Raw genomic sequence first — 72089 nt, 5'->3', positions numbered from 1 at the left:
TTTTAAGGTGCATGATTGTTAATTGTTTCCTGAATAATCACATTGTATTGGAAACAAGTGTTAGTAATGCTCAATCCCACATAGTATTGGAAACACTATTGGGAATGATATTTAAGGCTTGGCTTTCTCACTTCCTTGTTGAGTGATAGAGAACAAGGGGGGACTCTCGCGCGTCGCCGCCGCCGCCGTCTGTCTCGGGTCGTGGTCGTAGTCGTGGTCGTGGTAATACGTGTCTTCGACACGTCCGCGCGAATACTATCTTTTTAGAGAAAATTCTTAAGAAACAAATGCAATACCACCAGTCGTTGCGAACTTCAACTATCGCATTGCGATTTGCGATACCGGAGATCGCGTTGCGAATTATCGATCGCATTGCGATTTAGTTGGTCATTTTGGCAAATCCAAAAAAAGTTGGTTAAAATCGTATATTATAAGACATTTTTGGTCAATGAGGTCTCAATTTAATACGAGGTGTTAACGTCTGAGTTATTTAAAACATCCTTAAGAGAATAAGGTTTTGATAATGTCTTTAACGAATTAAGTGGTGACCTAGAATTGACTTAAATACAAGGAACGAGTATATGAGCTTAGGGCCTTAATGAGTGATCTTAGTGGCGTAAAGGTATTATTATTGGCTTTAGTGTCGCAAACATAATTATTTGTGTAGTCTCATGAAGATGAACTTTGAGGTCCAGGTGGTTTTTAGTTTTTACAAATCAATCCACCATGTTTGCCACTTTTATTTCAAATAGAATCAAGCTAGGTTACTCATCGGCAGTTGATTCCAATGCAGCTATGGGCATCCATGTTATCTGGACTCGCGATTGAGCATCGGATATACAAGTGTTCACCATGGATATGCTCAATTACTTGGGCTCATATTCATTTCCTAATATCCATATTCAAATGCGTTGTGGCATTGATGATGGATACCGAGTATATTAAAAAAAGATGAAGCGACCGTGTAACATAGATTTTGAGGTTTGTAGTTTAACTGTTTAGGTTGATGTAATAATCCCAATCGCTGTCTGGCGCCCTGCTCAAAACTTGTGTTTATGTCGCCGTTCGAAATGAGATGAATAACACTGGGGAGGTCTGCTGTGAGGTCGGTAGTATTAAACTACCAATACTTATTTATACAGTTGTAATTTATTTTTTTTATTTTTTAAACTGTCAATACTTATTTACATCGGTGTAAATCAATTTTTTCATTTACTAAAATATTAACACTTAAGGACTAAGTTCTTTCATTTATTAAATTATAAATCCATAATGGCACAAATATGCATTCTCTTAATTCAAGAAAAATAAATAAGAACCATTGGAGTGGTCCCATTGATTAAGAAAAATTTGTTCTCCCTTGATGACTCGAGTTTGAAGACTATACGTACAAGAAAATATTGTTTGGGTTCAGGAACTCAACACCAGAAGTTGAGTATTTTAAATCAAGGTTTATAAGGTGATATAAGATGATGAGATGGGTTTGTCAATGTCTAAGTTTATCTTAAAAGATATAGAGAACGATAACTTTCGATGACAACCGAAAACGAGTGAATAAATCATAATTTTCATGTTGTAGATGATGAGGTGGAACAATATTTAGCTTTCATATTAGCGGCAAAATGTCACTTCATTCAGGTATTAAAGATTTAATGGCTTAGTTAAAGAAAAAAAATGTCTTAAGTTTAGTACTAAAGTTGAAATATTTTAAACTTCAGTGATTAAATCGATACACAAATTAAAGTTTAGTGACTGATGGAATAATTTACCCAAACGTTGTCTATTAATAAACATACCAAAAAAGCGTTTAGATTAATAAAATAGTAAATCCAGCATTATTCTTTTAATTTATCATTTGAAATTATTAAATGCGTTTATTTGATGTGCAAAACCAGATTTTAGGTAGATTTTTTGTTTAATAAATAAAATAATAATCTAAATAAATTTCCTTATAAAATGAAAAAGATATTATTTGTAGGGAGAAACTGAAAAAGAAGCAAAAACTATATTTAATTGAAGAAATATTCCAATTAATCTCTGTTTCCCTTCAAAAACCAGCATCCCTGGAAAAAGAGACGAAATTAGAGAGCAAATCAGGTACAATTTTTTATTTTAAAAAAATAACTTTGAGGCATAATTTGTTGGTATTTTGATATTGCATGTCCCCTTCTCTATCATGGAAGATGAGTTTTAAACAAGGCTTAATGGCTCACTTTTCTCTTCTACTTTTATACGTATTTGAATGTTAATGTAATTTTTTTTCTTGAACCATACTCCATGACATTGCATAACATGGAGTTGTTGGTTTATTTTGGAACATGTTTATTTTTGTTTCGGCAAAGTTATGAAATGTGTTGATACAAGAACGTTGCTGGAGGTGGAGATGGTTTATAGGATTGGAAGTAGGAATGGACCAAAGGAGCCGACGTTTGGGAGGCACCAAGGTTGGCTTGTCCTATAGGTGTCTCTTGACCTTATGGGGGCGTGTACCAAAGGACGTAACAAAATGCAATCCACATGTGAATTTCGGATTGCTGGATGAATGTGAAATCTCTCTTAGATCTTAGGGATAGACGGGAAGACTTTAAGAGAGCGAATTTATAAAATTTTAATAAAATGAAAATTAATCGTCAATAAAAAATTTAAGAAAATATCTAAATTATACATGTAACGCAGATTTTCAGAAAATATCCAGAGGGTCTTTTTGGTGATGAAAAAAACAAGGATGCGTCGATGGCTTTGCTGTTCAGCTCAGGTCGAGGAGAATTACCATTCATGCGAAACTGACCAACTCAAGTGTCCCAAGCATAAGCCAGATGGTCTGTTTCTTTCTATGACATTTTCTATGGAATCTTCTGTCGGAATAATTTATCATTTACCCTGATGAAACGATTCAGGACATCAGAAGAACTCAAAGGTGGCAGCTCCTATCAAACCCGAAGTTCGAGAACCACTGCCTATCGAAGTACCGGCATTATCATTGGAAGAATTGGAAGAAAAGACTGACAAATTCGGAGCAGCAGCTTTAATCGGGGAAGGTTCTTATGGAAGAGTTTATTATGCACGCTTGGATAATGGACAAGCTGTAGCTGTTAAAAAGCTTGATGTTTCCTCCGAGCCCGAGCCGGATTTCGAGTTTTTAACCCAGGTGTGACCAATTTGACAGATTCATGTTCATGTTCATGTTCATGTTCATGTTCATGTCATGTGTTTGATCTTGTTTCCTAATTATTGGGCCGAGCAAATTTTCTTTGTTTAGGTCTCCATGGTTTCGAGATTGAAGCACGGCAACTTCGTCGAGCTGCAAGGCTACTGTGTTGAAGGCAATGTCCGTGTGCTTGCATATTGTTGACGAAAACGGGTAAAGAAAACGAAAGAACACGAGAATTTTACGAGGTTCGGCAATGTACTTACGTCCTCGGTGCCTAGGCGGCGCTAGAAGTTTTATTCAATGATATTTTAGGTCTAGGTTACATCTCTATTTATAATAGAAAACCCTGGTACATAATTACAAAATCAACCCTGTACTGTACCGCGGGGGCTGCGCCCCCACACCCCCAACCCACATAATTCGTAACCCCACAACGAGACTTTTTATGAGCCATACATAACAAATCTCCACCTTGGCGAATATCCTGCCCCTTGGAAACTTCAATGTGGGTTGGGTTACCTTGCTTCTTTAACAACTCGAAACATTCAACAAGTCCAAGCAATGCTTGAACTTGTCTGTCGTAACTGGCTTGGTGAACATATCAGCGGCATTCTCATCAGTATGTACCTTCTGAAACAAACCTCTCCAGATGCAACCAACTCTCTGATCTTGTGGAACCTTACATCAATATGTTTAGTTCTAGCACGATACACCTGATTCTTAGCCAAGTGAATAGCACTTTGATTATCACAAAGCAACTGAACTCCACCTTGTTGAACACCCAACTCCTCCACTAAACCAGTAAGCCATAAAGCTTCTTTTGCAGCTTCAGCCGCTGCCATGTATTCAGCTTCAGTTGTAGATAGTGCCACGACAGATTGAACAGTAGACTTCCAGCAAATAGGCCCTCCACCAAGAGTAAACACATACCCTGTCGTAGATCTTCTATTATCCAAGTCACCTGCATAATCTGAATCCACATATCCTACAACCAAAGGATTATCCCGCTGACTCCCAAAAACAATTCCATGTCCACAGTACCCTTTAAGTACAGAAAGATCCACTTGACTGCATCCCAATGTTGCTTACCAGGTTTAGACATGTACTTACAAACTTGACTAACAGCATGAGCTAAATCAGGACGAGTACATACCATCGCATACATCAAGCAGCCAACAGCATTAGAATACGGAACCTTTGCCATATTTTCAGCTTCCTTATCTGTCTTAGGGCACTGTTCTGATGAGAGCTTAAAGTGATTCGCCAATGGAGTGCTAACTGGTTTCGCGCTGCTCATCGCAAACCTTTCTAGCATTTTCTCAACATAACCCCGTTGAGATAGCCGCAGTTTCCTTGAGTCTCTGTCCCTGCAAATTTCCATTCCAAGAATTTTCTTTGCAGCACCTAAATCTTTCATATCAAATTCCTGACTCAATAAAGTTTTCAAACCGATAACATCATCCATGTTCTTCGCAGCAATCAACATATCATCAACATACAGTAATAGAAAAATAAAAGAACCATCATCAAGGCTCTTAACATAGACACAACAATCATACTCACATCGGTTGTAGCCAATCTTGATCATATAGGAGTCAAACCGTTTATACCACTGTCTCGGAGACTGTTTTAACCCGTACAAAGATTTCTTCAATCTGCAAACTAAATGCTCGTTTCCAGGTTGAGTGAAACCTTCAGGTTGCCGCATGTAGATCTGCTCCTCTAAATCACCATGCAAAAAAGCAGTTTTAACATCCATCTGCTCTAAATGCAAATCCCAACTAGCCACCAATGCAAGTACTGCTCGGATTGAAGTGTGCCTGACCACAGGAGAAAATATTTCATCATAATCAACTCCTTTCTGCTGTGAAAAACCCTTCGCTACCAACGAGCCTTGAACTTCTCCCCCTCTTTTTCTGTTACTGCTGGTTTCTTCTTATACACCCATTTGCAACCAATCGGCTTCTTACCCTCAGGAAGGGGAACTAACTCCCATGTGCGATTGTGATTCAAAGACTCCATCTCCTCAACCATGGCTGTCATCCACTTGTCGTTTTCCTGACTAGTAACAGCATCATGAAAAGTAACTGGATCATCACTGCTAACAGTAAGTGCAAAAGATACCAAGTCTTCAAACCCCAATCTGTTCGGAGGCTTTATATTCGTCCGTCTCACCCTGTCTCTGGCGAGACTATAATCCTGCAAATCATCCGTAGTGGAACCACCAGAAGTCGGTTGAGAAGTTTCTGGTTTCTCAACTGGAAACTGCTCGAAATCTACCACTGTCGTGTCTTGCTTCTGCTGCAACATAGACTGTTCATCAAAAACGACATCTCTACTAATCACAACTTCTTCGCAACTGGATCCCAGAACTTGAATCCTTTGACACCTTTCTTGTAACCCAGAAAAATGCACTCCTTCGATTTTGCATCAAGTTTGGATCTCTCATCAGCAGGTACATGCACATAAGCAGGACAACCAAAAATCCGTAAGTTATCAAAACTAACATCATGACCAGTCCATACCTCTTCTGCAACTTTCCCAGCCAGCGATGCCCTTGGCGATCTGTTGATAAGGTAACACGCCATGTTAACAGCCTCAGCCCAGAAGTGTTTGGGAAGCCCCGCATTCAACCGCAAACATCTGGCTCTTTCATTCAACGACCTGTTCATTCGTTCCGCAACACCATTCTGTTGTGGTGTCTTGCGCACTGTAAAATGCCTCTGAATCCCATGCTCCTTACAGAATTGTAGGAACTGTGAATCTGTGTACTCCGTACCATTATCAGACCGCAAACACTTGATTTTTCGTCCTGTTTGGTTTTCTACCTCAGCTTTCCACAGCTTGAACTTCTCAAAAACTTCAGATTTCTGTTTCAAAAAATATACCCAAACTTTCCGTGAAAAATCATCAATAAAAGTAACATAGTACCTAGATCCACCCAAAGACGATGTCGTGGAAGGCCCCATACATCAGAATGCACATAATCAAGAATCCCTTGAGTTGTGTGCTTCGCAGTCTTGAAACGGACTTTAGTCTGTTTACCAAGAACACAATACTTGCAAAAATCGAGCTTACAGCTTTTGACACCATGCAACAAGTTTCTCTTGTGTAATTCTGCCATACCACGTTCACTAAGATGAGCAAGGCGCATATGCCACAATTTTGTCGTATCATCACAGGACTCAACAGAGTGAACTCCACCTGCAACGGTACTCCCTAACAATCTGTAGATATTCCCTGCAGTCATCTTGCCTTTCATCACAGTCAATGCTCCTTTAACAATCCGAATGGTTTCCCTATCCTCGTCAGCCTTAGGGATAAAACCATTCTTGTGCAAAGTGCCCAAGGAAATCAAATTCTTCTTCAAGTCTGGGATATGTCGAACACCACTCAACGTCCGAACGGAGCCATCGTGCATCTTAATTCTGACATCACCAATACCAACAATATTGCAACATCGATCATCACCCAAATAAACCGAACCAGAATTAACCGGCCTGTATGTCGAAAACCATTCCCTATTTGGCGTGATGTGATAAGAACATCCAGAATCAAGAATCCAAGCATCCGTCAATTGTGTCGTTGAAATAGAAAGCATATCACCCTCACTGCAATCAGAAGTATCATCCTCGACCACGTTCACAGACTTGGATGAGCCATCACGCTTCTCATCGGTCTGCTTTTTCAACTTCGGACAGTCTCGCTTCATATGTCCCGCCTCCTTGCACTTGTAACAGTGAATCGTCTTCTTATCCCTGGATTTGGATCTGGAATTCCGCTTCCCGGACCCTGCCTTCTCTGGCTTCCGTCCACGATCTCGATTACCCTTGACATATAAGCTATCGGCTTGAGAGCTTTCCCCTGCATTCTGCTTCCGCTGGTTATGAACCAACAAGGCTGCAGTAATCTCCTCAACGTTGATAGTCTCTTTCCCATATGTAAGAGTAGTCACCATGTGTTCGTAAGAGGAAGGCAACGAACACAACAGAATCATCGCTCTGTCTTCATCCTCGATTTTCACATCAAGCCGAGCCAGATCAGAAACGATTTGATTGAAGACATTCACGTGTTGCGCCAAATCGTGATCGTCCTGCATCTTCAGCCCATACAGCCGCTGCTTCAGATACAGTTTTGTCGTTAAGGATTTGGACATAAACTGACTTTCCAACTTCCTCCAAATTTCGTCTGGAGACGATAGATGCATGACGTGATACATGACCTCGTCCGCCAAGCATAATCGTATGGTTCCTGCCGCTCGCTGCTGCAATTCTTCCCAATCTTCCTCATCCATCGACGCCGGCTTTGTAGGTCGCAAAGCCTTCAAGATCCCTTGCTGCGCCAATAGATCCTTCACCCTCGTTTGCCATAATCCGAAGTTACCCTGACCATCGAATTTCGCGACTTCGAATTTTGCTCCTGACATCTGATACCAATTGTTGACGAAAACGGGTAAAGAAAACGAAAGAACACGAGAATTTTACGAGGTTCGGCAATGTGCTTACGTCCTCGGTGCCTAGGCGGCGCTAGAAGTTTTATTCAATGATATTTTAGGTCTAGGTTACATCTCTATTTATAATAGAAAACCCTGGTACATAATTACAAAATCAACCCTGTACTGTACCGCGGGGGCTGCGCCCCCACACCCCCAACCCACATAATTCGTAACCCCACAACGAGACTTTTTATGAGCCATACATAACACATATGAGTATGCAACAGTGGGATCATTACATGACGTATTGCATGGTTTGTGAGGCAATAATGTTACACATGAGTTCATGGTTTATACTATTAGTATGGCTTATTTTGTTCACCCCCCCCCCCGGAATTACAGGAAGGAAGGGAGTTCCAGGGGTGCAACCAGGTCCGGTGCTCGACTGGATGAAGCGGGTAAGGATTGCGGTCGATGCGGCAAGGGGCTTGGAATACTTGCACGAGAAGGCTCAACCCTCTGTTATACACAGAGATATAAGATCTAGCAATGTGCTCGTATTTGAAGATTTCAAAGCCAAGATTGCGGATTTTAACCTCTCGAATCAGTCTCCAGACATGGCTGCTCGTCTTCATTCAACTCGAGTTCTGGGGACATTCGGCTATCATGCTCCAGAGTATGCTTTCTATGTTCCTTTACATCGTGCTTATTTGTTTCATATGTTGTTGTAGATGTTACTCCTATATATAGTTATATCTGAATGTGTCGGACATGATTATAACCGATTTATCGACGTTTTTCAGGTACGCGATGACTGGAGAGTTGACACAGAAGAGTGATGTTTACAGCTTTGGGGTTGTCCTCTTAGAGCTTCTGACCGGAAGGAAACCTGTCGACCACACAATGCCTCGGGGACAGCAGAGCCTCGTTACCTGGGTGAGTTCATTGCTTCTTCTTTTTCAGTTCACTTTAAACTCGTGTTACACCGACTCTTCGACGTTTGTTTTCTCGATACAGGCCACTCCGAGACTAAGCGAAGATAAAGTTAAAGAATGTGTCGATCCGAACCTGATGGGAGAGTATCCTCCTAAAGGAGTTGCCAAGGTATTTTTGTTGCATGACTGCATATAGGCTAAATCTCACAACTCATTTGCTATTGATAATATATTTTTTCTCGATGCAGCTGGCGACTGTGGCAGCGTTGTGTGTGCAGTACGAAGCCGAGTTCCGTCCGAGCATGAGCATCGTCGTTAAGGCTCTCCAACCATTGCTGAAGGCTCCAACACCAACACCAGATACTTGAAAACAAAAAATCAAGATGACATGAATCCATTTTCTCACTTCTTTCTCGGAAAATTTATGTAATCTATGCACCGTTTGGTTTCATTTCATTTTGACCGCAGATTTACTCATGTCACAACATAAAAAAATATATTTATAATTGTTTTTAAAATAAATTTTCATGTAAAAGATTGATGTATGGTTGAGTATTTAATGTACTGATAGTGTATTACTCTGAACTCTCCACATCATCAATGAACTAGATGGTGTTTTATCTGATCAGCTGTATGTAAACTATAAATGTTAATATCATTCTGTTTTCTACATTTTTTGGTCAAATTATGAGCATTATCCTTGCACATCATTAAGTTTGGTATTTAAATTTTAATCCCTATACTAAAATTTGGCATATTTTTTAGTACTCAAACTTTACTACTAGTCTGACGAATTGTTTCAAATCATTAAAAATTCCGTTACTTGGTTTACTTTATTCAAATTATGAATTTAGTCCTTGAACTATCAGATTTAATTCATTCACTTTCATCTGTTAAAAAGTTGCTCCAGCCAAAATCGTAATGATGTTTTAATCCTAATTTTTAGATTTTTAAAAATCCTAATTATTACTATTTTTAGACTTTTAGATATATATCAAGAGCTCAAGACACATGTTTAACCTTGCAGAATTTTTTTCCACTAACAATGTAACATATAATAAAATATTTAGTAATTATAATTTAATAAGTTATTCTAATATTTAATATAAAAAAATATAATAATTATTTTAATCTTTTATCAATTTGGCCTAATTCTTTTTTTTAATTAATTTTGACAGTGAATCTTTCACTTTATTTTTAAACCAAATGATTATGATTAGGTAACTAAATTTTTTATGAAACTAATGTGACAGTTCGTGTAATAATTTTTGTGTATTTTATTATTAATGTATCACAATAAGACATCAACAATTATTTTAAAATGATTAAAATATATATTTTAAAAAATTATTTTTAGTTTGAAATAATATTAATTAAATATAATTCTTTATGAGTTTAAATATTAATTAAACTAAACAATTTTTTTTAGTTTAAATATACAGTAATTTTCTTGCGAAGGTTGAGAATTCAGGCATTTTCAATGTCTGGTCATAGTTTTGCTTCTAGAAATACATGTGAAGTTTTTTTTTCATTAATCATTGGTATCCGATCTATTGACCGATTAATCTAGATCAGATATTGCAGAGGCGAAGGCGATCCGTCCAACCCAGTTTGCTCAATTCGCAAACGCCATGATTTGAACACCTGATTTTACTTAAGGGATCTAGTGCCTCATTCTACTATACGAACTGGTTGGTGGTAGAAATACATGTGAAATTTTATGCGGGCTGTCACAATAATTTAATGGTTAATTAATGTTTTTTTTTTGGTTAAAATTATAATAATTTAACTTATAAAAGGTTAAAATCATGATCATAAGATGGTTAAATGTACAAAAGGATTAGTACAAGCCAAAAGAAATTGTGTAGTACGAAAGAAGAGGGGTTGTAGTAGGCTGCTGTTTAGTGTAGTACATTTTCAGGCAAAGACAAAAGGGAGAAGTATGTACTAATAAGAGTACTGGATTTTGAATATCATTGATTGTTTCATAATTATAAATCTGGGTTTGCAATTTGCTCAAAATCACAACATGAAAAAAAAAGCCATCGGTGGAGGAGCCCAGCAGGAGCGACATGAGATCACATGTGGCCGTTCTTAGGTTAAAGGTTTTAAAAACCTTATCCACTTTGTGCTTTTCTTCATGTGTTCTCAGGTCGCCCCTGTGGGGCTGTCCTTTACCCTTTGATATTTCTCCTGCTTCATTTTCCGCCGACCGATCTCCCTTCGTAAGTTCACTTTTCTTTTCTTTTCTTTTTTTAATTAATTTAAGATAAATATAAGATAATATCTTATATATTTTTTTATTTATAACAGAAGTGTCTATTATAATCTTGGTATTACTCGTAAAGAAATTTCATCACCAATATACCAAATAATTATTTCTTTAAACTAATATGTCGTTTGTAAAAGCCCGTGAATTATATTGTAATATTGCAAGGAATCGAATCCTGATTAAAGGATGGATTCCTCGAAACTTCAATACAGTTGCCGATTCTCTCGCCAAAGCTGGGATTGGATAGTAATTATCTATGCAGTTTGGTATTCGGAGAGGTTGTCTGCTCCATCTGCTTTTCCAGGCGGCTGGTCAGCTTAATTGGTATGTAAAAATATTTGTGAGATGGTTTGGGGTCGGTTTCCTGGTGTTAACGATTCCTTATAGGGATGGCAAACGGTACAGTTTCGTGGATTTCGCATCGCATCCGCTCCAATTGGAGCGGGGATGGGCATAATTTTAGCGGGTAGTGGGCGGTGTGGATTTATAAAGTGATACCCGTCGTGGGTCGTGGGCGGGTAATGGGTTTGAGACATTACCCGCCCCGCATCTGCCCTGCATCCGCTCGCCCCGCATCCACCCGCCCCGCATCCACCTGCCCCACATCCGCCCACCCAGCTAAATATCTATTAAATTTTGGATCATTATGAATTTAGGTGTAATTTTAGAGACTAATTTATAAATTTTAATATTGTATAATTTATAACATATAATTTATCCAAATATTAAGGATATTTAGTCTTTAATTAGGGAAATATTCGGCTCTTTGATTAAACCCATAATCCCACTAACCACGTCACTTTCCATGTTCTTTAGCTCATGCTACTCATCCAAACACAAATTAGTCGTACTATAAGCATTAACATGAAAAGTAGCATTTTCCATGTTCTTTAGCCCCTCAAAACCCATATTAGGTGCACTATGAGCATTAACATCGAAAGCAACACAACAATCCAGCTCTACGACTACAAGTTCCCTACAATCTGTCTCCATAACATTCGTAGAGCTACTCCTCTGACAAATTGAAGCATGCACTGCTACCCCATTACGAACTGTCTGGGAACTAACTCCAACATCCCATTAGTTTGCTGTCAGTCGGGTCTAGATGGGTAAGTCGCTAGTAGGTAGTGGGTGTGGGGATGGATTTGAAAATGTACCCGCGTGGGCGGGTGTGGATTTGAAAATTTGTACCCATCATGGGTGGTGGGCGGGTGGTGAATTGAAAAATATTAGGTGGGTATGAGGATGGGGGAGGGGATATCCGCACCCGACCCGCCCGTTTGCCATCCCTAGTTCCTTATGTTTCTCAAAGGTTTTGAGAGTGATTTCCTAAAAGGCGTAATCATGTATTCGAACAATATTTTTGGGTTAATGAAATAATTGGAGGCACTCTTTTTTCCTTTCACTGTCATGATCGAGTTTTGTCTTGATCGTATTAAGAAGGGGTTTTAACGAGGCTTTCTATTATTTAAAAAAAAGTTTTTGCCTTTTAAATTTATAATTTGCGACAAATCCGTGAGCTGTATTGTAATTTGCTACAAGCCATGAACAATTTTTCTTTAAAACTTAATATTTCCTTAAAATCATTAAATTCTTAAAAAGATGTATGTATATAGATGAATAAAAGTCAATGGGAGTGATATTATCTCTTTGTTTTGTAATCTCTTCAAGGTTTAATTGTAATAATGCGAGGAACCGGTTGCCGGTAGAATTTGTTAGAATGGCCAAAAAATTCATGTTTAAAAATAATTAAATTTTTATCATATTAACACCGTGAATAAAAAATTAAAACTTATATTTAATAATGATCATAGATTGAGCAATAAAAAATTATATTTTAAATCGAATTAACATTTTATCAACAATAAATTAGTGATTACGTAAAAATATCTATTCAAAATTTACTTTAACTCGAGATTTTTATGAAGAACAACATTATATTAGGTTAAAAACTTAATAATTATATAATTGTGGATAAAATAGCTACAGATAAATAATTATAGCAAGTTAAGAATTCATTCTATAATAACATGTAAGTTAACACCAACACCTACGTACCCAAAGTGATGTAAACATTTTAGGTTAGAAAAACAAATTTATAGTATGAATTACTCCGAAATTTCTCACCATTTCCCTATTGTAAATATACAATATTCCCCTTTCTAACACAGATTTTATATATTAAAGAAAAAAATAGAAACTCAAATGCATTTCTCACATATTTCCCCATAAATGTACAATAATCCGCTCTCATGTTGTGGGAAAATTTAAAAAAATAAAATAAAATATTTGAAGTGAAACCCCAGACTTTGAGTTTCCATATTACATGGATACAATATATATCATTTTAATTGAACAGATTGTCTTAATATTTTCATGCTGACAGCATTTAGCAAAGCTCTGGAATATTGTCGAGAAGCCATCTTCCAATCCATCCCTGTTAGCATCATTGCCTTGAACTCTTCGTAACTGATTCGTCCATCCTACACATTCAAATTACGGCAGATCCAATATTTATAAATAAAAAAGGCATGAAAAAGGAGTGCAATCTAAAAGGGGAAGATGGGATCATGGGAATGTACCTTATCTTTATCGACATCGGCCATGATGTCTTTGATAAGCTGGTGATGAACGTTGTCGTGGCATAAAGCTTCTTGCAGCTCTTCCAGTTCGATGTAGCCACTTTGGTTCTTGTCGAACACATTAAAGGCTTGGGACAATAGCTCGTTGTTGCCGCCCATCCGTTTTAGGTGAACCACCATTATTACAAACTCATCCCGGCTCAGAATCCCGTTTCCATCCATGTCCGCCTGCGTATATTTTCAATTTGTTTCCACAATATTCAGATAATATTCTAATTGTTTTTTGAAAAAGAAGAAGAAGAAATAAACATACTGCTTCCATTAACATCTGAACGTCAGGATCATCGAGAGAATGTCCGATTTTCTTAAGCCCATCTCTAAGTTCCTCGAACGTCAAGTTGCCGCTTTCATCAGTGTCCATCATGTTAAACATCTCTGTGATTGAATCCACTTGTTCATCCGGCAAGTTGTCTGCTACCACCTGCAATAATATATACGTGTGTGTCAACATTTGTCGGGTCCATAAATGAAGCTTCTTGATGTAAGATCAATGGCGGAGCCATGTCAGTGTGAAGGACAAGATGATCTATTGATTTCAGTTGAACCGGCACAACCAATCGATTTAGTCTGATTATTTTTCAACACTAATTTCAGAAGTGAAAGACCCTCATATTATTTTGTTTTTAAAGCAGATATATTAAACATAGAAAAGTAAAGAGGAAAGGTGTTGAATGGGATTCATACCCTAAGAACTTCCTTCTTGAACTTGTTCATCAATGAGAATTGCTTAATCCTTGCTCTCACGGGTTCTCCAAGATTCACATTCCGAGCATGTTCCAAGTTTTGTATCCATGGATGTTCTTCATCATTAAGTAGCACGCAAAACCAACATCATATAAACTTCTCTCAAATACTAACCATCTAAACTAGACATTAACATAAAAATTACAAACGATGTAGGATGTAATAACAAATGAAACTAACGTACCGTAAACCTGTTGAACAGTTATCCGAGTTCTAGGATTGGGTTCCAGCATTCTCTTAACGAGATCCTTTGCTTCCTCAGAAACCTTAGGCCATGGATCCCTTTCAAAATCTATCTTTCCTCTTATTATTGCTTGTGCAATGCCTTCTTCATTGTCTGCAATTCCATTTTATATGTTAATCGAACCCGGGTGTGACTTTCATATATACGCATTTTGATCATATGGGTATATTGATTTCTCTCTCTCGAGTCTTTATGCATATTTAGAAAATCATTTTCCTGTATCTATGAATAAATCGATATTAGATATTAATTTTAGATATAAATATTTCAAGAAAATAAAAGGTATCAAAATGAACATGGATAAGAAATGTTTGGAAATTTTAATGATTCGGTTCGGGTGTACATACCAAATGGTTATGGTGTTCGATTGTTATTTTTCAAATTTTCCTACATGGAAGCTCATTTCTCTATTCTTATGCTTAAATAGCTTAGATTATAACTTCGGGTATATAATTATTTCAAGAAAAATGAAAGTATCAAAATAATAAAAGTAAACAAAACTCGACAAAATTAAAAATTTAAATGTGAGTATAATATATATACACATATAAATTACCAGCCCAAAAGGGAGGAACCCCACAAAGCAAGATATAGAGGATAACACCAGCACTCCAAATATCAACTTCTTTGCCATAGTTTCTTTTTAAAACGTCTGGAGCCATGTAATAAGGACTTCCAACAATGTCATTGAACTGCTGACCTGCCATTTAATACTCATCAATTTCAGTTTACTCGATTCGATTTAGTTTCATTTCGATTTTATTTTATTAGATAATCCAGGTTAACATATCTATTATATCTGTATAAGAATAAATCAATAATAAAATTTAAATTTAAATATGTCAAAAAAAAATTAATCGAATTAAGTTTGAGATAGGGTTCATATAAGCTTACCAGGTTTATAAAATATGGAAAGGCCAAAATCAATTGCTTTTATAGAGGCAGTTTCACTGTCATCTGCCAACAAGAAATTCTCTGGTTTTAAATCCCTATGTACCACTCCATGTTCATGGCATACCTGCAACAAGTATTAATAAATTATTTGCATATTTCTATGGAATTCAATATGAAAATATTTAATAAATTGAAGAAATGGGTGTTTGATTTGCCTTTATGATCTCCAAAATGGTTTTCACAATTCTAGCGGCGGCTCGTTCCGTGTAATGACCTTTAGCGACGATTCTATCAAAGAGTTCACCGCCATGGCAAAGCTCCATTACAAGATACACATATTCTTTATCTTCAAAGGCTTCCCTAAAGGCCACAATGTTCGGATGCTTAGGCAAATGTCTCATGATCTCAACTTCTCTCCTTACATCTTCGATGTCGACCTCCGTCCTTAGTCTCACCTTCGATATTTTCTTGCATGCGTAAGGCTCCCCAGTTTTTAAATCAAAACACTTGCTCGTGAGCCCGAACTCACCTCTCCCTAACTCTTCTCCGATCTTGTACCTTCCTGAGATGTTGCTCCCCGACGAATCCTTCAAAATCCTATTACGTAAGTTTAACGATCTCCGTATACGGTCGGGGCCGAAACGTGCATGTTTCGATTTGGATTTCGGTTTAGGTTTGTCCCTACAATGATCTTTCTTTAATTTTATACGTACTAATTTTTTGGGTGCGGATATGCAACTTCCCATCGAACGATGACGGTAGCAGCGACGGCAACAAGGACCACGAGAACGAAGAAAATCGAGTTAATTAAATTTGATTTGATTCCATGTGTTGAATAAACAATATCGCATGAAAAAGAAATTTTTTTAATTTATTTTTTAGTTTTTAGTTTTTGAGAAGGAAAAATGTAAACCCTAGCAAATTGCAAAAGATAAAAAAGTAATACTAAACTTGGGGCTATTTTATTATTATTAGAGAAGTTGAAAGAATTTGAGAAGAAAGTTATTGGTTTATGTTAGATTTGTCCCGCCATTTTCTTAGGACAGTTTAAACTATAGTTGTCTTTTAACGTTAATATGCCGTTATTATGGTTTTAATTACAGCTAGCTATATCATTTACGTCCTAACTGCCGTGCTGTTTTGGTTGCGTAATGTTGTTTTATATATTTCGAAGTTTGTTTATATTGTTTTTCATATTAATATAGGGTAATTATACGTAGTAATTGTAATACTCCAAAATTTTGATTAGTGATTAAAACGTAATTTTTGAAAGATTAGTGGCCAGAATAGAAACTTAGAAAAATTCAAGGACTAAAGTGGTAATTTTCCCGAAAAGAGATTTTATTCTATAAATAAATAGCTCATCTTTAAGAATAGATTCCTAATGCAATTGACATTTCGATATGAAATTTGTGTAAGGAGCTAGTAAGCGATAAAGTTCGATAAAGTATTTGGATAATCGGATCGAATCAAAAGTTTACAAAAAATTGAAGAATGGTATTATGGGGTTTGAAACATTATATTTAAAATTTTAATCAATATAATTTAACATGGAATAGTGGGATTAAGTGGATTTTCTATGTTAAAGCTGAATAGTAGAAAATAAGTGACTAAATTGAAATTTTGGAAAAGTGCAAGGGCTAAGATAAAAATTAATCAAATAAATGTTGATATTTATATTATTATGTAAGAATGGCGATGAAAACATGGAAAAAGTGCTAAATATCAAGATTCATTAAGGGTATAAATGACTTTTGGACTAAAATGAATTTTAAATTTATTTTAATTAGAATTTAACAAGTGTACATAAATATTTTTGTAGAAAAATCAAGAAAACTCCTTCTCCCTATAAATTTCGTGCATCATAGATAAAAAAAAGGAAGATATGTTTTCTTCCTTTTTTTTTCTTCATTCTAGTCCTTTATACTTTGATTTTTGAAATAAATTGTGAAATAGAAAAATGATATATATAAAATTCTATACCATTTTATATGAATATTACATGATTTACATGCTTGAATCAATTTCTTTTTTTTTTGCTAGAGTGGATGATGAATAAGTTGGATTTTGATTATTTATGGATATATGTTTGCGTTATTAATGTTATAAAGTTGTTTTCAAGTTTATATAATGATCAAAATCACTTAAAAAATTATATAAACTATTCGGTCATGGTTAAGATTCATGAAAAAATGAAAATTTTGATTAGTTTTTGTTATGGATATTATTGAAATTACATGGAAATGTTGTTAGGAAGATGAAATCATGCTTGAATCAAGTTGAAAATCAAACTTAATACACTTTAATCAATTAGGCCTAAGGGAAGAAGACAAAGAAAAATTGTGGAAAAATTATACAAGGTCTAGAAATGATGTGTGAATGATTCTACATGATTAAAATATGATTAGGACCAATTTGGAAACTTTTGAAAGTATAGGGACTTAATTGCATAAATTGAAAAATATGGGGATTCATGTGAAATTGTTTAATAGTTGATGTGTTATGTTGAAATTGAATGTTGGAATGATGAATTTGACATTAGGATGTTTATTGGGATTAAATATTAAAATTATGAAAATAATAGGACTAACTCGCATACTTTATAAAATATGAGGATTAAAGTGTAATTATTTAATATTTAAAGTTCTATTCTGGAAATTAGATTTTTAGAATATTGAATTAATTTTAAAATATGAAATTAGATTACTTTGGAAAATTAGTAAAGTTTGGGGATTAAATCATAAACACGAAAAAGATAAGGAGTTCAGTGAAAATTTTGTAATTTTTGAGGTGATATGTTTAATTAAATACTGGAAACTTTGGTTATGTTAATTAAAGCTTGAATTGAAGTTAAATATGTAAGATTGTTAAGATCGACGACTAAATTATAAATTTGTATAAGTTATGGGTATGAAATGGAGATTGATATAAGTTAATAAGTAGAAATGAAACATGTTATTGGAATGTTCGAATTTATTTTATGATGTTGAAATTTAGGATTAGATAGCAAAAAGGATTATATTGAATAAAATAAAAAGTTGAGATGAAATTTTAAAAAGAATTTATCTTATGATTAAAATTATGGTATAATGGGTTTAGAATTGAATTTGGAAAGTTGTAATAGTATAAGAGTTAAATCGCAAAATGGAAAGAGAATGAAGACTTAAATGACAATTGTATAGTTATTAAAAAAGGATTTTAAATAATATATTGGAATCGAATATTAAAATATTGATTTAATATTGAAATGTTGATTTTGAACTAGTTTGTAAGTTTGTTAAAGTCTGGGGACAAAAATATAAAATGCTTAAATGGTAAGATTAAAGGTTATAAAATAAATATGAATAATTAAAGTACTTGAGCAGTAAATAACAGAATGGTGACTATGATATTAAAGTATTATTTGAGTCTGGTTAAATTGAAAAGGTGGACAAGTTATGGGATTAAACAGAAATTTAGTGTAAGATGATATAAAGGTTTAAGTGAATAGTAATAATAAATGTTTATAAGAGGGATTTGAAAGGTAAATTGAATTATGGTTAAGTTGTAAATGACCTTTTTATATTACTTGAGAAATTGAAGAATTAATATGTAAAGGTTAGAAAATCTGTATGTTGAAAATTATAATTAAGAAGATAGATTGAATTTATATCAATATGGAAAGTTGTATAAGATAAAGGTACAGTCCGTAAGTTTTAGAAAAGTTGGTGGTAAAATGATAATTATATATAAGTTAATGGATTAGATTGAAAATAATATGAAAATAATTTATATGAATTCAAATTGAATATTGAGGAACTGATTTGGATACTATGAAATATTGAAATTATAATTGAAATATAATTTTATTGGTGGCTAAATGTGAAATGTTGAAAAGTTAGGTGAATTGTTGTGAGAAATAAATCAAAGGACTAAGAAGGTTAATTCGATAAAGTTAAAATTAGTTTTCGATTTGATAAAAGAAATTAGTATTTAATATACATTAATGGTATTTTAAGAATATTTATACGATTATGAATTTATTATATTAATTAAAGTGTAAACACATGATTAAAATAGTAAAAGAATTTGATAATCTTTCTATAAATATTTTTATAGGAAGCAGGATATAAGATTTCAAATAAAAGCTCAGTGTATAAGATTTAAGAGACAGTGGTATGATAGGTGGAATATTATTGATTGAACATATGGAGGTACATTTGTGTACAACATAGTTACCGAATACATTTATGTATTCAGGATCATAGGTATAATGTTGAAATGTTCTATCGTACCTGTACATTCATAGTACACTTACGACGCAATCATAGGACACTAAATGTGTCATACAACTATAGAACACATAAATCTATGTTGCATATAGTACAGTACAGTGCTAGGGATGGCAAACGGGTACAGTTTTGTAGATTCTGCACCGCACCCGCTCCAATTGGGGCGGGGATGAGTATAATTTTAGCGGGTAGTGGGCGGGTGTGGATTTAGAAAGTGATACCCGTCACGGGTATTGGGCGGGTAATGGGTTTGAGACATTACCCACCCCGTATCCGCCCCGCATCCGTCCGCCCACTTTCTATTATATATATAGGTAGTAGTGAATTTAAATTGGAGCGCTCTCAATTGGAGAAAATAGAGAATGATGATTGTAATACTGGAGTATCAGATGTCACAAGTATTGCTTGAAATTTTAGAATGTTGTGCCAAACAAAAACATTATGTGTTTGTCATTTATGTTTATAAACTTTAATTATGTCTTTTATTATGGTGTTTTATGTACTTTAAGATCTATATTAAAATTTAACTCAGATAATCCTTGGATTATTTTATTATGTTTCTTAATGGATATGTTTCTTAATGGAAATGTTTTTTTTATGTTTGTTGCTTATATATAACTTAAGTTTGCTTTCATGCTGGTCTAGACGGGTACGTCGCTAGTGGGTAGTGGGTGTGGGGATGGATTTGAGAATGTACCCGCGTGGGCGGGTGTGGATTTGAAAATTTGTACCCATCATGGGTGATGGGCGGGTGGTGGATTGAAAAATATTAGGTGGGTATGGGGATGGGAGAGAGGGTATCCGCACCCGACCCGCCCGTTTGCCATCCCTATACAGTGCACATGCGGTGTAATTATAGGGCACTAAATGTGTCATACAATCACAAATTACAAGCAGCTCAGTTGCACATAGGGCACAAATGTGCCACACAGTTACAGGCAGTTTATATTGCACATAGCATAGAATACTTAAGCATAGACTCACGTGTCATGTATTCTCATGATTATATATTGAGTCATAAAAAAAGGTAAAAGATATAGAATATTAAAAGATACAATATAGTAAGAGAATTAGTATAATAAAAGAAATTATACAATATCATCACATAAAAAGGAACAATAAGATGAAAGGAACGATACAAAAAAAGAATAGTACAGTGAAAGGATTAGTACAGGAAAATAAAAGTAAGTATAAAAAAAACAATACAAGTTTATTATAATATTTTAATATATTTTACAGTAAAATTTTATAAAAATATTGTAAATTACATTAAATGGTTTATAGACAATAAATTATATTAGTTTGAATCGACATATGAATATGCGTATATATATGTAATAATGATAATATAATAAAAGTTATTGTCAGCAGGTGGTCGTGTGGTGGTAGACAACAATCAAAAGAAATCTATTTTAAAATAAGTGTGATTATAGATATTTCATATATAGTGTTAGGAAAAAGAAAATACATAAACCGTGCTCAAATGAGAAGTAATACAATATAAGAAATGTAATAAGGAAAAGAGAAAATATGATAAGATATTAAGTGGTTATGTACGAGTGTAGTGAAATTTTATGTTATAAAGATAAATCGGTTAAATTTTAAATTAAGTAGTTTTAAATTATGATATGAAATATTATTAAATTGCCTAGATATTGAGCGAGATCAGGTGTAAATTAGAAATTAAAATATTACATTATGATTTTAACCGATTTAATAGTATGATAATAAATATTAAATTAGGAGACTTTAAAAGAAACAAAAATTTCCTCTCTTTTGAACAATAACGGTTAAACAGAAAAATGTGGCATCCTTAACTTGTATTTGGAAATGAATGCGGGTTAAGGGTGTTACAGTAATATATGTTTTAAATATTTGTTTTAAAGACTTTCAACCATTTGATAATGAACGTTTAAATACCTTATAGTTATTGGTGCTCGAACCCGGAGCCTTTAAGGATAATAACCTTTCTTTAACCATTGAGGTTGTTTGATTCGTACAATTTATTTATATAGGTTTTATCAGTTACGGATCTAGAAATATTTTTAAAGGTAAACACATAGGCTAATAACACAAAATTTTTGAATGGGTGAGTACAATTTAAAATTTTTGGCCTAAATCCGAATAAGACTGAGATTTTTTCTTTTGAAATTAGTAACGGAGTTTTGAATTTGATAGTTGAGGCTATTGGTGTTCGCAAAGGCTCTTTTCTTGTGAGGTACCTCGGGGTTCTTCTTATGACCAAAAAGTTTATTGTTCGAGATTGTGGCCCGCTTATTGATAGGATAACTCAGAGGTTGCAATGTTGGAAGGCTCGACAGCTTTCGTATGCAGGGAGATATCAACTTATTCAATCAGTTCTCCTCGGGATCCAAGCCAACTGGTCGAGGCAATTGGTCCTGTTGAGCGCTGTTATTGGTCGGATAAATCAAATATCCATGTGTTTCTTTTGGAAAGGTGAGGATACACCTATGAAGGGTGTCCAGGTGAGTTGGTCCTGTCATTTGTCGGCCTAAGAATGAGGGGGGTTTAGAGCTTAAGGATTTACCGTTTAAGTAGTTGGAATAGGGCGTGTTTGGTGATTTTGATTATAAGAATTTCGTTGAATGATGGCTCTATTTGGATTGCGTGTATTCATTCTTATATTTTGCGAGGTTGCTCCTTTTGGCAGATTGCGAGATCCACTCGTGGTGGATGGGTGTGGGCTAAGCTTCTAAGCCTGGGGTCGGAAGCTGCTGGGACTTGGAGCACGATCACTTGTCCCACTGCTATGCTAGCTGAGATTTGGTCTACGTTGAGAGTGCAGGGGGCATGTCCCTTTAGAGTGACTGGTTTGGCACTCGGGCCACATTTCAAAAAATTCAATGATTGCTTGGATGGTGGCGTTAGATAGACTTCCGACTAGGTGTCGTTTACTCTCTTTTGGTTGGAATATTGATGGCACTTGCTTGTTATGTTCTAGAGAGTTGGAGACTCAGGATCACCTCTTTTTTTTAGTGTCCTCACTCGAATTGTGTTTGGAAGTGGGTGCTACGGGCCTGTAATTTTTTGAGGTCGGCTATGGGGTGGGATAGTGAGCTGAGTTGGGTGTGTGCTAAGGTGGGGGGAAATCTTTTGTCTCATTTGTTTCGCCTAGCTTGGAATGGGTGTGTTGCTCTACTGTGGAAAGAGAGGAATAGAAGGTTTTTTACGGGTGCCTACAGATCTGAAGCTGAATTGGTGAAATGTTTGAAGAAGATGATGCGTTTTAAAATTGCCTGTTTCCAAAGAACTAGAGGTTGCAGCTTAATTCAACTGTTAGCCATGAGTGGGGGTATTTTGGGGTAAAACTTTGTTTTTGCTTTTGCTTGTTTATTTAGCCTAGATTGATTGTATTGACTTTGTTCTGTTGGATATATATAAAGTGAAGCATTTATCAAAAAAATAAAATTCGGGTATACACAAATAAAATTTCAGAGTGATCATCACCTAAAAAATAAAGAATTAACTAAAGAAAATTCAAAATTTAAAGTAAACATATATCGACTTGAATTATATGTAGCTCAGTCACTGGTTGTTTTATGTATTATGTATGCCTTTATTTTGTTTATTTTCTAACTTTTAAATGATATAATCAGCAAGTACATTTGGTCGGTTAATCAAGTTGTTCATATTTATTTCCTTGTATTTTTTAAGTCAATGTCTAGATTTACTATAAGCACTTCCCTTCCTCTTCTATGGTCCTCCTTCCCTCCTCTCTAGATTACAATTAAGACTAGATTTAAAATTTATATAAAATTAGCTTATGATACAGTCTTGATAAAAAATTATTCGAATTACCATTTATATTTAAATATTTAAGGGTAAATTCTACATTGAGATCAGAAATTTGACTCATCCTCTGCGAATTGCATTAAAAACTTCAAAATTGAAGGCTTGGGATCATCTCCAACTCCTTTGTCCCTACTTTAAAAAATGCCTTTCATAATACGACTGTACAGTCTTTCAAGCTCTGGAATCCTGTACTTTAAGTTGCTTTATGATTTCTACTTGCTTAGAAATATCACCATCTGGCATTCTAAAGTCCTCCGATCCTCTCCCATCAACCCGGTCACAAGATTCCATACAAGTATCTTTTTGGTTCCATCTCCAAAACTGGACTCGGGTCCCTCACAGTTAATCTCGTTTGCCTCCAGGGTTTGAGATGACGACTTCGTCAGTGTTGAATCAGCTACCCGTGATTTGTCTTCTGCAGCACAGACTAACAGATAATTCCAGTCGTGGCAGTCAAAACACTTCTAATGAAGATAGAAGAGTCTCAACAGTCGTATGTCACAGAAGCTGCAGAAATTCTATTATCAAAGAAACTACAAGAAATGATTTTCTTCACCAGTTTTGTTTCTCGAAATAGTTAGATGCTCGAACCCATAAAGTGGATTCAATGGTTAAAAGAGAGTATTGTTCTCCCTATGAATCATGGGTTCAAACAGCTACATTTATGGGTGAATGTGCTTTGTCAAATGCCAACGACAAAAAAAGATTATGAACGAAGCAAAATTACCACCAGAAGAACGAAAACACCACCGACATTATATCCTGACACAGCTACTAACCACCAAACCTAACAAATTGCTCAAAAACAAACAAAGCCATGAGACACGCACAGGCAGCTGCATGATAATATATATGGCTCTTTGAACAACGTTTTCTGTAGTTAACCATTACGATGTTGATTTGATAGTTCATGGTACTGATATGACGATCCACGATTCTGACGTGATACTCCATCTGTCATGTTATTCGTCACGCTATTAACCATTATAGATTGTCACATCAGTACTATGGATCGTCACATCAGTACTATAGATCGTCACTTTAGCACCGTAACGGTCAATGACGAAAAACATTTGTCAAATTGTCAAAAAAATTTCATTTCATTTCATTTTTTCAAAACTTAACGTTAAATTTTGAACGAGTATATTGAAATGAAATAAAATGAAAATTTTAAAATGAAAATGTACTAAAATGAAACTAAAACTAAACTTTATATATGATTTAAAAAAAATAAAGTTTATATACCAAAATGAGTCAAAATTGATAATATAAATACTAAACACGTGATTTACCCAAGTTTTAATAATGAAAAGTCTCATTTCCATTTTTTTACATTTCCTTCTTCTTGTCCTTCATTTTCTTTTCATTGTGGTCCTGTATTACATCATCCACGCATTCTCATTAACAATATTACATCATACAAGCATCTTCATTAACAATTTTACATTTATGTAAAAATGATGTCTCATCAGTATCACCGTCACCATCATCCAGTGGCAGATGCAAAGCATACTCAGGTCACTATCATCATCTCACAATCGAGTTGTAGTCGACGCCATCAACAAACTCGCATCTTCTTCTTTCCATCTTACTCATGAAAAATATGAAAAGGAAACTCATAACTTTATAAACGCAGAATCCTTAGCTCCTCTTTATCTGTCCCTCACATATTAAAGAGAAAAATGCTCATTTGTTTGGAAAGAAATGTAGCAGTGATGACTTAAAGTATACAAGCACGAAAAGGTGATAAGACTAAAAGCATTGGAGTTAACTAAGTGATTCACCACTTTACTAGGAGAAGATAAATTGAATTAAATAAATTAATTAAATCATTTTATGATACATGTCATAAGTTAATTGGATATTAAATTTAATTAGTTAAATTAAATTGAAGATAAAATTGATATAATGTGTAAATATTGAGGAGTAAATGTATAATTATACTAATTCTTTTAACAGTTAGTTACTTCGTTAACAATTAGTGACTTGATTGACAATATTAAATAGTTAAATGATCTGAACAATAATTAAGTGGTCATAGGTACAATTTACCCAAAAATCTTATAGCTTTAAGAAAACCAAACAAGAAGTAAAGTGATAGTAATTATTAGGAGAAAATGAGCAAAACTTAAGCAAATAGTTTTCGACAAGACTGAGCGTAATTAAAAGCTTATATCTTAGAATATTTCCAATTGATGTGGGATTGGTGTCTTGATAACCTGCAATATCTGCACCACTTCCGTTATGGAAGGCCTACTGGATGGTATTTGAGAGGTGCATACCAACGCCAATTTCAGCACCGGCAACACTTCGTCTTCGGGATAATCAGCCATACTTTTATCCACACAACCTAACACATTGCCTTGTTCAAGCGAAATTCGTACATGGTCGATTAGTATCACAACATTATCTTCACCATACTCGACCGGCCATCGTCCGGTCACAAGCTCCAAGATCAACACTCCAAAACCGTATATGTCGCATTTCTCGTTAACCCTCAAGCTCTGGCATGCTAGCTCTGGTGCAACATATCCTACTGCACTCTGAAACCTATTGTTAATCACATGCTTTTCAAGCTTCGTTAGAAGCCTGGCCAACCCGAAATCTGAAATCTTCGGATTGTTATTCTCATCGAGCAGGATGTTAGATGGCTTCATATTGTAGTGAATTATCGGTGGTCGGAAGGAGTGATGCAAGTGTGCGAGCCCCTTCGCTGTTCCGAGAATAATTTTGAACCGGTCGGACCAAGAAAGTGCTGGGGTAGAACTTAGCCTTTCATGGAGCTTGGTCTCCAAGTTACCATTAGGTGCATACTCTGTAACCAGAAGTTGGCAATGAGGAGTCCAATAATATCCTTCTAATGCTATCAGATTCGGATGCCTTGCTTTGCTCAAAACTCGAACTTCTCGGTCGAAGTCCTCAGGATATTCGATTATTTTCGATGTCACGAGCTTTTTGATTGCCATGATTCTTCCCTGTGCACCCAATGAGACCTTGTAAACCGATCCGAATACTCCTTCGCCAATCTCGGACCCTTTCTCAAGGAGGAATTCAGGATTGTCAATCCCATCAGGTGATAGCTTCGAATCAAACAGGATCAGCTGCCCCGTTGGCAAACTTCCCGATCTCGTAGAACTCGTACACAGGCTTTCGAGCGCAGCCTCTACCATCGCATGTCTCCGACGAGCTGAAACATTCAAGAGACTAATGATGATCACACCAGACACAATCAAAACAGCTGCCGAAATCGCAATGATTGCTGAAACACTAAAGAACATACGATGGTCAAATCTCGTGGTACTCGAGGACTCGTTTCTTCGCCTATGATCACCCATTTGGTCGTTATAGAAATCGGGATCGAGAACCAAAGGTTTCGGAGTGTTCATCTTGCAGGGTCCTTTCAACAATGGTGAACAAAGTCCTAAATTTCCCATTAAAGAACTTTGATCCAAGCTTGGGAATATGCTTCCTGTTGGAAGCCTGCCTGTAAGTTGATTATATGATATGTTTACAGCAAGAAGATTCCCCAAAGATCCAAGCTCCTGTGGTATTTCTCCACTCAGTTCATTGTGTTCCAAGTTGAGAGTCTTGAGTTTGCCCAATTTAGACATTGATATGGGGATTGAACCACTTATACTGTTGTGAGACAAGCTCCTACACACAAATATATTACAAAATAATATCAGTTCAAGACCTAAATTTCAAGTTATTTCATAAATTCCACATTGATTTAGTAATTTTTAAAAGTAAAATATATAAATAGTTTTTTATTATAAGATATTTTTGGTTGAGTCTCTAATTATAAAAAGTTATAAGATAACTACTTGACTTATACAAATTAACAAGTTAATCCATTTCTGTTATTTGGTTGAAAGAGAGATAACATAACTAGTAACAAAATTATCATAAAAATAATTTTAACCCTTAATTTTTACAATTTAATTTAATTTAGTCTTAATTTTAAAAATAACCATTAATATTTAAATATTACACCAATTTAATCCTACTAATCCATTTTCATTCCGTTCCATCATCATCCTCCACCACTCAATTATACATCTTTCCTAGATGCAATATTTACTCTTCCCTCTTATTTGTAAAATTATTGTTCTCATACACTACCTACACCACGTGAATGTTTTTAACGTTTAATATTGCCGAAGTTTAAAAATTAAAGCAGGATTAAATTCTTCTTTGTTATGGTAAAGGGATTGAATTATTTTTAATCCATAGAATAGGGACCAGTCAAGAAATTTAACCAAAGAAATTGAATCGGGAGAAAATTATGAAAAAGGAAAATCAGAAAAAGCAGACTCACAGCAAGTAGAGAGATGAACAGTTGCCGATCTCATCTGGAATTGGTCCAGTCAATGAATTTCCATCCAATTGAAGAACACCCAAATTTCCAGCTTCACATAAATCCCCAGGAATACCACCAATTAAGCCATTGTTTCGAAGATCCAACACCGTTAGATTCCGGAATAAACCAATCTCCAGTGGAATCCTCGATCGAAGATTGTTCCATGACAAATTCAAGTACTGAATCTTCGCAAAAACACCCATTTCTGGAGTTATATTTCCTTGAAGACTGTTCCTTGAAAGATCTAAATCCTGTAGAGATTGGAGCTGAAACAAACCAGGTGGAATGCTGCCTTTGAAGTCATTGTCTCTTAAATCGATGGCCGATAACTGGAAACAATAAGCTAATGATGGTGGGATATTGCCTTCAAGCTTGTTGTTTGATAATTTCAGTTGTTTTAGACCTTTCAGGTTACCTATCGACGACGGAAGATTCCCAGTCAAATTGTTGGTTGAAAAATCCAGGTGTTCCAAGTTGCTGAGGTTACCGATCCATTGAGGGAAATCGCCGGTGAACATGTTGTTTGATAAATTGATGGAAGAAATGGAGCTTTTTAGGCTTTGCATTGAATCTGGAATTGGTCCTGTGAAAAGGTTACCTTGTAAATGAAGCTCTTTAAGGTCATCAATGGCTGCCAATGCCTTTTCTGGGATATTCCCGGAAAATGAATTGTACGAAAGATGTACAGTTTGAAGCTTGTTCATAAAACCCAGATATTCTATGGTTCCGGAAAATTGGTTTTTGGAGAGATTAAGGTTGTTCAACTTGGAACATTTGGATAATGTCGAAGGCAATGGTCCTTCGAGTAAATTCTCGGCTAAAGAGAGAAATTCAAGTGACGAACAAGTTTGAAAGAAACCGTCTGGGATCGGACCGGTGAGAAAATTCCCGGAAAGATCAAGAGAATTCATCGAATCCATAACCAAAAAGTCTGGGATTTTACCGGAAAATCCGTTGTGGCTGAGATTAAGACTTTGGAGAGAAGTGAAAATCGTGCCGAGTTCATCAATGGAGCCATTAAAATGGTTGTGAGACAACGATAATACCTTCAAATACTGCAGTTTTTGAAGCCCTTTACCAATCTTTCCAGACAACCCTAAACCATTAAGAGATATCTCCGAAACTCGGCCATTGAAAGGGCTGCATTGAACGAACCTCCATGAACAGGGCGAGCTATCGTCTTCATTCCATGATTCGAGATACGAAAAAGGGTCTTCGATGCCCGATTTGAAGACGATGAGGCCGAGAACGTCGTCGTTTAGTTGGAACGATGGATCATCGTTGTTCCCCATGCAGATCGCCATTGTTGAAAGAAGCAGGAGTGGAGAGTTGCAGAAACCCCATTGTTTGTTTTCTTCTTCTCATTGCCGTTGAAGTGAAATGGAAAGAATCAAAGATTATGAGAGCATCAAAGCATGCAAAAAACAGTAATTTTGGTGAAGAAAACTGAAAACTGCAGTGTCAGTGTGTCAGTGCTGCTTATGAAATGTAAGCCAAGGTTGATAAACTGTACGAAAACGGTGAATCAAAGGCAACTGGTGAAAACTAGGGAGAAAAATTCAATTCAATTAGAAAAAAATAATTTTTATTTAATGTTAATTTTTTTTATTTAATTTAATTAATAAATTTTAGTTAAGTTATAAAATATAATTTAAATTATATGAATTTTTTTATAATTAATAGATTCATTTTTATGTTTGAATTGAATTTTTAACTTTATATAATATATGTCTATCGCATATATAAAATACGGAGAAATATAGGCCTGTAAATGAACTGAACGTCAACGAACCGTTCATGAACCGTGCGGTGGGAAGTTCGTTTATGTGTGTTTATTTATTAAATGAACGAACATGAACAAGATTTTGTATTCGTTTAATTAAATGAACAAACATGAACATAGGTCTCGTTCGTTCATTTACGTTCGTGAACATTCAGTTATGTTCGTTCGGTTATGTTCGTTTATGTTTGTTCGGTTATGTTCGTTTTTTTTTCATTCATTTATGTTTAACCCAGTCTTCTTAAATCAATTTTGGTGACCAATTTGTAAGTATCTTAAAAATATTAATTAATTTGATATTCTGATGACCAACTCCATAATTAACCCAATTTTATTTGGAGATTAAATCCAATATATTAACTCGTGAGGCAACTCGCACCTATATTCATTTCCCCACTTTTTTCTCAAACCCTAATATTCACTGGAGAGTGGAGACGATCGCTGAAAGCTTCAAAACAAGTTATATTATAGTGCAATCTGAATTTTACAGGTCTGTTTTCATCTCTTTCTCTGTTTTATTTGGCTTAATAGTTGATATATAAAGTTATTGTGGGTATCTTCACATCTAAAACTCAAGAAAACATCATACTTCTTTCTAGATAAAGATGGGAAGATAAAGGTAACAATCGGAAGTATATGAGCATCAGTAAAGAGAAAATATATAGAATTTGCCAGAAAACAAAACAAAGGTTTCTATGCAATTTCTGAAAAAGAGTGTAATAGCGGAAGTAATGGATTTTTCAGGAAGAACCCATTAATAAGTAGAAAATACACTTTGACAATGAACTTTTGTTTTCATAGTTCTTGTGTGACCTTTAGTTGTGGAGTAGACTTTAGGTACGTTAAAATTTTGAGTGGTGGTTTAGCAATAATATCAGTTACGATATGTAGCATCGAAGGAATTTCGGATCTATGTTATTGCCTTGTAGTCCAATTTGTACCGTTCGAAATCTTCATGCTGTTAAATTTTCTACTCTGTCAACGGAAATGACCATTATTAACAAACATCACTAAAGTCTGACATTGATGTCACAAAACTTTTAGCCGATGAATTTATTAGAATAGCGTAGATTTGATTGATTTGCATTGTCGACTATTTTTCATGAAAGAACAACAGAAGGTAGGGTCTCCAACGTTTATGTTCGTGTTCATTTATGTTCGTGTTCGTTTATGTTCGTATTCGGTTATTTATTAAACGAACGAATATGAACAAGTTATATTCCTTAATAAACGAACATGAACAAAAAAAAATTATTCGTTTATGTTCGTGTTCGTTTATGTTTGTTTATTTATTAAATGAACGAACATGAACATACCTTCGTTCATGTGCGTTCCGTTCGTTTATAGGCCTAGAAATATATATATATATAGTTATAGTTATAGCAATTCATTTAAATTAAAATCAAATAATGTTATACTGCTATAAATATTTATAATTTAATTTAAACAGAAACTCGACCAACTCGATTCGATTTAACTTGAATTTCAAAAACTTGACTCAAATAAGAAAATTAAATAAAATATAAGTTATAAAACAATACACATTAACTTAAATAACTTATTTTTTTTTAATTTGACTCGATCGAATATTTACTCTTAATACAAACCATATTAAGCCGAAGTAGAATTGGGTAAACAACACATTTAATGCCCCAACTATCACTTTTATTTCGTTTTGGTGACCCGAACTATTTTTTGTTTAAAAATCATACCTAACATTATGTTTTGGTTTCATTTTGGTCACCCATCGTTAAAAAAATTAAAGATGATATTGACATGTCACCATAAGGAAGTGGTGCTCTTAAATTTTTAACATTGGACGACTAAAATAAAATCAAATTTAACATTAGATATGATTTTGAGAAGAAAAAAAGTGTTGAGTGACCAAAATAAAATAAAAGTGATAATTTTATATTAAACGTGTAGTTTAGCCTTTGGAATTGGGTGGACAGTTAAAACACGAAGGGCAAAAGATAAGAGAATCTAAAAAGGAAGTGATGAGGGATTTGGTGGCCAAACAAAACGAGTTGGTCTGCTGACAATATTCCCATTTCAAAGCCGTTTGTCTTGTCCCTGCTTCGCGTTGCCTGTGACCAAATCTGTCGCTTCTTTCTTTCGTCGTTCCTTCGCTTTCCCTTATCTGTCAATTGTTTTTTCTCTTTTCATTGTTTTGAAAATCGGACCGGATCGACCGGTTTAATCGGAAATCGTTATTTAGTTCGATTCAAATTAAATTGGTTGAATCGTTACTAGTGAACCGGCCAAAACCGTTGAACCGTTCGAGTTCAACTCGAATTTGAAATATAATATTAAAACTTGAACTCGAAAAGGCTTGAACTCAAAAAAAATTTAGAAGTTCGATTGAAGCCTGAAATTCGAGCTTGATTGAAGTGAAAGAATAGTTCACTCTATGCTCACCAAAAGTCTCCATGATTTTGAATGTCAAATTACCTCTATTATTTATAGAAGTTAGTTGGGATGCTCTTCTATGTTTCTTAGCCATGTGAGATTGTTTTGTTCTCATATTTTTACTAAATAGACTTTTGGGATGTTCTTCTATGTTTCTTAGCCATGTGAGATTGTTTTTAAAAAAATTAAACCAAACAATATCATTTTGTTATGATTTTTTTAGCCCCAAATTTATTTTTTAATTATAGTTATATAATTATATTTATTATTTAATATGTTTTACCTTAAATATTATGTTGTAGTTAATTTGAATCATTTTGTTTCACTTGATTTTATGGTTTTTAACTCATATATGTTATGACTTGCTTTGAATATGACTTGTCATATACAAAATTAAGTTTTATTAAATATTTTTTGTATTTTTATTTAATTTTTTAAATAATTATGACGTCGTTCGGTTCTTTCGACCGGTCGAACCGGTTCGACCGATTGAACCAGCGAACTGATAGTATGACCGGTTCGTTAATTGATCCGATTCTGAAAACCATGTATCTTCTGGATTTTATGCACTACGAAATAATCCAAATTTTAAATTATTAAGCTTATTCACATGTAGGTTGCATTCTTCCACCATAAAATAGTTACCTCATAATATTCACATTGTAAACTAATAAAAGATATTAAACTTACTCGCTTTGAGATGACGATTTGGAAGTTGATAATGTAATAGGCCTTTTGAGTTTGATGTAGGGTAAATTACAAGTTTAGTAGCTAAATTTTACTTTCTTTTCTATTTTACGCATTGTACTTTTAATATTTTCAATTTACTCATTGAACTTTATAGATTAAATTTTTTTCGGTCACTCAGCCGTTAAATAATAAAACGAGGTTAAGACATGACAACTTACATCCAAAGCTTGAATTCCTAAAGAAAAAAATTTAGACTAAAACTATGTCGTTTTGATTAAAATACGACCATGTAATAACAATTGAAAAAATTCAACGGTAGAGTTACTGAAAAAATTCAATCCATAAAGTTCAGTGAGTAAATTAAAAAAATTGAAAGACATTGAGTGAAATAAGAGAGAGAGAGTAAACTTCAGTTACCAAACATGTAGTTTACCCTTTGATATAAAATGATAGTTAAGCATAAAATTTTGGGTAAACTACACATTTAATGCTTCAATTATCATTTTTGTTCCATTTTGCTCACTTAACTATTTTTTTCTTCAAAATCATACCTAACATCGCCATTAAATTTTTAACGACGAGTGACAAAAATGAAACAAAAACATAATATTAAGTATGATTTTAAAACAAAAATTAATGAGTGACCAAAATAAAACAAAAGTAATAGTTAGAGTATTAAACATATAATTTACCATAAAATCCAACCTATGATCAAATCTTTGTGTAAACAAATGAACTTATAATAAGTTATATGTTTACATGAGTTACATTTTACCCATAGGTGTCTTTAGAAGATTTTCCAAAATAAAAAAAATAAAAATATTAAGGACTACCCTTTTTTTTTACCAGGAAATAAAAAAACAAAGAAGGAAAGATTCTTTTAGATATTTTCTTGAATAATATGGGTGTTAAAAAAATTAATTGATTGATAATATATATATATATATTATACGTAATTATTTAAATATAAATAATATTTTTTTACTATTGAAGTTATGTTTTTATATAATTTTTCTAATATATACTATAAAATTTATACTTGTAATTTGTGCTCGTATATTTTATCTTATCATAATTATATTAAAATTATTTTATATTTATATTGATTTTGAATTTTTATTTATAAATATTTTTAACATCTTATAATATTTCCTATTTATAATTATTTTTCGCATCCTTTTTAATTATTTCTATACTAGAAAAAGATTGAGGGTTACGTGGGTCCAAAGTAACGTGGCAAGTGTTCACAAGATCCAAACCAGAATCACGGGATGTGTTGGGCCGTTTTATTATTTTATATAGATCGGTGTGGGCAGTGGGTCCCTCTATAACCTTGCTTGTTTTGTTGTTTTGTTTTGGACCCTAGACCTGTCAGGCTGGGTCGACTTGGCCCGATCAGAATCGGGTTTGGACTTTGGACAATATATCTTCTATTTCGGAGTGGTTTTTTATTCGAAATTATGTTTTATTTATTTAATTAATGTTTTTTTAATTTAACTATGAAAAATAGATAAGTATTAAATATATAAATGTATCTTTATTATTAGGCTAAATATTTAAATAAGTTTTCCAAAAAAATATTCAAATAAGGTGACAATTCATGATATTTATATGATAGTTCACGATATTAATTTAAAATTATATGTTGAGTAATGACGTGACAAATGAAGATAATTGGTTTTATTAAAAAAATAAAAATAAAAATTATAAAAACAAGTATATGTCTATAGGATGAGGAAAAAAAGATTTGCATCCCTAGTGTGTCGGAGCCGTCTTTCGATTGGACCCGGAATTGGGCTTCGACTTGAATGAATTGGATTAGAGTCGCCACCGACCATTTTAAAATGAATTTAGGTGGGTCGGACACCATCTTACCTGGTCTGCGTTGTACCAGAAATGTGTCGAGTTCGGGAGTCGGTTACGGTCAAGGAAGGATTAGCACCCTTGAACCGCCCTTTCGGTACCAATTAATTTATCGGTTGTCTTTAATTGCAAAAATTAAAAATTTAAATTGAAATTTAAAAATCCGATTCGAGTTACTTACCTTTGATCGATTAAAATTTCTCTGAAAAAAGATAAAAAATGTTAAAAAGATAATTCAATAATAAACAAATAAAAAACAAATCAAAATAAATACAAAAGAAAAAAGAGGAAAAGAATAAATAAAAAAATAAAATAAGCTTAAAAATAAAATAAAAATAATAGAAAAAAATGATAAATAAAAATTGGATTTTTTTAAAAAATATATAAAGAAAAAAATGCTAATGAAAAAAAGAATAGTAAAGGAATCAAAAAGAATTAAAGTTCGAAATCAATACTAATGAAAAAAATAATACTAATAATGATAAATAAACTTGAAGGATCAAATTGAACAAAATTGGAATTAATGGGTTAAATTGATATTAGAAAAATGACCTGCAAAATAAAATCATAAGTGAGTGGCCAATTCACAAAAATGTAAAAATATAAACCAGGGTCAAATTGATAAAATTAAAAATTTCGAGGCCAAATTACAACTGATGACCGAATTGTAAAGCGATTCAAAGCTATAGGGATTGCGGAGAGGATTTAGAAATCATCTATTTGCACTCCGGTCCTCCGTATATAAATGCCCAAATAAGCCTCCTTGCAATTCATTTCTCTTATTTTCGCCGTGTTCTCTCTGATAACTCTCTCAAACCTCTCAAGCTCCTCCCCTCAGGCGATTCCCGACCACCGTCAGACGTCTCCATCGGCCACCACTGGTGGTGGCCGAAAAAACAAAAATGCCCCTCACGCGTTGCTCTCAACCCCGTAAACCCAAAACTAGCCACCAAACACTCCAAATCGACCCCAATAACCGTATATCTAATATGCAAACCTCGTTTTCACCTTTTCCGTCGGTGACTTTCTGACCTCCGACGCGGTTGTTGAAGTTTTTGCTTCGCTCACTGCTCTTTTTGTTGTTGTGATATGTGTCTTTGGTTGTATTTCTCTGCTGATATCTCTGTTGTTGTTTGGTGTACTCGTTGATTCTGTTGGTTTTTTAGTTTACTCGTGGGTTTCGTGGTTCCCGATCGATGGTCTCGTTTGTGGCTGATGGTTCTCTATTGGTATCGTGGTTTTATCTCACTGTGATGGTTGTTTGTTTACTGTGTTCTCGGGGGTTATCTCCGTTGATGTACATTTTTTCCGGTCCTGTGTTCTCTGATCCCTGATCCCCTTGTAGTGGCTTGGTGGGGTCTTTATACGGAAATCTCGCGCCGTCTGTGACTGTTGGTGTGACTTCTGGAATATTCCTTGATTTGATCTCGACCGTTGGATTGGGTCAGATCCAACGTCCAGATCTGGCTGCACAAATGAGTCTTAGGGTTTTCCCTGTGCACCGCCTGTGTTAAACGTGTGTAAACCCTATCTCCTTTGGATGTTGGCTACGGGCTGATTCAGGCCCAATTTGGACTGTTGCTGGACCAAAACAATTACCTAAAAAACAAAAAAATAATAATTAATATTAATAAAAACGGGTGAATAATAATAAATAAAACTATATATATATATTTTAAAACTGTTTATTTTTTAAAAAACTATATACTATATATAAATTTTCAAAAATGTTTTCAAAAAACTAATAATTTTTAAAAGTTCTTTTAAAATTATATTTTTTTAAAAATGTTTTCAAAAATTATATTTTATATATTTTTAAAATGTTTTTCAAAAATTATATATTATATATTTTTAAAAATGTTTTGAAAATATATATAATATATAGTTTTTAAAAGTGTTTTAAAAACCATATATATTATATACGTATTTTCAAACCGCTTGCAAATTATATAATATATAGAAATATCCGGAAAAAAAATGAACGAAAATTAGTGTCTACACTAGTGTACTTTCATGACTATAGACTCCGGTGAACGGTCTTGAATCACGATCAGTAAAAATGATGTTCTGATCGGTACTATTTTGAAACAATATTTTGATCGGTAGGCACGACCGATACCGATATGGTTCTGTTCGTTCGGATTTATAGCATGCCTATATTGATCGACTTCTCTCCAGCATCTCGATTGTCTCATCTTTCCTAGCAATGGTTTCCAAAAGCCTCAAATTTTCATCTCTGAGTGCTTCAAATTGGTAAACGATGCCTTCAATCTGTGCTTCAATGGCTTCATCACTCAACTCCAATGCACTTTCCACCCCCCTCACCACCCTCCATAAACTCACTACCACAAGCAATCCTCCGCCTTTCGCCTCCACAATGGCTTCCAAAACCAGTGCTCCAATGACAACGACGCCGTCGACAACGTTGCCGGGCCTTCTCAAGAACCCTCCGGGGCCAAGAACCACCGCTAAAGCCACCGTCTTAGCCGAAAGCAACGTTTTTGGTACATGAAACCAACGTCGAGGATAGTTCGAGGACGGTGAGAATCAGGTCAGCGAGAAGCAATGATATCGCTAGAATTCGGATTTGAATTGATTCGAGAAATTCGGCCAAGTGATCTCTCCAGGGTGCTTTGCTTGGTGGTGGTGATGATCTTGGGTTGAACATGTGTTGCCATTGCTGTCTCTTGTACCAGTTTTTTTATGAGAGAGTGAATTGATATCTCAACGGATGTAATTGCGATTGGTTGATTTTGAGAGGGGCCATTGGTGCAATTATTTGAACTCATTTGTGGGAAAATTTAAGTGGTGGAAATGGATATACAGATACATAATTAAATCGATGATTATTATAGAATTTAGCGGAAGGAAGATGACAATGGTGATCGATGTTGGCTTGTATCCTAAGGCAAGTTAGGTTTTCAAGAAGAGAAAATCGCCTCAGTGACCAAAAATACCTTATAATATACGATTTTAATCAACTTTTTTTGGATTTGCCAAAATGACCAATAAAATCGCAACGCGATATCAAAATCGCAACGCGATTTAGAAAATCGCAACGTTAAAAAGAAAATCGCAACGGTCAAAAGAAAAGCGCAACGCGAGCTTCCAAGTTCGCAACGCGATTTAGAAGAAAATCGCAATGCGACTGAGAGAATCGCAATGCGATTGAGAGAATCGCAACGCGATTTAGAAAATCGCAACGTTAAAAAGGAAATCGCAACGGTCAAAAGAATAGTTAAAAAAATTTTGTTTCTTAAGAATTTTCTCTAAAAAGATAGTATCCGCGCGGACGTGTCGAAGACACGTATGACCACGACCACGACCACGACCACGACCACGACCCGACCCGACCCGACCCCGACCCGACCCGACCCCGACCCGACCCGAGACGAGACGGCGGCGGCGGCGCGCGAGAGTCCCCCTTGTCCTCTTTCACTCAACAAGGAAGTGCAAAATACAAGCCTTAAATTAATTCCCAATAGTGTTTCCAATACTATGTGGGATTGAGCATTACCAACACTTGTTCCCAATATCATTATTCTTCATAAGTTATCATCCATTACAATATGAATTCGATAATAAATTAATTCATTTTAATAAGTATTTAATTATAACTTGATAAATACATGAAATAATTCTATTATTAAATAAAAAATATATTTTTATATTAAAATTATTGAGATAGATATTACTATAAAAGTAAAAGATTTTTTTCACGTACAACCTCTATGTGAATTAGTTTCACAATAAGGTATCGGTTATCATTGGATTCTTTCGTATTAGATGGTCTTTAATAAGATCATCATCATCATTCTTTGTTCAACAATACCATATATTAATGAGGTATATTGGTTCATTAACACGACTAATTCATATGTAATGGATGATAACTTATGAAGAATAATGATTTGGAACAAGTGTTGGTAATGCTCAATCCCACATAGGAAATACTATTGGGAATGGTATTTAAGGCTTGTATTTTGCACTTCCTTGTTGAGTGAAAGAGGACAAGGGGGACTCTCGCGTGCCGCCGCCGCCGCCGTCTCGTCTCGTCTCGGGTCGTGGTCGTGGTCGTGGTCGTGGTCGTGGTCGTTGAGGCGATTTTCTCTTTCAAGAATTGTTTGCTTTGGGGTCACGTTGATGGTCACTCAACTGTTTTATACGTATTATTTTTGTGGTTTAATTGCACCACACGTTTCTAAATTATGGTTCATATTTTATATTGTTCCTTAAATTTCAATTTTTTAATTAAATCATCAAAGTATTAGTATTATGTCAATAAGATCTTTCTGACTGGGACCATTAATTTGGAGAATTTAGATATAAATTCTTAAAAAGTTAATTCTAACAAATTTTAATGATATTATAATTTTTTAATACATTAGATCCAAACAGTTCATACAGTAAATGCACAATTATCTTAAAGTTTGAGACCATTATAAAATAGAAGTATAATTTAGGGACTTGTCGTGGAATTAAGCTTATATATATATATATATATATATGCATATGTCGTCATTGAAGTTAAAGCTTCAAGTAAAATCCGACCCCCAAAACCATAAACTATGGCGGCTGCTTCTGCTCCATCGAAGCACAACTGGCCACCCAAAAAAAAAAAAAAAAAAAAGATGCGTCAAAGCATTATAAAGGATAAATAATATATATAGAATGAAGGACGAAACACGATAAATAATTCATTTAACTCTAAATAAATAAAGAATCAGAATTTGATTACAAACCAAACAAGTGAACCAAGATATATACATAATGGTCCCCCATTGGCGACAGAACTTGTTGTACCCAGATGAACAACAAAAAATTATAAGTAATCGTACATAAATACACACATATTGCTGCTCCACTTAATGTTGACCTATATATTGCAATGATCATAACCAATGAACCATGACGAGTTTTCTGCAAGTTTCGATGATAACTCGCCATCCTCGCCGTTATAAAATGGTTTGAATTCTTCTCGCCATCGCTGATCACCTGCATCATGGACCTCAACTGCATCATATTTGGGAATATCAAACTTGTCATAAGAAGGTGGTATTGCTTCTTTAGGTAGACGTGACTCCGCAAGCAGGTCATTAAGAATGCTAATCTCATGCTCGTGTTTTCGCTTTAATTTATTGATCTTTTTGTGAGCCTTCTCGGTTTCTTGTCTGCTTCCTTGCTCGCTTCTGCAATTATTTAAAACAGATGGAAATGAGAACATCATATGTGACAACAATCATAATATCAAGCAGTGAAGTTAAAGTGCATACTTGAGCAGCAGCTACAGCTTCCTCGGCTTCTTTTAGCCGTACAAGCACTTCACCTGCAGCCTGGATTGCTTCAGCAGTATCCCTCAATTGAGCCTGGAGTCCTTTATTTTCATCCCGAAAATATCGCCTCTCCTTTTCCCTTTGCTCTTTCAATGCAGAAATTTCAGCAGCAAGGGCATTTATGAACTTGGATTCAGCAACCCTGACTCCAGCCCTTGCGGCTGCCTTTTTAACATCATCTATTCCCTCTTGAATCCGTCTATGCCTTGCAAGCAATTCAATATGTCTTTCTTCAAGATCTGCATACTGCTCAAGCATTCTTGCATGTCCTTCCATTGCCATCTGCATTGCTTCCTTTAATTCTCCTGCACATGTCTTCTCCATATCTAGTTCCTGCTTCCTTTTCTCAGCCAGCAACCTGGCAGAATTGAGTTCAGTCTTCAGTTCCTGTGCAAGAGAAATCCATTTGCTTTCTGCTTCGGTCCACCGAATTCTCTCTTGTTCGAATTTCTCTTCGGCACTCTCCTCACTCATGTCGGGTATTGCACTAAGAGGTGGAGGTCCATTAGGATCACATGAATATGTCAACTGCAGTACAGAATTTTCTCTTCGAGCTAATGTGGAAGAAGCGTTTATGTAACACTGTAACTGGTTCCTTAAATCTTGAATTTCTTCTAACAATACTTCCTTCTCACCCAAATCATGAAAATTTCGAAATTGCTCCAACTCATCCTGAACTCTTTTTAACTCAATCTTTGTTCTTAAAGCCTCAGGATGGTTCTCATATTTCTCCTTCAAAAGCTGAAGGCAAATGGTAAGTCATAGATGCATAAAAATGTTTATCTAAAAAATCTTAAAAGAGCAAGCATATACCTTGTGCTCATGCATGAGGGAAGCTAGCTCTTCTTCCAGGAATTCCTCAGTAGGTAAAACACCATCCATAAGGCTCTCAAGGCGAAGAATTTTATCTTCTCTTGTCTGTCCTATAATTGCATTGCATTCTCTCTCATGTTTGTACTGTTGCACCTGTCAATAATAACCCGATAAACATAACGTCAACTGTTCACAATGTTGACGGCCACAGTTAGCCACTGGTTACAATTACTAAGAAACCTACCAAACGGTTTAACTGCGTTATCTCGGAAGCTTGCTTAGCGCAGAACTCTTCAAGAGCCATTTCTCTCCTGATAGATCCAGCCAAAACCTTCTCCACTGCCTGAGCAATAGAAAAGTAAAATCATGTAAATTATGTTGAAGATATAAATCTACAACGCTATCAATGACTAAGACCTATTACCTTTGGAACTTGCTTCTTGGTTTTCTCAGAAGCTTCTGACTCATTGAATAATACTAACTGTAAGTTTGAACTTTCATCAATATCTTCACCCTCCAGGTTTTTTCTCCGCTTACAATTAGTACAAAGATCTTCTCCTTGAATCTCATAATCTTGAGGGAATGTTTGAATCCCGACATCAACTTTAAATGACGAAAGAGATGGCTTAGAATCAGCAGGTTTTAATGAAAAATGATATGATGATCTTCTCAATGCTAAACTCCGACCAATAGCCACAAGGCCACGATGGAGGCTAGCTGCCAAATGTTCTGTTGGTGTGAAAGATACATTCATAACCTCTGGGCCATCATCCTTAGGATCTTTCTGGGAAGCAGAAAACACAGATGATGTCCTCAAACTCTTCCTACTCTGGTTAACTTTAGGCGAGACACTTGACTTTGGGGATTTAATAATCCCAGAGGAATCATCATCAGTTATTTCAATAGTTAGATGGCCTGGATTCTCTTTGACACTATCATGAGCAATAATAATGTTTGGGGTGTTTGTAGCAGGTTCATCGCAATCAACATTCATTCTTTCTGAGGTTCTAGGCTCATCGGATATTTCTTCCTCAATGTGCTGATCCTCAACATCTTGTGCTTTGCCACATTCAGATGCATTAAGTCCTGGATCACAAACACATCCAATCTTGGATGTGGCTGTTCCTGAATCTGATTCATCTATCTCTAGTTTGGCCACTTCATTTGATTGGTTATATATATCTGCATATTGCAAACCAACTTGAGCACAAAGATTCTCAACAGCTTCCTCATCAATTTCCATCTCCTCATCACCATCTTCATCAACATGAGGTAATGCCCTTGGATGATTGAGGCTAAATTTTAACAAATTCAAGCTTCTACGAGCATTCCATCCAGTTGAGTAACCTGCATTTAGGTCAGTTTGGTTGTTTCCATTAGCTTTCATTCGATGGAGTTCATCCTGCATTATTCCATCCACATTTGTTAGAGGTTCACTGTTCACACATTTGTTAACATGACTGATTTAAATGTGGGGAGGGGGGATTATGAGAACATGCCTTCAGCTGTCGAATCACTTCACGCAGAAAATTTACATCATCCTGCATGACTTCATTGACAACTGCCTTGTTCTTGATTGCCTTTGCACGTTGAGCAAATCGTAATGTGCTGAATGTTTCACCTTTACAGCTGCAGTATATTACTCACTTAATCTATCCTTCCAAAAGAGAAAAGAAAAGGAGGGCATCTTAAATCAAATAGGACAGTTCTGTTTTTACCTTTGTGCTGGAGAAATTGCGCAGACCATTGCTAATTTTGCATTGCCACCTAGAGATTCTTGCAATAAAAACGTCAACTTGGAATCTCTGTAGGGGATATGCCTTTGCTTTCCAGTTTGGGAAACTTCAGCAAGAATGTTTATCAAGTTCCTGAACTCCAAAAATTAAGTACAATTAGCGAAGGAGCTAGTGTACAACACAAATAAGAACAACTTGGAATACTATAATTAACCAACTATTCGAAATCTAAAAGCACCCAAATTCAGCAAGAATGTCTGCCAAGTTCCTGAACTCCAAATATTAAGTGAAATTTGCAAAAGTGCTAGTGTACAACAAAAATAAGAACAACTTTATACATCCGTTCAAATTGTAACTGAAAACCTACATCAGTCAAGATGCCATCGCATTTGAAGATCAACAATTTTCAGTACTATAGTTTGCTAACTATTTGAAAGCTAAAAGATTCTGAATAGTTTATGCATCAAACTATGACAAAACTGGAAAAATATCTACCCTTTTGTACAATTAAATAACAACTAGAGAGTCTAGATTAAGGATGACAGGGAAGAAAGAAAAAAATAAAAAAGCATACCCAAGCTGCGAGAGTGAACGATTAATATTGCCTGCCTCTTTTAAGCGCTCCCCTGCAGCACCAGTTAACTTTTGTCGCTCTGAGCCAGCTAGATCAACGAAATTTATCCGGCTTGTTTTAAAGCGACTTACACCATCGGCTACACTCTGTAACAATAAAGAGTACTTCTGGCAGCACCAGTTACTTTGTCGCTCTGAGCCAGCTAGATCAACGAATTTATCCGGCTTGTTTTAAAGCGACTTACACCATCGGCTACTCTGTAACAATAAAGAGTACTTCTGAATCCCTCAAGCATGATTGAGAGGGTATCTAAGAATTAGCAAATAAATAATGACATGGTATAAAAGAAAATTCCTCTTTGCATACCTAAGAAATTAGTGATTGATTCCACCATTTGTAATTGGAGAAAGTATATCGGCTCAAACCTAATACTAGAAACACAAATAGAACACTTGCCATTCGAGCATTATTACCTTGCATCGAGATTTAACAACACAAGTTAAAACACTATGGGAACGGGAACTTTCAGCATTGATACTAGTCGCACCTGTCCTTTCTACTTGATAATCCCTACATCATTCATTCAGCAGCTTATTACATGAATAAATGGTCCAATCCATTTCTCTCAAGAAAAAAAGCATTAGCATTCTAAACATAAAAATTGAATATCTTCTTCATGAAAGATTATTAAGAAATGAGCAATCAAAGCTGGCCAAAAGGAAAAGAAAGAAAAAGAGAAGAACCTTTAGCAGTAGCTTAGTCAGCCCTTCATTGAATGCACATACTTCCCAAATTCTCAACATAGACGCCAGATTTTACATCTTCTCTTATCTGGATGAAAATGATAGAACAGTATAAGAAAACCCATTTTTCGTCCAAAAAATGGAAACTGAAAAGTTAAATAATAATCCATTCTACCTGCAGGTTTCTTTGATTTGGATCCAATAAATCTTATTTGCTCATTGTATATCTGCAAAAGGAAATTGAAATGAAGTGATAAGGAACAGAATAATACAACGCTAAGCATCCAATTAGTCAAAACTAAGAATCACAATAATCAATTAACTCTACCTCAAGAAAAGAACATTGGATTTGATACTTGAGCTGTTTATCAGCATGCTTAATTTGCTCCTATAGAATAAAGAAGGTTAGAACAAACTATTGAAAATGGTCCATTCTTAAAATTAAAAAAAAATCAACAAATTCATTGATGAGCATAAATTCAAAACTTTCACCTCATTTATACGATCAAATAAACGCTGAAACACACGAGGAGTTAAGCCCTGTTGATCACTTGATAAATTTTCTTCAAACAGACATTTGCTGGACCCCAAATAGTATAAGTCTTTCCGCTGCCAGTCTAATGAAACCCATTTTATTCAGACGCAGAAATTGAAAAACGGTATAAATCAATACAAAAGTGTTTCACGCATGAAATCAAAGAAATGAATAAGCCAGTACCTGGCCATAAGCAAACACTGAGCTGTTAAATCCAGCAAGACAATTTTCAACAAGAGGCGCTCCTACGAGCTGGAAGATATCATGCTACAGTAAAAGAAAAAAAAATAAGGCCTTTCAGAAATAATTAAACATATTTAAATTAATAAACTAAGCTTATTATCAATACCTGAGTTGCATCCGTGTTGGCGACTGAGTCAAAGTGAAGGTCTGTCCGTTGATGCTCAAAGAATCGCCGGTAATTTCTCAACAATTGTTTCCGCCTTTCCTCTTCTTTAATCGGTGTCGCATCCGTACAATCACCTTTTAAAAAATGTTAAGATTTAAAAAATTTAAAATGTTGTAAACCTCATAATTAAGTTTTTTTTTTTTGTTAAAAAAAAGTGAAATACCTTGACACCGGAATCGGAAGCTCCAGCGATGGGGTTTTCATGGAGGTTTTCCGTGAGAATCTTGTGTTTGAGGGTTGGGACGGCGGACGAGGTGGCAAGGGGCACTTGATCTTAGCTGTTGCGGCGGGGGAGAGTTGTGAGTTTGGATCTGGCGCGGAGCGTTCTCCTTAGATGATTTTGGGTGCTTTCGTTTGGATTTTGGAGGGGTAGGGTTTGGGAAGAAGCATTATCCATCTGGTCTCTCAATATCGTGTTTCTTGGTAACATGAATGCTTCATTTTCTGCTATTTTCTCTTTCTCTTCTTTTGGTTTTTGAAAAGCAAAAGGGAAAGAGCTGAAGTGATAGAAATGTAGCCGTAAGTTAAAAAGGCAGTTTGAATTTTGAAATTATGTTGGATCTGGAGCTTGTTCGACTTTTCGGACCCTCAGTCGGGTGATCCGTACTCCACCGCCTTCAACTATTTTATTATCATTCATACAATTAACCCCTCCCCCGAAAAATCATAATTCAATTAATCTATTTATTTTCTTGCAGTTTATCCATGCCAATACTGATAAATTTCTGTTTAATATTATTTTTTAAAATATATATTAAAATTTATGTCAAAGATACCATCTTATGTAAATTCGAATATCCATAACCACCTTGAAATAAATTAAAATTTAAGTAATTAAAAAGTTCAGTTCAAGATTGATTGAGTTGGGCCCAGTGAACCAGTAGGATAGCTTGAGCCTTGGACCAATTGTAATAAATAATATGAATTTGAATAATATTCAATTATGATACTCTAGTTTTTAACCATAAACAATTCAAAATAAATGTAAATATTAACTCTTAAATATTTATTTAATTAGTTTTGGTTTTAAAAATATATTTGAATAGTACTACTCAAAATTGATGTAGGCAATGAATGAGATTAATTTTTGTGACTAATTTTTTATAATAATAAAAAATTGGATTAAGAGGTAATTAAATATGTTGAAACTATATTAAATATTATTCTTGGTGACTGTAATTATTTTTTTCTTCATTTTATTTAGATCTGAGATTAATTTTTGTGACTAATTTTTATAATAATAAAAAATTGGATTAAGAGGTAAATTAAATATGTTGAAACTATATTAATATTATTCTTGGTGACTGTATTATTTTTTTTTCTTCATTTTATTTAGATCTCATGTTGATTGCGTTTTACTTATAAATTTTCAACAAATAGTACTAAATCTATTGTTAAGAACTGTACCTGTGAGAACAAAGACAAAAAAAAAAATAGGATGGAGTGGGATACCGATTGCGTGTGAACAAGTTTGATGACAAAATTCCCATGCCGATCTGAGACGGGAGTATTTGATAAGGATGATAAAAATCGAGGATAGGGTATGGTGTAATGGGTCAACGACCCTTGTACTCTCAAACTTCATGTGGTTGATTTCTTCAAACTTCATGGGTCAACGACTCCATTTTCTATGTTCGACCAATAATCATCTGTATTGTTCTTTATAATACAATTACAAACTAATTGTAAACCAGGGACAAGAGGTTGAGACTCATGAGCCAACAATGATCCAAAAAATTAATTCTCAAAAAGTATTTGCAAAAATGATCAAATCCTCAAATCAAGGTCTAAGCTTATCTTTGTGCCACACCTTTTATATTTTACATTTTAATTAGTCTTATTACATTTTCAAGTATTCGTATTTTGATAGGCACATGTTGAAATTTAACAACATGATATAAGAATTTGTCTCAATTCTTAATTACTTTTTTTTTTGCAGAAAAAAAACCAAAAACCAAAAAAAATGATGAATATTTGAGGTGCAAGTAATGTAGAGGTTGAAATTGTAAATTTTTTAAATCAATTATGTGAAGATAATCATGTCATGTAATGAGATTTGTTGGTAAATACTGAATTCCACAATATTCTAAAAAAGATGTTAATATCCTTTAATACTTCAGCATCCATATAAATTATGCTAATAACATCAGTTTTAATGAATTGTTGGAAATTTAGAATAGCTCACTCACCCATTATAAATTACTTAGGATATATTATTAATACTACAGGAACTTTATGATGTTGGTTAGTCTTTTGCACTCTTTTCACCATATTTTACTCTGCTATAATGGTAAACTCAACCTTATTTATAGATTCTAGTGGTCATTGGATTGTTGATACAAATCAACATCTTAATCATTTAATATTGCAAATATTTATATCTTCTAATATATAATTCTAGAAATAATATTAAATAGGGTAAACTATACAAATTATTAATGTTTAAGTAAGTTTTTTGTTTTTTTTTCATTAAAGTTTCAAAAGTAACAAATTGATCATCAACATTAACCGCTGACGTGACATCGTTTGACTACCATTTTGACCTATCTTTCTTCTCCATATCCATTCTCCCTCTTCACATTTCTTTTAACTCAAAATGCATCATTTTTAATCTTCCCTCTCCCACTACACCATCCCACAACTCTATTTTCTGCTACGACATATAAATTTGAGACCATATAAACTGGAACTGCTTCAAGCTTGAGAACATAAGAACATAGTGTGTTTCCAAAATTTAAGAACATAACTTGGGGGAGAATCTTCCATGATTATAGTATATTTCTATTAAAATATTTGTTAATTATATTTCCATGATTTTGGAAAATTTAAGAAATATGGGTAATGCAATTTACCATAGGTTAATGGATATGGAAATATAATTATGATGTTGGATAAAGCATAGATGAATTTTCCATGATTATAGTATATTTCTATTAAAATATTTGTTGCATTCTCAATTTATAAATTTAGCAGCTTTTAAATTTATTTTTATTTTTAATAATTTTGATTTAAAGTATTTAAAAATATTTTTATAATCAACGGTATATTTATTAATAAATTAACTTGAATCAAATATTAAAATAATCATAATTTCAATGCTATTAAATAATATTTAATAATTTAATTTATACCGCACCTAAGCTATGAATGTTTGGGAAGTCTGAAAATAAATTAATAATAATAACATATATAAAAGTCCGTGTAAATTCATCTTAAATTCATTTTGGATTAAATTGATAGGACGTAAGTAATAATGACTAAATGTATAATTATGTCATTTTGTTAACTGCCACGTAACATTTCCATCAATATTAACGGCTAACGGTTTGATTAATAAAATTAAATAGTTAAGTGGTTTTATTGATAAAATAATAAATCAGTGAAAAAGTAAAATAGTTAAATAATTGAGTGGTCAATGATATAGTTACTTTTTTTCAAATATATTTTATGAAAATTTTGAGGAAGACCTCGTTCAGGAAAGAGAATTCCGTGTAACGCCATATCATCAAACCCTTGAAAAACCATTTTTGTGAACGTGTTTTTGTGTATTTTTTTTGAAAGGGTGTTAGTTGGTACATATTAAAATAAGAATGTTATAATGGTGTTTTATTTTTAAGTGATATTTGAATAAAATTATTGGCGTTATGACATGAAATACATAAATAATTTTAAATCGTCTGAAAAATATTATAAATGACACGTTAGAAAAAAAAACTATTTTAGTTTTTTCATTTTTACTGTTTCCTTCTTTCTTTTCTTCCTCCCTTTCTCTCTCCTTTTGGTTTTATTATATTCCAAAACCACTGTTTTTATAAAATCCCAAGTACTCTCCTATCTTCCCCCCTCCTTTGTTATATTGTTTCTTCTCTCATTACTCTATGTTTGCTACCTTGAAAATTAAAACAGATTGATAAGAAAAAAAGAGAAAAATTTTCAACAATGGAGAAAGAGAAAATAATTTCTCACTTCCTCTGAAAACGATGGATACCCAAAAAAAAGACACATATCACCACTCCACTCTCTAAGTTTGAGGTACAAATTTTGTTCAACTATTTAATTTTTTAGGAAACTCTTTTTTTTAGTTTTAATTTTTAGTTGTCTTTTTATTCACTGCATGTGCTTATTTTTTTTTTGTGAGAGAGTTGATCTTCTTCTTTTATGAGTTTTATCTTCATTCCGTAATTTTTTGATTTGTTCCTTTCGACAATGGGGAAAGATTGTGAAGAAGCTGTGAGATTGAAGAAGATTGATAAATTGATCATTTAGATTTTGGCTTAAACTTGCTTAGAATCCATTATTTTTTGTGGCATTGATTTGATCCAAAATGATTTTTCCTTGGGATTTATTTCTTCAAGCACCGTATGATGCAACCCTCTAATTTCTTCTTTCAACTCTTGAAAATTTATAAATGATGGTAGCACAGTTATTTTTGCAAATTTCGAAGTCAGTATTTGGTCATTGATATCCGGTAAAGGTGATCGAAAATGGTATGTATAGTTGCCGACATTGTAGTCGGAACCTGGGTTCAAATGAGATTAAGGGAGAAATGGAGAGATGACAGGAGGAATAAGAACGATGAAGGAAAGAGTCAAAATGAAAAAAAATATTTAGATTAAAACTATATCGTTTTGATCTAAATTTAATTTTTTTTATAGAATCTAAAACTACGTCATTTTTGTGTTGATTGCCACATCATCACACCGTTGAAAGAAAACGGCGGAGTGACCACAAAAATTCAATATCTAAAGTTCAATGAGCAAATTGAAAAAATTGAAAGTAAAGTGAGTGAAATAGGAGAGATAGAGAGTAAAATTTAATAATTAAGAGTGTAATTTACCCTTAAATTTAAAAATGATTTTAAATATTTAATTTTATAAAGTACGCTGAATTTTATCATTTGAATAAATCGTAAAAATTTTATGTTTTTTACAATTTTAAAATATATAAATTGTTCCCGCAGAAATATCAAAGAGATGTTCCAAATTTTCAATATATATAAAGTTATCCAAAATTTTATGAAAATTATAATTATATATATTATTTAAAAATAATTGTTTGGGTTTTTCCCCTTCAAACCGACACAAAATGATTTCAGCACGTAAGAACGACCAAAATCAAAACACATACTGAGATTTTTTGTAGCATTGAAATAACATCAACTTGATAACTGTTTCTCAAGGTAGGTATTAACAACTAAATTAATTTGATTTGATTAAGAGTTTTTGTATATATTTATCTTCATTAACAGTTAAACATTAATTAATTTAATAAATGTCTATTTGAATGTGGACAAGAGAGAGGACACGAGATTCTTCCCATACATTACCCCCAACAAAAGCTTACCCCACCACCACTACATGAAATAACACCACCAACCATCTTTCATCTTATTCCAACCCAAATACAGTGTGAATCATTTCAAACAAAATGAAAAGTAGTAGCTCTCGAATATTATTTCAGAGGCTCACAGTATTATCCTCAACATCAACTTCTTTAAGTTGATGAAATTATCAATCAACATTCCATTGTCCCACAAGGAGCCAAAGAAAAAGTTAAAAAAAAAAACCCTTAGCTTAACTCGATTGGATCACTTATTCTCGCTAACCGGTGAAGATCATAAGAAAAGATACAGGGAAAGGAAAAGGGATCATTTTTATTCCATATCTAAGTTCCATCACTACAAGTATACACAAACAAGGAAAATACACTACACAAACCGATAAGAAATTCTGTACTAATCGACTGATCCTAAAGTTCCCAACTTTTCTTGCATTCCCTTCCCTTCTCCCAGATGATCTGTTAGACAAAGGACTTTGATGTTTGAAGTTTGTGTAACTCGTTACCTCTGTTACGTTACAGACCATTAGTCTACATGATTTTTTTTTTAAAAGTCCTAATTCTTTCTTTACAAGTGAATTAATGGTGATGGAAAATGGAAATTAACACCGTCACCTTTACAGCTAAAAGACTACAAAGTACCTAAACTTTGATATCAAGTGAGAATTGACTAGAAGGTAAGTCCCTGTGCAACAATTACTCTTGACTACGGGTTCAGTTTCTCCCATTCATAACGTCCTCGGAGCGGCTTATCATTCACGGGATCAAAGTTGTACCTGCAAATAAACCCACATCTTTTATCAGAGATCTTAACCACAATAATACCAAAGAGGTATAAAAAAACAATGTGGTGCCTACTTCTCAATGAACTGTCGTTGTTGCTCTTCTTCTGCAATGGAAAAGAACTCATCCATTTCATGTGCTGTCGGGAGTTGCCCACGCATTGAATCATGTACTCTCTTATTAGTCTCTGTTGAGCTGGTACGCCTAGTAGTAGAACCAGGGGTTCTTATACTCTCTGGGTCCCTTATCAAGTTGCAAGGAGTTGATTCCCTAGTGCCCCTGCACATAACCAATGGCTATCAGTTAATGAAAGCTTTGTTACTCAAACCCATGTGCACTAGCTACGGATATGAATCCATAAGAGGTATGTTCATTTTTTAAACTGTTTTCATGTATTTTGAGGGTCCTTGAAAAAGTATGTCTGAAAATGATTTGTGCAAGAGTACTTGAAGAAAAATGAAAAATTTAGCACCATAGAATGAAAAATAACTGAATCTAAAGACAAACAACTAAATCAAAGGAAGCAGTAAAAGTAAAAATGATAGCGGGTCTCTTTTTCCTGCTTACATCCAACACCCAAAACAACATTGAAGGGAAAACCAGATCTTTGTTGTTGGGACTCTTCATTTTTCCCGAAATACCAGTTTCCGACACATTTGAATTTGGAAAGGATATGATCTCTGAGTATCCTCCACATATATGGAGAAACTTGGAAAAATCTGGCCATACTTGTTTCAGACACATACCTATATCCAGCACCAACACCCAAGTCGGAGTGACGTAGAACATAGAACCAGATAATACCCGATCGTTTTTATCAATGTTAAAGCAAAAAAGGCTCCTGAAATTCAGGGGGGAATAAATGAAAGGTTACCCTTGTTATCATTTTGTTTTAGATCCTGCTTCAACCTCAAATATTTCAGCAAAAGAGACTCAACAAATAACTTGCCAGAATATCCTATGCTCAAGCCACGTTAAAATCACCAAGAAAAAAAAAGGCAATTAAAAAAAAAAGCACATAAAGATAAGAGTTGTAATTTTTAATCCGGAAAAAGTAGCAGCATCCACCATGTGGAAAACAAACAACAAACAGCTTTGTTTCTTTCCATTAGAATAATGCATCAACAGGCATGCCTAAAAGTACCTAAACAAAAGACCCTAGAGTGTACGATATATATATTTTATTTATACGAACACATAATTAGACAAAACCCAAGTTTTAAAATCATAGAAGCACCAAATTTACCGGGGTAAAAAGAAAAGGTTGTCCCAGAAATGAAAGCAGAAGTTATTAGCGGCAACGGAGAAACAATGGTTTCCGTCACAATAAGGTGCTTGTTTATCCCAAGAAGAAAAGACTAAAATTCAGAAATAACCAAAAGTTCAAACAATTAACAATACTAAACTTCAACTTTTGACAATTATAAAGGACATAAGCTTTACTGATTTAAGCAGAAACAGATGAAAAACCGTTTATTTCCTTACAACCGAAAGAAGAAATCTATCAAAGTATATATATCAGAATTCGAACAGGAATTAAGGGTCCCCTTGTTTTGGCTGGAGATTCAAAGGGTTCAAGATGTTTGATAAAATATGTCCCAATATTTCGTAATTGTTGCTCAAAAATAGAAACTTAGGAGCTCAGTTGAAGCAAAAGTTCCCACTTTCTTGAAACTTACAGAGGGAAAAAAGAGTTTTTTTTATAAAAAAAGCGATAGATTTTAAGGAAGAAAAGAAAAGAATCAACCTTTCTCGAGCTTCATTGTCCGAAACATTTTCTCCAAAGGAAGCTTCAATACCACCAAAATCGTTGATGTCGTTGTTATTAATAATATTATTATTTCCACTAGTCTCTTGCACCATTTCTTCTCTCCCAACGTCATCATCCTTCCCCAATCGAACCCGAAAATTGGAATTAGGGTTAGGGTTTTCCCCACAGCTCTCCTCTTTAATCCCTTGTTGCTTCAGCCTCTTCGAATCATGGTGGCGGAACAAAACAGGAGGCTTTTCCAGCCGGCGACTTCGTAGCTGGAGATAGGAGGAATCCGGAATCGGAGATATAGGCGCCGTTGCCGGAGAAGTGGAGGATTTCTGTAAGCGTTGAAGCGCAAGGGTTTTTGCCCGGGTTCGAACCCGAGGGAAGACTGGGAGACGTCCAATACGGTGACTTCCATTTCCGTTTTGGCCTTCCTAATGTACTTTCCCATTTTGGGTTTTGAATATGGAGAAAGGGTTTTGGGTTTTAGAAGAAAGGCTTCAAGCTTTCAGAGTTTCATGAGAAGGAGAAAGAGGAGGAGAGAGAGAGAAAGGGAAGGGGAAAAAAAGGAAAATTAACAGTGGCTTGTTTCGGACAGAAAGAGGAAAGTAAAAATATGATGGAAAAATTTTAGGGACGTTTGGACAGGATTATGTGAGATTTTTCAAGATTATAATTCATATTTTTTGATTTTGATTTGGTCGAAAATATTATTTTCGGTAATATTTTAATATTAATAGTAATTTTTTTAAGTATATTATCGGTAATGTCATTATCTCTCTTTCTTTAGGTATTGTAATATTATCGGCGTTTTGTACTAAAATACCTTTAAAAAAATTTTTCTTCAAAAATATTCTTCTTCTGTCATTGAATAATAAAAATTCTACGAATGTTAAATTACAAATTTATCTTTAAACTATTTTAGATTTACAAAAAAAACTAATTAAAATTTTATATGAAATTCAGGTGTTAAAATAAAAATTTATCATTTCATTAAACTTTTTATATTTTTAATTTTGTAAAAAAATATATATAAATTTCATGAATTTAAATTTTAAAGAAAATATATAAATATTTTTCAACTTGTAATATTATACAAATATATAATAAGGACAATTTGGTTAAATATACATTCCAATAATCATTTATTCATTTAACCAAACACGATAATCTTACATTCATGCTAAACTAACCAAACACAAAATACAACATTCCCAGTAATCTTATTCCATGGAAACTTTTATTCTCACTTACATTCCGTGAATCAAACGCACCCTTAGGATGAGGATATTTATTAATTTGAGTTTTGTCCCGTCTCATATATCTCGTGATATTTTAGATTTCTTATGGAAAAAATCAACCGTTCGAAATTTCATTATTAAATTCTTTGAAATATAATATAATTTTCTTGTAAATATTTTATTAAAATTTGATCTGATAGTTAATAAAATTTATAAAATATAAATATATGGCCAAGACATTATATCAAACATATATATAAAGTTTGAGCAAGAATCGAGTGACATCAGTGATAAAAATTTATTGTTATTTTTAAAAATATTAGGTTCGAATACAAAAAATTAAATGTACTTACCCTATATTAATAACAAAATACCTAAAGTTTGTCAAAATTATCATTTTGATTTGTATTCTCTTGGACTACTTTAACCTCAATCTTTTATTTTTATGATAGAAAGTCTCTCTCGATAAAACTTATTAGTCAACCGTTAACGCTTTAAAATATAAATAATTTTACCTTAAAATAAAATATTAAAAATCAAAATACATCAAAAAAAAATACCACCAATTTGATATTTCATTACATTTCTTTACCAAAGCCCTTCAACTACCTTTTAACATTCTAATGAAGTGTGGAAGTGGACAATATATGAGGGAACTCGTTCATAAATGCATTATGGCACAAGGTCTGCAATATTCACCGACAATGACATGATTGAGTTCATCTTTTATTGCCATTACTTGAAATGATATCAAGAGTTGGTAAAGTATAAGGTTTTTAATTTTGGGGTCGTAAGATCAAGTCTTATGGAACGTATTTCATAATTTGGAGATCTCCTACGGAAATTCCTCTCAAACTGACGTTGAGGGCAGCCTACTATCTTACCTCTCCTTACCCTATTACATATGGAAATAAGGGTAAACTAATTTTTTATTGCCATTACTTATTACCTCTTGAAGGTGTTTTGCTCATTCAAGACCTGGAAAATGACGTTGGCCGTGAAGCTGTACGTTTCAATTTTTACGAACCATGTACAATTTTGTTGATGGTAATCAGCTGCAAATTGTAAAATATGTTAGCGTACGTCCTCAGCTGTACTTAAAAAACAGATTAAAATTTAATAAAGTATGAAAATATAAATATTGATTTAAAACATGTAAAATCATCACATCATGGACAAATAACATAAACATAATATTAACATACGAAAGCGGTCTAAATATACAGAAAATAAATATTGATTTATAAAATTTATTCTTTAAACATACAAAATTAAGTTCGAATAAATAATTTTTTCTTAATTAGATTAATATTATAAATTGTGTATTCGAACTTAAGAAAAAATTACACAGCATAATCGTTTTTAATTTACAAATTAGGACTTAAATCTTACTATCTCACGACTCACGAGAAGACGGACATTGGATACCTTTACAAGTAGCTACGTGGAAAATGTATTTTTATTTTGTTCTTCCGAATATTATATAGAGAAAATCGCCTCAGTGACCAAAAAAAAGTTATAATATACGATTTTAACCAACTTTTTTGGATTTGCCAAAATGACCAACAAAATCGCAACGCGAAATAAAATCACAACGCGATCCCCAGAATCGCAAATCAGTTTCCAAAATCGCAACGCGATTCTTGAAAATCGCAATGCGATAGTACAAATTCGCATTGCGATTTTCCAAAATCGAAACGCGAATATGAAAATCGCAACGCGAACACATAAATCGCAACGCGTATCCGTAAATCGCAACGTGTATCCGTAAATCGCAACGCGTATGGGTAAATCGCAATGCGTATCCGTATATCGCAACGCGTATCCGTAAATCGCAACGATAATCCGTAAATCGCAACGAGAATCTGTAAATCGCAACGATAATCCGTAAATCGCAACGAGAATCTGTAAATCACAACACTGAAATTTTGGGTATATAACACTGAAATCATAAACTAAATCCCTAAATCGCAACTCATTCCATCTCCATCTATCACTCTCTCCGGCGACATCCGTTCCTATATCCAACGACATCCTTCCCAATCCGGCAACAGGTTTTAGTTTCGCAGCTCGTCTGTTTAGTAAATTAATTTACAACCATGAAATCATCTAATGTTGATCATATTTGGATAGATTTGTGTTTTGGAGGGTCATGGGATAATGTTCATGGTGTTTTACAATATATGCCTTTACCCATGAATCTTCAACTAAAATTGTCTTTACAAAAGTTAACTTATGAAACTCTAATGCTACGTGTTTCAAATAAATTGAATTTAGAGCCCCTAACTGGATTTAGGCTATCTTATCAGAGAAATGGTAAAGTTATTTGTTAACCGACAATGAAGATGTTGAACGATTCATTGCTTACATTAGTGTTCACAAGATGATGTTACATTGTATGTTGTTGAACCTAGAAGTAGTATTGTTGGGTCAGTAGCGGGTAGTAATCAACTAAGTTTTTCTCAAAACCCACAACCTTTCTCTAATCCAAATCCCAATCAACTTTCAGCACCAAATTCCGGTTTTCGTATTAACCAGTTAGACGATGATGAGCCAACAGAAAAAATTGTGAGTACTAGTCAGTATTCGAAATTTGGTCTTGGTCAATATCCGGACTTTGATATTGGTCAATACACGGATTTTGATGATGTTTCAGAAGAAGAAACAGACCCTGCGTGTAATGATTTTGATATTGGTCAATACCCGAATTTTGATGATGAAACAGCCGTTGCCGAAGAATGTATTGATGATAATGAGGAGGAAGTTACGACTGTGAATGAACATGTTGAACATCCATTCTGTAATTCATATAATCCTGAAGAAGAAAAAGAAGAAGAAAAAGTCCCCGAAGAAAAGAAAATGCCACGGGCGTATAACTGGAATATGCCAGAATTACTTCAGATACCGGAAGAAGAGTTGGTAAAGAAAGCAGTTGATTGTTACACAAAAGTTATTCGTATCAAGAAAGATGATTGTTTTGATACAAAGGAAGACTTGAAGATAGCTTTGTATACGAAATGTGTGGAAGATGGCTATCAACTAAAAGTTAACAAATCAAGCAAAGATCGTTTCGAAACAAGGTGTATGATTGACAAAAACTGTACGTGGCGTATGATTGCAAAGAGAATAAAAGATTGCGAAATGTTTCAAGTTAGGACTTTTATTGATAACATACATGTTCAAGAACCCAAGTTTTTCCTCACCATAGACAGGCAAACAAAAAGGTGTTGGGTGGTTTTCTGGCTGAGTTAATGTTTTTGAATGGCAGGGTATATCGGGGACATGAAATTATGACTGACATGAATGCTCGGTTCAAGATTAGTATATCATATTCTCAAGCTTGGAGAGCCAAATGTTATGCCTTGGAATTGTTGAGGGGGTCGCCAGAAGCATCGTTTGCCCAACTGTCGGCTTATTGTCACAATTTAAAGCTGAAAAATCCTGGGTCGGTAACTCATATCAAAACAGATAGAGATGGACGCTTTGAGTTGCTGTTTATCGCCATTGGTGCTACGGTTAGTAAATCAATATAATTTTGTTGACTCATTTTTGTTAGTTACATGCATTTCACATTTAAATGATTATATTTCTTGTGTATATTATTTTGTAGATTCGTTCGTTTATTACTTGCATGCGCCCAGTTATTATAGTTGACGGAGCACATTTGAAAGGTCGATACCTTGGAGTAAACTTATTAGCAGTAGCCATGGATGCTAACAATGGGATATTGCCAATAGCTTACGGGGTTGGCAAATCTGAAACCTCTGATTCATGGACATGGTTTATGGGGCATCTTAGGGATTGCATAGGTCCTATTAGCAATCTGACAATCATATTCGATAGGGCAAACTCAATTGACAACGCTGTTAGAAGGTGTTTCCCAGATGCTTTTCATGGACTTTGTGGTGTTCATTGTATAGAAATCTAAAATCAAGGTCTGCTGGTATAAAAAAGCACAAATGGACATACTGGAAGGCTGTAAAAGCTTATCGGGAAGTGGATTTCAATAAGCATATAAATTGTTTAAGACGTGTTTTGCCTCAGTGTGCTCAAACACTAGAAGATGTCGGGTTTGAAAGATGGTCAAGAGTACATCAACTTGGAGCAAGATATGGTTTCATGACGTCTAATAGTGCAGAATCAATCAACGCTCTAAGTCGTCATTCCCGGAAATTACCCATTACTATGTTAATGGAGTTTTTTCGAGCCTCTATTCAACAGTGGTACTACAAGAAAAGAAACCATGCAGGTATTATTTCTTTGAATTCGTAACTTATCATATTTATATATTTTACTAAGTATTGTTTATTTAAATTTACAGGAACATTGGAACATCGTGTTACACCATGGACTGAAAAAAAGATAACGAAACGTGTTGTGAAGTCAACGTCATGGAGAGTTTGAACCATGTTCAAACACTTTGTTTCAAGTACTGGATAATAACTTAAATGGGCTAGTCGATCTAAATGCAAAGACGTGTAGTTGTATGAAATGGAAAACATCTGGTTATCCGTGTGGCCATGTTATAAAAGTTGCTCTTCATTTAAACCAAGATGATTCAAGCGCATACGCTATGGATTGCTACACTACAGAAGTTTATCGACAGACTTATGCCGAGATTGTCTACCCTATTCCACATCCTTCTGAGTGGGACATACCAGATGACTTACAAACAGTTTTGCCACCAGCCATGGACAGAAGGCTACCTGGCCGACCAAAAAGTCACGATCGTATACCGTCTAAGGGTGAAGAGAAGAAGAGATCGACATGTAGTCGGTGCAAGGAAAGTGGTCATACAAGGTTGACATGTGGATCACCAGTGCCATCAAAATCATCTTTTCCTCTACCAAAATATGGATCCTCATCAAAATCCAAAGCTCATATGGTGTCAAGCAAAAGGCAATCATCTTTAAAATCCCAATCACAATTGGCTTCACCTTTTGGGACTGTTAACTTAGGTGATTTTTAAATGCAAACGTTGTATTATGTGGATTTTATGTGTGAACTTTTAACATTTTCAGTTGAATTAATGACTCAGGCCAACCATTTTGACTTAACCAACTCTTGTTATTCAGTTGTTATCACTATTAGGCATGCATTTGACTATCGCAACACGGAAATTACAATCGCAACGAGAGAATCGCAATGCGAAATGAAAATCCCAACATGAAAATCGCAATGCGGAAATGAAAATCGCAACGAGAGAATCGCAATGCGAAATGAAAATCGCAATGCGAAATGAAAATCGCAACGAGAGAATCGCAATGCGAAATGAAAATCGCAATGCGAAATGAAAATCGCAACGAGAGAATCGCAATGCGAAATGAAAATCGCAATGCGAAATGAAAATCGCAACGAGAGAATCGCAATGCGAAATTATAAACGCATTGCGATTCTCTCGTTGCGATTTTCATTTCCGCATTGCGATTTTCATTTCGCATTGCGATTCTCTCGTTGCGATTTTCATTTCGCATTGCGATTTTCATTTCGCATTGCGATAGTCATTTTTGCCTTCAACATAATGCAGATTGAAATCAACAAAATCAACCATTACATTTCAATCAATTAAACAAGCACAAATAAGAATTATGTTCGCATCAATTACACAAATCAACTTTTACAAATCTTTTACAAATCAATTAAACAATCAAAAAATAAGCAATAATTCTTATTTCCGATCATCTACTATTGAATCAACTTTTACAAATCAATTAAACAATCAAAAAACAATCAATTAAACTATTGAATCAACTTTTGCAGCCATACATCATTTTCACGCAGTTCACTTCTGAGATTAACCTGCAGAAACCAAACATTTGCTCAAACAACACTTTCTACACATCTAAAACCTACAAACAGCAAATTATTGAATTCTAGGTACTTAACCAAACATTTTCAAACCAAAAGTATATAAACTTACCAATTGTTTATGGACATTTTTATAACGCGGATGCAGGTAGGCAGCGTCTCGTATATATCGATTTAGCCATATAATGCCGAAACCACAAGCCTACTGCAGCTCTATCTCTATCGGTGGGAGGTAGATACTTGATGCTTCCCGTCGTCAAACGCTCCAACGCCAAGCATACGAGAGGACCACAATCTCCTCTGGCTCCGCTCGTTTGTTGTGGCGCGGTCTCGTCTCTAATAACTGTAATATTGAGCTTCTTTGGCTTCTTGTTTCCAGAACGAGTCCAATAATTGATCGCATCCAAGAATTTAGCCAAATGAGAGCTCCATCCCTTAATAACATCTCTTAAATCAGCCAATGATATGTAATTTATCATGCTGTCATACACTATTGTCTTAAGGGATGGGAGCTGAAGCTCGACGAGAATCCAATGTTTACGTTCCAAAACAGGGATAAACACCTGCAATCATAAGTAATAATTCATTCATTTGCGCACTTATTTCATAAAACCTTTAAACTCAATCTAAAATAAATACTAACCTTATCGACCTCCACCATGCAGGATAAAGTTTAGTTTGTCCATTGCCCAAATCAAATGATTCATCTCGTGCATTCTTCAAGTGAACGGCGTGAAAAGACGTCGGCATAATTGTATATCGTATATTTTTATTTTTCTTAAGTTTTCTTATTATTAGAAGACGTGTCACCCACGCATCGATATGCTGTTTTACAAAAAAAGACATATATTAGTGACTTACATAAATTTAAAAAAAAAATTAATCAAATTGAAATATAAGAAAAATATAAGACTTACCCCCCCCCATCGAAATAGCCATTGTCTTCGACCCCTAATAATACGCCCCACCAAGACCGATCAAGCAACAAATAGATATCATCGGTGAGCTTGCATATGTCAGTGAAACCCCTGGCTCCGCTCATGTAGATAAAAATCAACAGCGGTCTTAGCCCAAAGGGTGTTATCCAGAATTGTGTCCGGTAGTTGTTCCCTCTCCTCTTCAGATACCGATATGGTACTGGCCGGTACTCATACGAGAGCCAACTTGAATCCATCATGTCCGGCACGTCAGAGGGTTTCTCAAGAAGCCTACATATGACGCCATGTGAATCGGGCTCTTGAATGGTGGGAGGTACCTCTTCAATGATGACAGTGGCCTCTTGAACGGTGGGAGGGGACTCTCGAGGAATGATAGGGGGGGCCTCTTCAACGATAGGAGTGGACTCTTGAGGGATGACAGGCGAGTCGGGCTTCTTCTTGCGGTGTCTTCGCACTATTGGGGTGTACGGAGACTTAATAGCACGTGCACGCTGTCTGATGCGTGAACTCCGTCGTGCAAGCATAACCCGACGTAAAGCATCCACTCTATCGGGCCGCTAAATAATTAAATACAAAATCAGTAAATAAACATACATGATTTTAAACAGTGAAAACAAAGACAAATATGTTTCAAACTTGCATTGTATTCACCCAAGTCATTATTCTATCATAGTTCACAAAATGCATCAGATAACAAAGAAAAATATGTTTCAAACTAATACCCTGAAGTTAGTATTTGTCTTTGTTTTGTCTATTGGTTGAAGTAATGCAATCCATTCAAGTTTCAATTTGCAGAAGAAGAAATAGTTTACTTTCGCAACACGAAACTTAAAATCGCAACGCGAAACCAAAATCGCAACGCGAAATGAAAATCGCAACGACAGAATCGCAATGCGAAATGAAAATCGCAACGCGAAATGAAATCGCAATGCGATTTTGGTTTCGCGTTGCGATCTTGTCGTTGCGATTTTGGTTTCGCGTTGCGATTTTGGTTTCGCGTTGAGATTTTAAGTTTCGTGTTGCGAAAGTAAACTATTTCTTCTTCTGCAAATTGAAACTTGAATGGATTGCATTACTTCAACCAAAAGACAAAACAAAGACAAATACTATTTCACAGTGTTAAAGAATACACAGTTTAGCAGAATTGGCAGCAACCGAACAAATTTACTTTCAACCAAAAGACAAAACAAAGACAAATACTATTTCACAGTGTTAAAGAATACACAGTTTAGCAGAATTGACAGCAATCGAACAAATTTACTTTCAACCAAAAGACAAAACAAAGACAAATACTATTTCACAGTGTTAAAGAATACACAGTTTAGCAGAATTGGCAGCAACCGAATAAATTTACTAAGCAATCTAAGTGAAATGGCTAATCTAAGTGAAATTACGAGTAAATTTATCATTAAGTTAAATATGGAAAATCTTAAACTTACCTCGTTGCGTAGAGTATGAACTTCATTCTACAACGATACTATCATCTCACGTAGAGCGGCAACCTCACCACGTAAAGTTGACACCTCCACACGCCATGCACCATCGTTATCGCGTAGAGTACCGATCTCCTCACGCAAGGCATTGACCTCATCACGTAACTCCCTTGACTCATCCCGTGGAGGTGGAGGTGGAGAACAGGGAGATAGGAGTCGTGGCATCTTTGCCGGTCGCCTATCATGAGGTGATGGTGGAGAAGAGGCTCGATGATGTGACGGGATAGGTGATGGCTCTCGTTCTAGAGGTGTATAGTCGGGTCGATCGGGTGATGGCTCTAGGTGAGGTGATGGCTCTCGAATTGGAGGAAGTGGATGCTGCTCATCATCCGTGCCATCAAAAAAACTCTGACTAGCTTGCCACCAATCAGTGGCAAGCTCTTCCTCCGTGGGTGTCAGTCTTTGTAATGGAATGTTGGCCTCCTAAAATATAAAAACTCAAACAAAGTTAAACGTCTACTATTAATAACTTGTTTATATATTATATGAAAGTATTTGTGTTAACTTACATTATTTATTGTCGCATATGGTATTAAGTCTTCCCAATCCAACAGAGTTTTCCTCTTCCAGGAAATAGCCCTGGGAATATCATTTGACGTTTTTATTGCATATGTACGCATGCTGGGGAAAGCCTCGAATATCCAAATCTACAAACGATATAATAACAAAATTAGTAATTGTTAAATAATTAATTATAATTTTAGAAACATTATATAGAAATTCTTACCTTAAAGGCCCAAACAAAGCCTGACAAAGTGTATTTGGACCCATCGCCCCGTAAACTTTTGCGGTCATCAAAGGCAGACGACAACTTAGTCCAGGTAGCTTTCCATATATACGAACCCCACGGAAACAGATTCCATGCATTCAGGTCCTCTACCAATATTATTAGCTCCCGATGAATAGGTTGTCTGGCCTCTCTGCCTAAAAAGCCGGCATACACAAGTAGTAGAAGGCATACTCGGACAACATCGACGTCATCCATCCGAGTGAAACCAGCTTTCTTATTAAACAATTTCTTCAGGTCGTCGACATGTAGGTTCGGCTTCTCCATTGACTCATCCGGAAAAACCCGGGATAACCATGATGGGCGGGCGATATGACGAGTGTACCGGCCTACATCATCGTGTCCGAATCGTAGACCAGTGATTAAGCAGAACTCCTTCCGCCCAAAACAAGTATACGCTGGTGGAAAATGAAACCATATCTCTTCCTCACCACGTTGTATACTGTCGGGTAGATTTGATGTCATGGTCTGAAGCCACAATGGGTCAAATTAGCATCTCCACCCGGATGCTGTACTCTCAGCCATGGCCCGAAGTAGGTTTCCTCAAACAATTGTCTTTGAGCAGGTGAAAGCTTCGAAGCAATTGTAGTGGCCAGGCTGACTTTATTTCTCAAGGTCAATTGAGCCGAAAAAAATTTCTACAAAAACAATAAACATACCAAGTTAGATATACCAAAAACTACACTGTGAAGATATACCAAAACAATAAACATAAAAAGTAGTAGTTTATTCTTGAAACTAAAATTTGCAACACTGTTTTGTCTTTTGGTTGAAATGAAAATCGCAACGAGAGAATCGCAACGCGAAATGACAATCGCAACGAGAGAATCGCAATGCGAAATGAAAATCGCAACGAGAGAATCGCAACGCGAAATGAAAATCGCAATGCGATTTTGGTTTCGCGTTGCGATTCTCTCGTTGCGATTTTCATTTCGCGTTGCGATTCTCTCGTTGCGATTTTCATTTCTCTCGTTGCGACAGTCATTCTCTCGTTGCGATTTTCATTTATCTCGTTGCGACTCTTCTGCAAATTGAAACTTGAATGGATTGCATTACTTCAACCAAAAGACAGAACAAAGACAAAGACAAATACTAACTTGAAAATCGCAACGAGAGAATCGCAACGCGAAATGACAATCGCAACGCGAAATGAAAATCGCAACGACAGAATCGTAACGCGAAATGAAATCTAAGTGAAATGGTTAATCTATTATTGAAATGACCAGTAAACTTATCATCAGTTTCAATATGAAAAACCTACAATAATGCAAACATTTCAAAATAAAAATAATTAAAAAAACTAACCCTCGGAGGTTGATTTTCCATTTCTGAATATTGTGAGGGATTTCTGACCGTGAATGGTTGTGAGGGATTTCGCCGGAGATGGGGACGGAAATCTTCGGAGATGGGGACGGATTTCTTCGCCGTAGAGAGTGAGAGATGGAGATGGGACTGAGTTGTGATTTTAGGTTTTAGGTTATGAGTTGCGATTACGGGATTTTGTCTTAATATTCGTTTTTTGTAATTTGAAAATAAAATACGCGTAGCGATTATAATGGCGCTTTAAATATCGCGTTGCGATTTACGGATACGCGTTGCGATTTTATGTATTATCGTTGCGATTTACGGATACGCGTTGCGATATACGGATACGCATTGCGATTTACCCATACGCGTTGCGATTTACGGATACACGTTGCGATTTACGGATACGCGTTGCGATTTATGTGTTCGCGTTGCGATTTTCATATTCGCGTTGCGATTTTGGAAAATCGCAATGCGAATTTGTACTATCGCATTGCGATTTTCAAGAATCGCGTTGCGATTTTGGAAACTGATTTGCGATTCTGGGGATCGCGTTGCGATTTTTATTTCGCGTTGCGATTTTGTTGGTCATTTTGGCAAATCCAAAAAAGTTGGTTAAAATCGTATATTATAAGGCATTTTTGGTCACTGAGACGATTTTCTCTATTATATATACTATACAATATGATATGATAGGACTAAACAAACCCTTGGCATAGAAGGAGCGTGAGTTCCACCTCCCATGACAATTTAATTATAAAAATTAAAAATTATTTAAATATGTATTATATATATTTTATTATCCATTAACGGTAAATGAACATACATCATATTTTTATTAAATTAACGTAATTATAAAAAGTATATATTTTAAATATTTTTTTAAGTTAATAATTGATATATGATCTATTGATTGATTAAGAAAAACTAATTCTCCGGAGCCTTATGCAAAAGTGGATATTATGGAGAGATCTTGGCATGCAACAGTGAAATGGGAATTTATTATTGTCACAATATAAGTTGGTACATGAGTTCCGTTGGCCTTAAGCGCTCCTACAGCATCAAATCTTATACAACCACCACAAAGTCAAAGGAAATAATATATAAACCCAACAAGCCAAGTGAAACCAGATAACAAGTTTAAGCAGGGATGCTATGGAGCACCACCGTCTCAACCGTGAGCCCTGGTCCGAACCCAAACAGGACTCCCCACTCGAGCCCTTCACCTGTGGTCTGAACCCCATCTTCTTTTGATTTCTTCCTCATCTCATCCAAAATGAACAACACACAGGCGCTCGACATGTTGCCATACTCCGAAAGAACGTGCCTTGTGGCTCGAAGCTTTTCGGGCTTAAGGGCTAACTTAGCTTCAACCTGGTCCAATATGGCCGGACCACCCGGGTGAGCTATCCAGAAAAGGGAGTTCCAGTCAGTGATTCCCAATGGCTGAAACGCCTCAACTAGGCTCTTCTCAATGTTCTTAGAAATAAGCCCCGGAACATCCTTGAGGAGATGAAACGTAAGCCCCACTTCACGAAGGTGACCATCGATGGCACCATCACTGTCCGGCAAGATCGTTTGAGCTGCCGAAACAAGTTCAAACAATGGCTTCTCGATTCCAACCACCGGGTCTGAACCAATTATGACAGCAGCCGCGCCATCCCCAAACAATGCTTGGCCGACAAGACTATCTAGATGACTGTCACTAGGTCCACGGAAGGTAACGGCAGTGATTTCGGAACAAACAACGAGGACTCGAGCACCTTTGTTGTTCTCCGCCAAGTCTTTGGCCACCCGCAGCACCGTGCCACCGGCGAAGCAGCCTTGTTGGTACATCATGAGACGCTTAACGGAAGGGCGGAGGCCCAAGAGCTTGGTGAGCTGGTAATCAGCGCCAGGCATGTCGACGCCACTGGTGGTGCAAAAGACGAGGTGGGTGATCTTGGACTTGGGTTGTCCCCACTCTTTAATGGCTCTAACGGCGGCTTCTTTGCCGAGCTTCGGCACCTCAACCACCACCATGTCTTGCCGTGCATCTAGTGAAGGTGCCATGTATTCACATATATTAGGATTCTCTTTCAGTATCTCTTCCGTTAAGTACATGTATCGCTTCTTGATCATCGATTTCTCGCCTGCAAAGAATAATAACAAGAAGATTAACCAAATTTCTGCGCTTACAAGATATACAAGAGAAAAAATAAACTTACACATGCGTTTGAATTTCTCTTTCAGCTCAACCTTGTGCTCACTCTTTGTGATACGAAAATAATAATCAGGATACGCGCTTTGATCAACGCAATTCAGCGGAGTTGACGTGCCGATGGCCAACACGGAGGCCGGTCCTTGGGCACGTTGTGCCTTACGGATTTCTTCAACCGTCACCATTCTTTTCTGTTTCGAACAAAAATAAATTAATGAAAGGTTAAGAGCAGACGGGAGCGAAGGTGGAGGCGGCTGCGGTGATCGTATGGATATGGTAAGCTGGCTATGTGTGGTAGATAGAAACGTGTTGCTGTTGGAGCTTGCAAAGAGCTTTGGTGCATATAAATAAGAGATTTTAAGAGGCGGGTAGCTGAGAGCTAAGCCTTTAAAACTTGCGACTACGTAAAGTTGAATGCCAAGTCACATGAGAATTTGGTGCATCTAACTGTTTCTCTCTAACCTAATAAAAAATATGGATAAATCAACTTTTAACACCTCAAGTTAGATCATCTTTTCAATTTAATATTTTGATCAAAATAAAAGGAAAATATTTTTTAATCAAACAAACAATAATGTTATAAGAACACGTTTCATTAAAAGAAGAAAGAAATACGTTAATACAATAAGCAAATGAAAAAAATAATAATATAAATAAAAAAGAACTTACCTTATAGCTGTTGTGAGGCTACGATCTCTTGAAAAACACTCGAAATGTAATCGTCTTCAACTCAGCAGAACTAAATATGTATATAATTTCTCCAAAAAAGAAAAAAAACTTCAAACTTTGGCTTAAATGGAAAAACATCAAAGCATGTTTCTTTCCAGATTTCTGGTAAATGAAGAGAACTTACAATGGTTCAAAGCATAACATTCATTTATTATTAGGTTTAATATCTCCAAGTGAGAAATTGTCAAGATATTTTTTGATCCAAAACTTACCATTAATTAACTTTCTTTAAGTTTTTTCTGTTATGAGTATGACTCATAACTTTTTTTCGGTTCATTAGTTACTTTTTAGACGTATTTTCTATCGGGCAAAAACACTTATTCCCGGGCTTAGTATAAAATCATTTATTTATAATTAAAAACATTCATTTATTTTCTCATATTTGATCAGTTATTTATTATTCTATTTACTTTCATTCCAACATTATCGATGTACAGTTCCATTTCCATAATATCATATGATCCATGGCTACGGCAAAACATAAATCAGGGGGTCTATGGTAGCGATATAAATGAGCTGGCTTAAATTTGAGTATTGTTGAGTTTGATTTAATTCATAAAGTTTAAAATTGAACTCGACTCAAGTCTAAAGCTCATGATTTAAAATTTTTAAACTTGACTCAAATCGAAAACTAGAGAGCTTGACTTTTTCAAGCTCGACCCTAAATAAAAAAAATCAAAGCTTAAGCTCGAATTTTTTTTAACTCGAAACATTCCCAGACAGCTCGATTGAAGCTAAAACTCGAACTCAAACTCGAACCTGCAGACGGAGTAGTGCCAAGTTTTATCTCTCTTCTTCATTCTCCAGTACCCAAATTCACAATCTCAATTTCTTCCTTGTGGGGCAGAATCTTTTTATCTTCCTTTTCCATCAGCCTTAGTAATTCACTAGGAACATCACATTCCACCTCGTCCTCGCACTCTTTGACTTCTTCCAAACACATAGGTTGCTCGAAATTTATCTCATGATTGGATTCAAGAACATTCATGCTATTGACATTGTGACATCTACATAACAAAATTTGATTCGAATATATATTAGGATAGAGACCAAAGTTTATGCAATGAATATAAAGAATGAAGAATAAAGAATATGGTGCAAAAATGCAAATAATGTAAAGAATGGTTGCCATTTGAGAAATAAAAAAACATCTTTCATTAAGGATTAAGTAGTCTTAACATAGATGTCCTTTACAAAAGATCCCTTAATGTTCTTGGGAATGAGCTTAAGGTTGGTTCTGAGTATTACTCTGAATTAGTCTTAAAAACTATAGGGAGATCCTATGCAATCTAATTGTTGAGTTTTCACCAGGGAAGAAAAGACAAATTCCAACCAAAAACTTTCCAAGTTTGCTGCCCTAAGTGATCATGTTGATAAGCATCCCCTCCATAGCTTCATCAAACATATCATGCTCTTTCATCTGCTCTCTGGCTCGAATGGTATTGATCAATTGTTGCTCGACATCATACACCCCTCCAAACTTGAAATAATTGTTTATATGGGTGAAAGAAATACGTTCTCAAGGAATATCTTCCCCTTTCAGCCTGACCCTTCTTGCTTCGACAATTTTTTTAAGCTCTTGGCTTCGTTGTTGGAACACGGGCTTAAACCTGAGCCCTAAACAGTCTCTCTTCATCTTAATCTCCACGAGGCGTGTGATTCACTGTAGGTCTTTACCCAAGCCTTTCTCGATCCTGGTTCCTCTTCCTAGAGTTTGCCTCACCGACATTTTGGTGCAGTTGGATAGCCTAAGCTGCAGATTTCATTTCCATTAGCAATGTAGGTTGTTTTGATTGATTTTAGGGTCATAAAAGAACACTCCAAGGCATCCTCATCGGTGTCAATGTACGGAGTATCAGTTGTTACGGAAGAGATGATCTCTTCTTCGACCCCAAGGCTGACTAGTTTTCCATCAATAACGAACTTCACCTTCTGGTGCAAAGATGAGGGTACCGATCATGCAGAATGGATCCATGGTCTCCCAAGGAAACAATTATAGGTCATATGGATGTCTATTACGACAAAATTAATATTGTATATAGTGGGTTCAATCAGCAAGGGTATCTCTATTTTTCCATCACTTTTTTTTTTTGCATTCCATCAAATGCTCTACCGATATTGTGGTAGTCTTTCATGTGTGAGCTATCTATGGGCAATCTTTGCAGGGTGGTTAGAGGCATCACGTTCAATCTTTTTTTTTTTTTTTTGTGAAGCTGCTCCACCACACTGTATTCACTGTACTTTACGAACCTCAAGAATTCTTGAGCCTGGGCCTCAGTCACTGGCTCATTAATTATCAACTGAGGTTCCTCGTTGAAAATCTTCGGTACTGCAATTACCTTGGCTTTTGCTTTTGTCTTGTCTGCCTCTTTTGAAATCTTCGTGGAATAATGATTGAAAAAAATGGTGATTACACATTCTTAAAGTTATTTTTGAAAATCTACACTTTCAAGTACTATCTTATATTTATCCCACGTTAATTAAAAATTTCTTCTTAGTATATAATTAATAATCAATATTTTTATTGACATGGTATGAAAACATTAATGGTATAATTGGAATAAAATAAGAAAATGTAATAGATTTTAGATAAATTATACGTTTAGTACCTTAATTGTTACTCTTGTTCCGTTTTAATACCTAAACTTTTATTTTCTCAAACTTATATCTAATATTTATTTTTACTTCATTTTAATAATACTCATAATTAAAAGCTTAATTTGAATATTGCTTGTCTTTAACTTCTTAAAGAATAAAGTGACATAGCATGACTGGATATTTTTTTTATTTTCAAGTCATCAATCATATAATATTTTTAAATTATTTTTATTAACCAATAGGGTGATGACAAACCAACCACAAAATTTACGATGTAAGAGACTTGAACTCATGGCCTCCGGGGCACAAACACTTAACCATTGAGCAGCAAGTTCTTTGTAATAAGTTTATCCCAACTTATATTTAATATGTGCTACAAGAAATTTTAATTAAAATTAAGACTCAAACATAGACCTCTCCCCCAAGAAAAATTAGTGTCCAATCATTAAGCTAGAAAGGGGTTATATATCATTAATTTTATATTTAATTTATATAAATATTTAATTAAAGACTAGTTTATTGAATTATTTGAAAATATAAAATATTTTTCTTTCATAAACTAAATAAAAAATTAAATCATTAAAATAAACACGATTTTTAAACTACATAAATCTTAATAAAATACGAACTTTTGTCTCAACTCTAAAATTTTTAACCGTTTGCTCCCATTTTTTTCTTTGGTTGTAGGCAGTGGCACCAACTTTAGTAGGTCGTCGCCGCTTGTATTTTTTCATCTATTTTCTTATATCATATCTTTGTTTTCCTTGATCTTCCTTACTTTGGACCCTCATATTGATTTGGATACACTATTGCGTTCGTTGATAATATTTTCATGTCGTTCGACTTTGATTTGCGGTTTGTCAAAGTCTTTTAGTAGTTTCATTCTCATTTGTGGTTCGTTTGTCAATACAAACATATTTGTTCTTATCTATATTTTATTTGAGCTTTTTGGTTAAGTTTTTTTTAACAATTTCCTTCTTTGGTCATTGTGTGATTTAAGTGGCTAATTTTTGTGTTAATGGATATAGAAAAATGTACTAATTATATTTTAGTTTGCCTTTGTGGTTATACTTGTAATCCTTCTTTGTAATTCTGGATATTTCCTATTTTAATAAAACTATCGGTTTTCTATAAAAAAAATAAACTTCATAAATCCTCTATTAATTTATTAAATAAATAAATATAAATTTTATATTATTTATGATAAAAAGTATTTTTATTTTTATTTTTTAAAATTTTAAATTTACATTATATTATAAATAAATATTTTAAATTTAAATTTTAAAATAGTTTAATATTGATTTTTTAAAATATATTTATTTTTTATTCCAAAATAAAGTTAAAATAATTTAATTTTTAATTAAATAATTTGGTTTATAATAAAATGTCTTATATATATAATAGTTATATAAATTAAATATAAAATTGATTATATATAACTACTTCCATAGACTAGCTTAATGGTTGGACACTAATTTCTTTTAGAAAGAGATCCTAAGTTTGAGTAGTAGTTTTAATTAAATTTTTTTTGTTTTATAGTGCTAATAATGTATACATTATATATAAGTTGTGGTGGTGAACTTATATCAAAACGCTTGCTTGACAAAGTGGCCAGGTGTTTGCAGCTTCAATTGGAGGGAATGGGTTTGGTTCTCATGCTTTACAAAATTTGTTATTGCTTTTATTTCAATAGGTCACATGTCACCACTCTATTGTTTAAATAACAATAATTTAAATTTTTTTATTTTGTTTCTGATGTGGAAATTTAAAAAATATTTAAAATATCGTATCATTACGTTAGTATGTATGTTAACTTTTTAATGGATAATAAAATGAAATAAAAAGTAAACGTTAGATATGGTTTAGAAAAAAAAAAGATAATAAAATAAAATAAAAGTGATAGTTTATGTTCTAAACATGTAGTTTAGCCTAACTTTTTTGATATTGTATTTTTTTACTATTGATTTATAATTTTATTTTGAATGTGTGAGTTCATCTCATATTATTTTTCACTCTTGTATTTTTTTAGATCTCGGGGTTGAGCATAAAGAGTACCAGGGGTATAAGTGTTTAGTGTCAATTGGTTATGAGTTATCTTTGAACAGATATCACCTTATACTTACCCTAAATTAATATATATATATATATATATATATATAAGAAGGTTTAGATACTAAAACGAAATAAAAATGATAATTTATATACTAAACGTGTAGTTGACCCTAACTTTTTTGAGATTGTATTTTTTCACTCTTGATTTATAATTTTATTTTGAATGTGTGAGTTCATTTCATATTATTTTCACTCTTGTATATTTTTTTTGGAGGTCTCAAGTTCGAACATAGAGAATATCAGGAGTATGGACATTCAATGTCAAATAGTTGTGATTTATCTTTGAACATATTACTTTATACTTATGAAAATATATATATATATATATATATATATATATATATATATATGTGTGT

The 72089-nt window shown here is 34.5% G+C and overlaps 5 protein-coding genes and 2 pseudogenes across 5 annotated transcripts; 1 reads left to right on the top strand and 6 right to left on the bottom strand.

Moving 5' to 3' along the window:
• Positions 1 to 2725: 2725 nt before the first annotated feature.
• Positions 2726 to 8918, top strand: LOC120130430 (PTI1-like tyrosine-protein kinase 3). Its single transcript, XM_039147662.1, has 8 exons — positions 2726 to 2819; positions 2898 to 3148; positions 3260 to 3342; positions 7857 to 7900; positions 7989 to 8262; positions 8390 to 8522; positions 8604 to 8690; positions 8770 to 8918. The coding sequence occupies exons 1-8, from the start codon at positions 2726 to 2728 to the stop codon at positions 8887 to 8889; spliced, it is 1086 nt and encodes a 361-aa protein (XP_039003593.1). The 3' UTR covers positions 8890 to 8918.
• A 4141-nt stretch (positions 8919 to 13059) lies between these two features.
• Positions 13060 to 16063, bottom strand: LOC120130412 (calcium-dependent protein kinase 24-like). Its single transcript, XM_039147651.1, has 8 exons — positions 15533 to 16063; positions 15318 to 15441; positions 14980 to 15123; positions 14364 to 14516; positions 14120 to 14235; positions 13689 to 13856; positions 13376 to 13603; positions 13060 to 13276 (listed from the first exon to the last, which is right to left on the bottom strand). Exons 1-8 carry the CDS (start codon positions 16061 to 16063, stop codon positions 13136 to 13138), a joined length of 1605 nt encoding a protein of 534 aa, XP_039003582.1. The 3' UTR covers positions 13060 to 13135.
• A 9443-nt stretch (positions 16064 to 25506) lies between these two features.
• Positions 25507 to 29229, bottom strand: LOC120130411 (probably inactive leucine-rich repeat receptor-like protein kinase At3g28040). Its single transcript, XM_039147650.1, has 2 exons — positions 27720 to 29229; positions 25507 to 27055 (listed from the first exon to the last, which is right to left on the bottom strand). Exons 1-2 carry the CDS (start codon positions 29063 to 29065, stop codon positions 25579 to 25581), a joined length of 2823 nt encoding a protein of 940 aa, XP_039003581.1. The 5' UTR covers positions 29066 to 29229; the 3' UTR covers positions 25507 to 25578.
• Positions 29230 to 36509: 7280 nt separating this feature from the next.
• Positions 36510 to 37340, bottom strand: LOC120130415. The gene is given in 2 exon segments (XM_039147654.1): positions 36510 to 37003; positions 37005 to 37340. Coding segments are annotated over 2 exon segments (513 nt in total). The 5' UTR covers positions 37172 to 37340; the 3' UTR covers positions 36510 to 36657.
• Positions 37341 to 39191: 1851 nt separating this feature from the next.
• LOC120130413 lies at positions 39192 to 45173 on the bottom strand (annotated as a pseudogene).
• A 5361-nt stretch (positions 45174 to 50534) lies between these two features.
• LOC120130433 lies at positions 50535 to 53002 on the bottom strand (annotated as a pseudogene).
• A 10284-nt stretch (positions 53003 to 63286) lies between these two features.
• On the bottom strand, positions 63287 to 66598 carry LOC120130398 (chalcone synthase 1-like). Its single transcript, XM_039147640.1, has 3 exons — positions 66302 to 66598; positions 65223 to 66226; positions 63287 to 63298 (listed from the first exon to the last, which is right to left on the bottom strand). The coding sequence occupies exons 1-2, from the start codon at positions 66477 to 66479 to the stop codon at positions 65235 to 65237; spliced, it is 1170 nt and encodes a 389-aa protein (XP_039003571.1). The 5' UTR covers positions 66480 to 66598; the 3' UTR covers positions 63287 to 63298; positions 65223 to 65234.
• Positions 66599 to 72089: the final 5491 nt, after the last annotated feature.

Source organism: Hibiscus syriacus, unplaced genomic scaffold, assembly GCF_006381635.1.
Source record: "Hibiscus syriacus cultivar Baekdansim isolate YM2019G1 unplaced genomic scaffold, ASM638163v2 tig00110547_pilon, whole genome shotgun sequence".
NCBI classification, from domain to species: domain Eukaryota; kingdom Viridiplantae; phylum Streptophyta; class Magnoliopsida; order Malvales; family Malvaceae; genus Hibiscus; species Hibiscus syriacus.
This window is presented reverse-complemented; position numbering and strand designations above follow the sequence as displayed.

Excerpts from the sequence above, each read along its gene's own strand:
- LOC120130430 (XM_039147662.1), top strand. The coding sequence starts at position 2,726 with ATGCGTCGATGGCTTTGCTGTTCAGCTCAGGTCGAGGAGAATTACCAT. Across the intron at positions 3,343-7,856 it reads GGCAATGTCCGTGTGCTTGC|ATATGAGTATGCAACAGTGG; the intron begins ATATTGTTGACG and ends CATACATAACAC. Across the intron at positions 7,901-7,988 it reads ATTACATGACGTATTGCATG|GAAGGAAGGGAGTTCCAGGG; the intron begins GTTTGTGAGGCA and ends CCGGAATTACAG.
- LOC120130412 (XM_039147651.1), bottom strand. The coding sequence starts at position 16,063 with ATGGGAAGTTGCATATCCGCACCCAAAAAATTAGTACGTATAAAATTA. Across the intron at positions 15,442-15,532 it reads CCATTTTGGAGATCATAAAG|GTATGCCATGAACATGGAGT; the intron begins GCAAATCAAACA and ends TACTTGTTGCAG. Across the intron at positions 14,236-14,363 it reads AACTGTTCAACAGGTTTACG|AACATCCATGGATACAAAAC; the intron begins GTACGTTAGTTT and ends TTAATGATGAAG.
- LOC120130411 (XM_039147650.1), bottom strand. The coding sequence starts at position 29,065 with ATGGCGATCTGCATGGGGAACAACGATGATCCATCGTTCCAACTAAAC. Across the intron at positions 27,056-27,719 it reads TGTTCATCTCTCTACTTGCT|GAGCTTGTCTCACAACAGTA; the intron begins GTGAGTCTGCTT and ends ATTTGTGTGTAG.
- LOC120130398 (XM_039147640.1), bottom strand. The coding sequence starts at position 66,479 with ATGGTGACGGTTGAAGAAATCCGTAAGGCACAACGTGCCCAAGGACCG. Across the intron at positions 66,227-66,301 it reads AGAGAAATTCAAACGCATGT|GCGAGAAATCGATGATCAAG; the intron begins GTAAGTTTATTT and ends TATTCTTTGCAG.